The sequence below is a fragment of the Glycine soja genome, chromosome 15, assembly GCF_004193775.1.
Source record: "Glycine soja cultivar W05 chromosome 15, ASM419377v2, whole genome shotgun sequence".
Classification (NCBI taxonomy): Eukaryota; Viridiplantae; Streptophyta; class Magnoliopsida; order Fabales; family Fabaceae; genus Glycine; species Glycine soja.
The window spans coordinates 5,706,637-5,778,725 of NC_041016.1; the positions used below are offsets into that span (position 1 = coordinate 5,706,637).

At 30.7% G+C, this 72,089-nt stretch overlaps 8 protein-coding genes across 8 annotated transcripts; 7 read left to right on the top strand and 1 right to left on the bottom strand.

The window, feature by feature from the left end:
• Positions 1–8,602: 8,602 nt before the first annotated feature.
• Positions 8,603–11,119, top strand: LOC114386544 (L-type lectin-domain containing receptor kinase VII.1-like). Its single transcript, XM_028346558.1, has 2 exons — positions 8,603–10,690; positions 10,730–11,119. Exons 1-2 carry the CDS (start codon positions 8,777–8,779, stop codon positions 10,814–10,816), a joined length of 2,001 nt encoding a protein of 666 aa, XP_028202359.1. The 5' UTR covers positions 8,603–8,776; the 3' UTR covers positions 10,817–11,119.
• Positions 11,120–14,210: 3,091 nt separating this feature from the next.
• On the top strand, positions 14,211–17,001 carry LOC114386480 (3-ketoacyl-CoA synthase 15-like). Its single transcript, XM_028346497.1, has 3 exons — positions 14,211–14,934; positions 15,235–15,819; positions 16,194–17,001. Exons 1-3 carry the CDS (start codon positions 14,542–14,544, stop codon positions 16,743–16,745), a joined length of 1,530 nt encoding a protein of 509 aa, XP_028202298.1. The 5' UTR covers positions 14,211–14,541; the 3' UTR covers positions 16,746–17,001.
• An 8,961-nt stretch (positions 17,002–25,962) lies between these two features.
• Positions 25,963–28,476, top strand: LOC114386599. The gene is made up of 3 exons (XM_028346622.1): positions 25,963–26,319; positions 26,896–27,124; positions 27,885–28,476. Exons 1-3 carry the CDS (start codon positions 25,978–25,980, stop codon positions 28,316–28,318), a joined length of 1,005 nt encoding a protein of 334 aa, XP_028202423.1. The 5' UTR covers positions 25,963–25,977; the 3' UTR covers positions 28,319–28,476.
• Positions 28,477–34,666: 6,190 nt separating this feature from the next.
• On the top strand, positions 34,667–38,333 carry LOC114388073 (serine/threonine/tyrosine-protein kinase HT1-like). The gene is made up of 4 exons (XM_028348406.1): positions 34,667–34,885; positions 35,168–36,139; positions 36,434–36,889; positions 37,778–38,333. Exons 2-4 carry the CDS (start codon positions 35,477–35,479, stop codon positions 38,045–38,047), a joined length of 1,389 nt encoding a protein of 462 aa, XP_028204207.1. The 5' UTR covers positions 34,667–34,885; positions 35,168–35,476; the 3' UTR covers positions 38,048–38,333.
• A 7,299-nt stretch (positions 38,334–45,632) lies between these two features.
• On the top strand, positions 45,633–47,235 carry LOC114386593 (transcription factor bHLH162-like). The gene is made up of 3 exons (XM_028346614.1): positions 45,633–45,843; positions 46,376–46,714; positions 46,940–47,235. The coding sequence occupies exons 1-3, from the start codon at positions 45,724–45,726 to the stop codon at positions 47,021–47,023; spliced, it is 543 nt and encodes a 180-aa protein (XP_028202415.1). The 5' UTR covers positions 45,633–45,723; the 3' UTR covers positions 47,024–47,235.
• Positions 47,236–51,995: 4,760 nt separating this feature from the next.
• Positions 51,996–55,255, top strand: LOC114386962 (eukaryotic translation initiation factor 3 subunit D-like). Its single transcript, XM_028347046.1, has 2 exons — positions 51,996–53,806; positions 54,864–55,255. The coding sequence occupies exon 1, from the start codon at positions 52,106–52,108 to the stop codon at positions 53,801–53,803; it is 1,698 nt and encodes a 565-aa protein (XP_028202847.1). The 5' UTR covers positions 51,996–52,105; the 3' UTR covers positions 53,804–53,806; positions 54,864–55,255.
• A 5,661-nt stretch (positions 55,256–60,916) lies between these two features.
• LOC114386484 (VQ motif-containing protein 4-like) lies at positions 60,917–61,927 on the top strand. The gene has a single exon (XM_028346500.1). It carries the CDS (start codon positions 61,071–61,073, stop codon positions 61,668–61,670), a length of 600 nt encoding a protein of 199 aa, XP_028202301.1. The 5' UTR covers positions 60,917–61,070; the 3' UTR covers positions 61,671–61,927.
• A 3,886-nt stretch (positions 61,928–65,813) lies between these two features.
• Positions 65,814–66,675, bottom strand: LOC114385795 (protein RALF-like 19). The gene has a single exon (XM_028345860.1). It carries the CDS (start codon positions 66,492–66,494, stop codon positions 66,120–66,122), a length of 375 nt encoding a protein of 124 aa, XP_028201661.1. The 5' UTR covers positions 66,495–66,675; the 3' UTR covers positions 65,814–66,119.
• Positions 66,676–72,089: the final 5,414 nt, after the last annotated feature.

Here is a 72,089-nt window from a genome sequence, read left to right on the forward strand (position 1 = left end):
TGATAAGACGCATGATCGAAATTTGATCCCGGAATTCTTTTTTCTTTATAGTCTTGTGAGGTTGTTGTTTTCTACACCTCTAAATTGCTTCATGCATTTCTTTTTTAGCTTCCAGAATGATAAATCGAGAAAGTAAAATTATATTCCAGAGTAATTATAGATTTTGGCTTTCAAAATGACTAATTTAAAAAGTAAAAAAAAAAAAACATTTTGAAACAAAATGCAAGAAACAACTTGACGCTGCGAGAAGCAACAGCCGTCTTGTTAATATTGTATGAGTGTATATGTTGGACCTGTACTGAACTACCTCGGCCCACCTTGAAAATATAAAGGCCTAGATTTCAAGATCAGGCCCATTAGTTAGGTTTGGGTAAGTAAAGGGTATCATTTCGTTTCAATCCCGAAGAAAATACCACATAATTTTACATTTTACTTCTAATAATAATAAAATTTAAAATTTTCTAGCAATTAAAGGAAACAATAAAACGTGGATGTCACTGTTACTTTATCTTAGAGGTAAGGGTGTGCAAAAACTAGTTCCGTACAAAAATCGAATCAAACCGGTTTTAAACTGTTTTAATCAATTCAGTTTTATATCTAAATAGTCAAATTGATTTAGAAGCTGGTTTAAAATTAAATTAGTTTTAAAAAATTGATTTTTAATTGAATTAATTTTTAATCAGTTTTAAACTGATTCTAATAACTGAACCTGTTTGGAATTGGTTTTCAAATTTTTTTTAAATAAAAAAGTATTTAACCGAACTAGTTTTATAAAAATAATTCGATTAACTGAATTCATTTTATGAAATATTACACTTATTTTTTCTTAAACTAATTTTAAAAAAAATAATTCAATTTTAATTCGATGAGTTCAATCCAAAAGCATTTTTTTACATACCGTAGGAGGTACATTTAGAATCCAGGAAAACTGAGCAAGTGGAAAGATGACGCTGAGAACACGGTTTTAACTTTGAGAAAAAAAATATTATCTATTAAAAGTTCGTCGAATGGGTCTTTGGATTCCTTATGTCAAAAGTAAGAGAAATTTCATTCCATCTATTTTTTCCTTTTTTTATAACTTCACTGCTTTCTTAAATTTCTGCCAATTTCTTATTAAAAAAATAATATAAATAAGTAAGAAATAAGAAAGATTGTCAACATAGAATTTTAAATTTTGACATAATGTACCTATTTGATTGAATATGTACGTTAAATTCTGATTTTTCTATTTTTTAACAAAATCAAGTTAGATTTTTCTCTTACATGTATGGAATAGATCAGCCAAATCTATTTCATGAAAAATCTATTTCATGTAGATAATGAAAATTATATGATTTTATAAAATTATGTGTTATTATTTGAATATGTGAATAATTTTAGTTATATATTATGTATGATAAATTTATTAATTTTTAAAATAATTTAAATAATAATTTATGATTAAACGTGACTGAAAAAGTGCATAAATATTATACTTTTCTAACTTTTAATTAAAGTGGCTGAATACTGTTTATAAGACATTTTATATTGTTTATTTGTTTTTAATTTTTGTTTGATACCATGATTATCTGTCTTTGCATCCGACATCAACAACCTACACGTAAGCCTTGCGTAGACACAGCTTGTAAAGAAAGGGATTGAAATCTAACTTTATTATAATTTATTAGAATTATGTTACGGTTTAAACTATTGTAAGATTTTGAATAAATTGTTTTATATTTTAAGAAATCTTTCTAAGAATGCAATGTGTGTATGTGGTTCTACATTTTCATATATTTATAGCATAACCTCTTCCTCTAATTTTCTAACAATTGATTTATTAATATAAAAAATACGAAATCAAAATATTAAGAATAAATACAGCAATCTGACCTTATAATAAGTAATCCTAATTCCCCCTCATCATAAACTCTAAATTATTTGACTCTACGTTATAATTATAATTCAAATCAAATTACAATTACAATTATAATTACTAGTAAATTTTGATTAAATAAACATGTGTACAAAGATATACAAAGTAATTCTCGAAATCATAATAAATCGCAGTATTTTTGGGGGTTTCAAAAAATATTTTAATTTCATAAGTTAGTTTGAATTATTGTGAAATTCTAACTTAGTTTTCATTATTATGAATATTAAAAACTGTTATTAATAATCTAATTCATATAATATTTTATACACTACTATAATTAAGTCTATAACTTAGAATGAAAATATTTTAGAATATTTGATACAACACATAACAAATGCAATAATATAGTAAAGGAAATTAGAATATTTTATATTTGACACGGTAACAATTATCAAAAAACAATCACATATTATTCTCTTATCCGTAATTTTTTAAGAAAAAAATGCTATACATTATAAAAAAAATTTATAAGTCATCCAATTATAATTTATTATATATAATAAATATATTAATTTTAAAATAATTCAAATAATAATTTATAAATAAATCATATGTAAATATTAAACTTATTTTTTAATTCAAAAATCACTTTTGAACCTAAGTCATTCAAACTGAGTAGAGTACGGATATGCAAAAGTATAATTCTAGAGTGTCGTCACGGAAAATAATGGCCACGAGGGGTAGGAAATCAGTCAAATCACCCTGCAATATGCAAATCTCTCTCTCTCTCTCTCTCTCTCTCTCTATATATATATATATATATATATATATATATATATAAGGATTTGATTGATATAAGTGAGGGTCAAAAGAGGATAAAATATTACTACTATTTATGCAAATTTTTTATTTATTCTGAAAAATGTTTTAAAAAACTTTTCTCCCCCCTTCCCCATATTTGTTCTTAGTTTTAAAATCATTGGTTATTACTTATATATCCCGATAAAAGAAAAAGAGAAAACTCAGAAAAGTATTTTTTATCTTTATCTTTGTCTATTATATATTAGGAAGAGAAACTGTTATACATTTTGTATGTCCTTCAGCTATTATATTATGTTTACACTTTGTCTATTATATATTTCACTAATAAAAATTATATAATAGAACAATATTATATTATTTAGCTTTTTAACTTGTCATTCTTAAATATTATGTTATTCTTATTTTTAAATTGTTGCCTTTCGACTTTTAATTGTTATTTTATCTTTATTTGTTAGATTATTTTTCAATATTATTTTTATGTTTGTTTTTGAAAAAAAAATCAAACATTGAACTTCTTAACGCAGCTTTAAGTTCTAAAATAATTTCAAATCCTTCAAAGTTGATTACATATGCAGTTTAGTGGTAAAATATTATCCAATGAATTTTAGAAGATTCACTTAAGATTCAATTGCAACATTATGATCCAGCTTGATGTTTTAAAATATTTTGATCAATTTTAAGACATTTTCAACAATTTCTGAATTGTGTAGAGTATTTCGTTTTCAGAAAAATCAACATTTTGTCGTTTGGTTGATAGAGTAATTTGTCTTCTTTTAACTCTTCCAATTTTAATCATTTTCACAAAACCTTTTTCCAGACATAAAGATTGTGAAAATAAGGCTTCACAATAAAATTTAAGATGAGTTTTTGCAGATAATTTAGCTATATATATTGAAAATAATATTAAAAAAACACTTACTACAAAAATAAATTTTGAAAGAGTTGTATCAAATAAAGAATCAAAGAACATCATGATCTCCATGGTAGAAAATAAATAATTTGTTTTGCATGTGTTTTCTTTACATCGAAAGTAGTTATATTTACTTTTATGGGATACCTGATCTTTTATTTTTCATTAGTCTAAATTTTAAACAATTAATAGTAGAAGATGATTATTGTTAATTTTACTTATTTTGTGAAAAATTATCACCCCTAACCATTTTTTCTAGTTCCATCCCTGGCTGCAAGAAACAATAATAGCAGCGTGTGTAAGTTTGACCTCGTGATGTTGGGAGCGTACGATGACAAACCTCCCAAAAGAAATAGAGGCATTGCACACCTAATTAAATTATACTTTGATATTATTTGAAAGAAAAATCAATTTATAACTACAAAATTCTTATTGAGAAATCAAACAAAAAATCCTTTTAAGAAAAAAATACTAGGATTTGTACTTATTTGATTTTATAAAATCTCCTAAACTTATGACATTCATCGGATATATTAATTTTATTATAGCTTTAATTTTTATCGATGATCAGTGTAAAACCACCTTTTTATGAAATGTAATGCCAGATTTGTTGTCGTTTGACTTGTTATTATGAAATATAATGCTAGATTTGTTGTCCTTTGACTCGTTATTATGAAATGTAATGCTAGATTTTGTTATCAACAACCCAAATGATATTTTCCAGGACCCGGCTGCTGGGTCAACTTTATCAATAGTTTGTTTGGTTTATCATGAAAGTAAAAAAGAAATGAAGAGAAAAGAAGGAAAGAGAGGAAAAGAAAAGTGAAGATTTTTAAGTTGATTGATACCAGAGAAAATACAAAGAAAGGAGGTTATAACTTGTATTTATCTTATTTATATAGTTGTTAAAAGGTGAAAGAAAATAATAAATATGTACCTTAAATGACATATATGCTGCACTGAGAAATGAGGTGTGAGAATCAATCATCAAGATAAAATAAAATAAAATTGGAATAACATTTTATTAAAAAGAAGAATTTTATTATTGTTGTTATTATTGAGAGAGAACGAGAGTAGTTGAGATTTTTCACAAAAGTACAAGTTTGTTTGTTTTTTCTGAACTCACAAGTTTGAATCCTATAGCTACCTGACCTATGCTTTTTTCATTTGTTTATTGCTGATTTGCAGCTACTTAGTATGGAGAGAATAACTTTGTAGGCAACTTTTTTGTAAATTAAAATTAATGTTTTTTTTCTTCTTTCTTTCTCCCGTTCATACTATTAGTGCAGAACGGTTTGTTGTAAATCAATCAATATTTTTCATTTCTTCACTTTTTAAAGTAGTTTGAAATGGAGGAATTTATTATTATTATTATTATTATTATTATTATTATTATTATTATTATTATTAACAAGGAGAAAGAAACAAAAAAGCTAAGGCCTTAGGTGGAAAATACCCGCAGCATCGCTAGCAAGCAGCGAGGAAAGACCCAAATGAGGGACATCTAAAATAAGGTGTCTAGTGTTGGAGCTTCAACCCATTTTGGCAAGGAAATTTGCACATAAATCGGATTTTCTGAGGGGGTTATTGCATCATGCACCTGCTATTGTATCACAAAAAGTTTATTCTAAAATAAAATTTTGTATTTTTGAAATCAACTTTCTAAAATACAATAGAAAATAAAGGATACAATAATGAGGGTGCAGAAAATAAATATCCTTTGAGGGCATGGCGCCGCAAGGACACTCTCCTGCCCAGGTCTAAAGCATTCTGGATGGACCCAATGATGGGAGCATGGATTTTTTTTTTCACCTTCATCTTTCCCTCAAATTATTTCTTTCAAAATCTACATTACTAAACACAACATAAGAGTATCTCAGCTTTAAGTTTATCTAACAAAGAATCTCTTCGCTCCCTTTTCTTTCTTTTCAATCGTAAGGCTCTTAGTGTATTATGTAAAGAAGTTTCATTGTAATGTTTTAAATATATAATGAGGTATCATTATAATGTTTTCAAAGATAAAGAAAAGTTAGTGTAAGAATAGAAAAAAAAGTTGCATCATGTATAATTTGAGAAAAAATTAAAGTGATAGAGTGTAAAAGAAAGTGAGCTAGTTTGACTGTTTGTGTTTAGATACAAACTTGAATGTCAAAATTACTAAAAGCATGTTTGGATAAACTTTCATTCTAAAGCAACAATTAAAAGATTTATTTTTATTTTCTTATCTTGAAAAGTGAGAAAACTCCACTATATATTATTCCAACACAAAATTAAACACACTCTAATTTCTACCCTGAAGCTCAACATGAAAGATGTAAAAAAAGATTGGACAATACATCAATTACACGAATTTCACTGGATCCTAAACCTCAACATTTGAGACAATATGTTGGCGTTTGATTTTGGGAAGCTTTCCAAATATTTATCTTTACTCAACATCTCAAATAACTAAATTTGTTTTCCGATAGGCCTATTCCAGCTATTACTCAACATCTCAAATGCCTCAAATCCTTAGTTGTAGGGCTCATTTCTCCCTTTCTCCCTTACTAGTATCCCTTTATAACAAAATGTTTTTTTTTTTTTTTTAACATAACAGAATGTTGTTTAGAAAGAAGGAAAATTTGAATCGATAATTAATTAACTCATCTGGATTATTTTTCTTTGTATCCATATTGAAATTAAAGGTCTTATAAACTTTGCGGTTTATTATATGGTTCTTAACTCCCATAGTCTCCATATGTACTGAAGTGAAAGTGACGGACACAGAAGGAGTCATTGATGAAGAGAAGAGAGGAAACAGCACTTGTCTAGTGATTCCGTTCAAGCATTGACAGGTCATCTACAGTTATTTTTCTTTTTCGTTGACGGCATGCCGCTGCCTTATGTAGTTACTTTCACGAAATATAGATGTCAATTGTCATGCTAAGGCTACACGTTTCAAACGGATAAATTTTAGTTTTGGTGAATGCCACCAAAAAAGTAAGTTCACGGGTTCATTTTGACCTACGAAGCCTGGCATTTTATATTTTATAAAAATACATCGATTTTCCTATTTTTCTTTTCATACACTCTCTGATAAAGTATAGGGATCATGGATATTTATAAAAATATCTACAATCGGATGGATAATTATCTATAATATTATGAATATATGTTCACAAATTTATATACGAGTATGATACGAATATCAGGATAATAATACTCAATCTACTCCGTGTATATATATATATATATATATATATATATATATATTATCTTAAAAAATAATTATTTTTTTATGATAAATACTTTAAGTTTTTAATCTCTAGTCGTATCATTGTTAGAGAGTGGAAAAAAGTTTTTGTTAAGTAATTAGAATATTAATGATAATAATCGTTATGTTGAATTATCATTTTTGTAATTTTATTTATTTAAAATTTGAGTTTGGATGAATCAATATTATGTTTATTTATTTGTTTTTAATATTATGTATATATGCTTTGAATGTTATGTTTGAATTATTTAACAATGAATTTTTATTATATTTATAGTAATTGTTTTAATTAATTTTGTTCATTGATTTATTATTATTAATCTTATATAAAAGTAAAATGTGAGTCATAACTAGATATGAGTATATAGGTATAAAGTGGATATGAGGATGAAAATTAAAATGACTATTCGTATAATTATGAAACTGAATATGAATATTATTTTTAAATACGAGTTAGAGAATAAGTATTATAAGATTTTATCCGGACCTTATCAATCATTTCCTTCCTACTCTTTGATCCTTGATTCTTTTGGCTCTCATGTAAAAAAATTTATCTGATAATATTTAATTATTCAATATCAAATTTAAATATATCTAAAACAACATAAAAAATATCACCTCTCCTCATCTTAACCATTTGATACATTGCTGCTTGAATGCAAAATCACAATAAAGAAGACATTGAACCTGATCGATGAGTTAATAGACTAAATAAACAAAATACAGAAACACAAATATATAGGTTGTAGTATGTATTTGTTTTTAAGTAGAGTAAATAGTGATATATGTGTTCTAAAAAAAATAGTGATATAGTCATATGGGTTGCCTGAAATCAATATCCTCTTTAATCGAAAATAAAAAGATTTTAATTCTAATTTTCATTTTAAACTTAAATTCTTTCAATAATCAATAGCCTCTCATCAAGAAGATTCGTTGGCATAACGTTATCGCGTATGGTTGTCTTTCATTTGATTTTGTCTATAGAAGAAAAATTCGATTACTTGTTTAATTTTAAGACTGATTCGGTCTAACGTTTGAAAATATTTTATATGTCAATATAGAGTAAAGTAAGAACGACAAAATATCTTTTGGTTCCGTAAAAATTTAAAAGTATTAATTTTTCTTCATAATTTTTTATATTAATTTAATTCCTGTAAAAAATAAAAAAAATATTTTTATTAATTTTTAATGGTAATTCCATTAGACGATTTTCTGACATAACTAATAAACTTAATTACTTTTTTTCTTAACTTTTTCAAGAACTCAAAAGACATCAAAATCTCATATTGCTTCATTTTCTCTTTTCTTAATCTAACAAGATAGTGCAAGAAAATTGCTTAAGAAGGAACGCAAAATTACATTTATTTAGGATATTTAACCACCAGAATTTGTTTAACTCATTATGGGTGTAACTGTTAGAATTTTTTTAAATTTATTTATAATCAAATTACACATAAATTAACCAACTAGACTAGATTAGATTACCCTCTAACATTAGAGTCTAACAGAATTATCATTGCCAGTAAAAATATATATCTTTTTTAAAAAAAAAAAACAAAATTAATATAATTTTTTTATAAAAACAAAATTAATACTTTTTAAATTTTATAAATATCTCAAACATATTTTACTCTTAAAGTAATGATATATCTTTGGAAGTAGTAGAAGAAGAATTAAGATTTATAATAATTCGTCTGTCTAACATAAACAACATTACTTAATTCCTAAATGATGATCAATGAGTTCAAATAGTTGACTCGAGAAATTTCCAAGGCCCCTATTTTTCATCCAATCCAGTGTTTTCCTACGTTATCAAGTCTCTCTCTCACCTACTTCAGTTTAAGTACGTGTTAAAACTCTTTCATCTTTTGTACTTAATCATTCTTCTTTTTTTCCCACACATGACACACCCCTCTGTTTCTTCTCCGCTAAAGACATGATCAGACACAAGCACACACACCCTCTTCTTCTGTTAATTCTCCTTCTTTTCAACTCAGCATGTGCCATTGATTTCGTCTTCAACGGCTTCAACTCCTCTGAAGTGTTGCTCTTTGGCAACGCCACCATCGACTCTCGAATTCTAACACTCACCCACCAGCAAAGTTTCTCTGTCGGTCGTGCCTTGTACAAAGAAAAAATCCCCGCCAAGAAACCAAACTCTTCTTACGTGTACCCTTTCTCCATCTCTTTCATCTTTGCCATGGCACCGTTTGAAGACACTCTTCCGGGGCACGGTTTAGTTTTCATCTTCACACCTATCACTGGCATCCACGGCACAAGTTCAGCACAACACCTCGGTCTGTTCAACCTCACCAACAACGGAAACTCAAGTAACCACGTGTTTGGTGTTGAGTTCGACGTGTTCCAGAACCAAGAGTTCGATGACATCAACGCCAACCATGTTGGGATTGACATAAACTCTCTTAAGTCTTATGTTTCCCATGATGCTGGGTATTGGCCAGATGGTGGTGACAAGTCCTTTAAGGAATTGGCGCTTAACAGTGGTGAGAATTACCAAGTTTGGATTGACTATGAAGATTCTTGGGTTAATGTTACCATGGCACCGGTGGGTATGAAAAGGCCTAGTAGGCCTTTGTTCAATGTTTCTCTCAACTTATCTCAGGTTTTTGAGGATGAAATGTTTGTTGGGTTTACTAGTGCCACTGGCCAATTAGTTGAGAGCCATAAGATTTTGGGGTGGAGTTTCAGCAATGAGAATTTTTCATTAAGTGATGAACTTATTACTATTGGGTTACCTTCTTTTGTTCTTCCAAAGGATTCAATTTTTAAGTCCAAGGGGCTTGTTGCAGGGTTTACTGTTGGAGTTTTCTTTGTTGTTTGTCTATTGGTTTTGTTGGCACTGTTTTTGATTCAGAGGAAGCGTGTGAAAGAAAGGAAGAGGCTGGAAATGGAAGATTGGGAGTTGGAGTATTGGCCACATAGAATGGCGTATGAAGAAATTGAGGCAGCAACAAAAGGGTTCTCTGAGGAGAATGTGATTGGGGTTGGTGGGAATGGGAAAGTCTACAAGGGTGTTCTGAGAGGAGGGGTGGAGGTTGCTGTGAAGCGCATTTCTCATGAAAATGATGGTTTGCGAGAGTTTCTTGCTGAAGTTTCAAGCCTTGGGAGACTGAAGCAAAGGAATTTGGTAGGGTTGAGAGGTTGGTGCAAGAAAGATGTTGGGAATTTCTTGTTAATTTATGATTACATGGAAAATAGGAGCTTGGACAAGTGGGTGTTTGATTGTGATGAGAGCAAGATGTTAAGTTATGAAGACAGAATAAGGATTCTTAAAGATGTAGCTTTTGCAGTGTTGTACTTGCATGAGGGGTGGGAAGCTAAGGTTGTGCATAGGGACATCAAGGCCAGCAATGTTTTACTTGATAAGGATATGAATGGAAGGCTTGGGGATTTTGGGTTAGCTAGAATGCATAGCCATGGTCAAGTTGCTAGCACCACAAAATTGGTTGGAACAGTGGGGTATATGGCTCCTGAAGTGATTAAGACTGGAAGAGCTTCCACTCAGACAGATGTTTACATGTTTGGAATCTTGATTTTGGAGGTCTTGTGTGGAAGGAGACCTTTAGAAGAGGGTAAGTCACCTCTGGTGGAGTGGATTTGGCAACTAATGGTACAAGGGCAAGTTGAGTGTGCACTTGATGAAAGGCTAAGGGCTAAGGGAGATTTCAATGTGCAAGAAATGGAGAGGGTAATGCACTTGGGTTTGTTGTGTGCCTACCCTGAACCAAAGGCCAGACCCACAATGAGACAGGTGGTGAATGTTTTAGAGGGGAAGAATGAGGTAGACGACTCAGAAATTGAGAATATGGATACCTATTTGCTCCAACAGTTGAAATCAAGGGATATATTGTCTGAATATTCTCAGTATTTTAGCTATACGTCACACCCAACTTTCCAAGATATTCGTCACTCTTCCTCAATGTCTCTTACTTGGTCCGAAGTTGAGGGTAGGTGAATCTGTGTCATGAATGACAACATAGGATTTGTTCATTAGCTCATGGTTGCATCAAACATTGGATTCATTTTCTAGCAGCAGGAATTGGATTTGGTGCTACCGGAGACTGTGAAGCCAAAACGCATGTATCATTTAGCAAATTCATTTATCATCTAATCGGATTGGTTTGGAAGAAGAAAGCTTCTTTTTTTTTTTTTTTACAATACAAATTATATACAGTCCAATTTTACAGTTTTGATTTTTTTTGTACAGAATGTACCGTTATAGTTTTTGATCCTGATATATCATGGTTGATTACCTCTATTGTATTAGTTTCTACTTTGACAAAACTTTATCCTGATTTTATGATTAATGTCACTATTATGGAAGGAATCTGCCAGCAGTTAATTTCCCAAAAGCCATCATAATACCTTTTAGTTTTTTGGTTAACGTAAGGAAGCAAAATAAGAAGATTGATTTTTGCCGTCATATGATTGTCGTTAGGTGGGAATTGGCAGCAGCCGCAGAATCAGCACCTAATAAGCAAAGCTATATATTGACATCACCAAGAAACGAGTGGCATTTTCACTTGCAAGAATGTAGTGATTTGTCAACAAGCTGGTGGCGTCCATGATCCTTGTCTTGCCATACCATAAACTAAGGCTATAATGTCAAGATATTTTAAGTCTCTTTAACTATAGTTACACTCATATTTGCAACCTTCTAGTAGCTATAGTAGTAAAAATCATAATGTAATTATAACCTGACTCCAAATTTAAAACTTTATCATCAATATCGATCTATGGTTTAGTGATAGAATCGTGCCTGCCAGCTGGAACCGGGTGCATTAATTCTGCGTGATAGCCCACCCGCAAACAATTTGGTTCTTAATTTCTTCTCTTTTTTTTTTTTTTTAAGGAAATACTAGATAAAAAAAATTTAAGATAACACGTTTAATGTTTTAATGTCCCGGCCCACTGTCTCATGAGAACCGAGTCAACTGACCCAGCAAAACCACGAGAGTTTTACATTATGAGATGACAAAAAATCACGTCTCGTGTTATAGCTTGGTTTCCACCGAATCAATAGTGAAGCATACTTTTAGACGTTAGTTTTATGAGTTGAAAGACCAAATTTTCCACCCCCAGTGGTCCTGTACCAGAAAACTTCAAGGTCTTTTTCCTTTTCATTTATTGTGGGACATTATCCAACCAGCAGTACTCTTATGCTTTTGGGAAACGTATGATCGGGTGATACTTTTTCCGTAGTACTAGCCAAAGATTGCCAGTGGATGAATTTAAATGATTTCATTGTAAACTCTAACTAATCAAATGTTTAGCAATATGAATTGTCTGTGAACAATTTATTGAATTAATATGTACGAATAACACTACACACTAATTTTATTTATGAATTATAAAAAATGAGTAAATTAATTATTGCGGTACATCTAAGACGATTCTGCCTTGGTCCTAACAACATTGGTACGGTCAACGCGCTTTGGCAAATAAAAATCCATATTAATTTATTGAATTGGTTTGGGAGTTGGACAACAGATAGCAGAAAGAAAGAGGTAAACAAAGGGCGGAAAAGGCAATGCATCTAGCCCCCAAGAATAGGGTTGGGTTGGTTTTTTAAAATGATCTATTTCATTGTATCATTCCCCTTGCCATTGGTACATGGGCACCTTGATCAATCAATTTTGAGATATTTATTATTATTATTTAACTATATTGAATGTTCACTTAAAAAAACAATACTGAATGTATATTTTTGGACTTTATTAAACTTAAATGCAAATCTTAATTAATTTTTTAATTTTAATTCATTTTCACATTTTGTTCTAATTTAGGTCATGACTTTTTTTTTTTTTGAGGGAGTTTAGGTCATGACTTAGGTTCTAGTGATATGATTGAAGTGATCTTGGGCTCAACGAAAAACTCAAATAAAAGATCTATACTTTTCTTGAATAGGTTCTAGGTAGATTCAATGTGGAACATGGATTAATTTGTGTTTGAAGTTGTAAACGACGTTCTAACTAGGCACCTGATACATGTGTAGTATCTTAAGCATATCTTGAATTGTAAAGGTTGAAATGAAATGGGACAAGTGCCAAAATTTTTAGGATAAACTTCTCCACAACTTTTATGAAGACACCTAAAGTCAATTCAGTCATTTGGAGGGACAAACAATTTGATAGCAGTGATGCACAATATTTGGCCTGTATCTCGACTGGTCTTTAAGTCATTAATTTTGTCTGTGTACCTCTTCTTGGATTTTGAGATTACTTTTGTTTTGGGTTTTTTAAAATGAAAATAGGGAGGCCAGAAGAATTTTAATTTTCAAAAGAAAATGTTATCTAAGTAGTCAGTAACTTGGCTGAAGTTGAAAGGATGTAAGGGTAACTTTTGTGTAGATTAGAGGCAGAGATTGAACTGAAGTTTATTTCGCATGAAATATTATGGAATAAAAATTATGGTTGAATTGCATAGTATATCGGAGTATGTGAATAAGATGGGGAACTGAGAAGTTGGGTTCGAAAGAACAGCTGAATTGTTGATTTTATGAAAGAAGGCATGCTCGAAATTATTAATTAGAATAGGGATATATGATTCACTTATGATTTTATATATTCTATTAATACTTTAAAAAAATTATTTTTTTTCCAATCATATCATAAACTTTATCATATTTTTTTATTTATATATATATATATATATATATAAAATATTTTTTCACTCTCTCTAAATGTTAGATTTGAGCATCCACCAAACATTTTCCTATTAATAATTAACAATATTTCTGTTAAGACGAAAAACCAAATGCAAATGTAATTATTACCCATGTATGTTTACTCATCAAATCAAAATCTCTGAAAAAATGGTCATGATTTTTAATGGCGATTTAGTCTCTTGTCTTCTCCATCATTGATGATGCCACATTATTTTTAAGCTTTGGCATTTTAGGCTTGTCGTTGGTCGTTGGTCTTATATTAAAAACTTCAATGCTTTTGTTTGTTATCTCGGATTTCACAGGTAGGATTAGATTACAAATAATGTGCTGAACTTTTTTAGCCAGTCAATTACGTATGTCATAACAAGAAACCATATTAATTTAATTAAATCCTTATCTTCACAAGTGGACAGGTTATGAACTTAATATCTAAATCCTGTTCTGCTCTATTTTCAATTGTCTCACACTTTCATTGTAGTAATAACTAGTAAGTATAAAATAGTTTCATTTAAAAATTTTCAATTTTTCATTTTCAGGTCTAAAATATGATCTTTGAAACAGGATGACATTTTTTGAGCTGCGGTATGGAGCTTATGATTTATGACTGTGTTACACAAATTTTTGCTTCCTGAGGAAGGAAACTGATTAACGGAATTAATATTATTAAAAAAGAGGATGGAAATTGACATGCTCCTCTTGCATGCAATTTTAATGGTGCTGTAAATCTGCTGCTCAAACGCATTCATGCACAATGTACCTATTCAGTTTGCATTCTCCGTAAAATCCTTAGCATCATTTACCATGCCAAGCAGCAAGTGTTTCTCCAACTGAGGACACTAATTCCTATATATTTATATCTCATCAAGCTTCTTTGACTTTCAATAATTTTCTATTTACTTTTGCACTTCTATCCCGCTGCATTAGCTGACTAAAATCCTCCACATATTTGCTTCTTTCCACCATTTTTTTCTGCATTCAACACACTCAGCTTATTGTAACACAATTCTTCCCCCATGTCAAAAGAAAGTGAGGAGTTTTCCACAGAGATTGTGCAGAGAGGTGTTGAGAACTCTGGCCCAAATGCTGGCTCTCTTTCTTTCTCTGTGAAAGTGAGGCCTAGACTGCCAGATTTCCTTAGTTCAGTTAATCTAAAATATGTGAAATTGGGTTATGGCTACCTCATAAGCCATCGCTTGTACTTATTGCTGGCACCACCTCTCCTTGCAGTCTTCATTGCTCGTATTGGAAAGTTCACTTGGCAAGACCTCTATGAGAAATATGGCCTCATTGAGGTCCTATTTATATCAGCACTTTTGTGCCTAATGCTATATTTTTATGCTGACTTAACACCCGGCTCTACCTATTTGCTTGATTTCTCATGTTTTCTCCCTTCAAATGAATACAAGGTAAAAACAAACACACTTTTTCTTAACTAGTACCCACTCTTCACAAGTGTGGATGAGTTTTAGCTTTTATTGTCATCTTTAGTCTATCTTCATTGTTTAGTTTTGAGTAAGTTGAGTATGTATTTATAATTTTATAATTTAACTATGTGTATTAACTTTATAATAACGACCTTAAAAGTCACACTAACATATATACAAACCTGAACACTTAGTTTTTTGGCAATATGCTTGAGGGGGTAAGCCTATTTATTTTTTAAATTCCAATGTTGGCATGCATTCAATAATAGGGTATTTATGCAGATCTCTAAGGCAGAGTTCATTCAGTTGGCCAAAAAATCTAGGAATTTCAATGAAACCGCCATTGAGTTTCAAGAACGAGTTCTTAAGAAATCTGGCATAGGCGATGAAACCTACCTGCCAAAAGGAGTTTTCCGCCCTGGTTACAGAAACTCACTGAATGATGGCAGGCAAGAGGTATCAATGGTGATGTTTGGGGCAATTAAGGACCTTCTTGCTGCCACAAAAGTGAAACCAAAGGATATCAGAATCCTGATCGTAAACTGTGGAATACTAAACACCACCCCATCCCTCTCATCAATGATAGTAAACCATTTCAAGCTTAGGCATGATATCCATAGTTTCAACCTTGGTGGGATGGGTTGCGCTGCTGGAATCACAGCTATTGATCTTGCTAAAGACCTTCTGGATGCTTATCCAAGAACTTATGCACTTGTAGTTAGCACAGAAGCTGTGAGCTCTACATGGTACAGTGGCAATGACATTGACATGTTGCTTCCCAATTGCTTCTTCAAAATGGGAGCTGCAGCCATCATGCTCTCAAATTTCTGTCTAGATAGATGGCGCGCCAAGTATGAACTCAAACAGGTATTTCTCCATAGAATTTGACTCCTCTAAAGTGAAACGAGAAAACAATTATATACAGTTCTTTATGGTACTTTTGGTGCTGTTATCTAATTTGAATAAGAGTATTATCTCAGTAATCTATGCAATATAGGTTTACATTTACATTAAAGGTCAACATAGATTATCGAAATAAAACTTCAATTCTAATTAGAGAACAATAAAAAAGCACTAAGGGACTGTATAAAAATTTTGTCCATAAAGAGTGGATACACCTCTACTATGTTACTTTATACATGTACCTCTTAATGTCATTATAACTTTTGTTAAGTTTTCTATGAGATCAATTTTAGGATCATTATCTTAATGCTTTGATCTATGACTAATGCATGTGGCAGCTGGTCCGAACACACAAAGGGATGGACAACAGAAGCTACAAAAGCATACATCAAAAGGAAGACAGTGAAGGGAGGAAGGGCATTTCTGTGAGCAAAGATGTCATAGAGGTTGGAGGCCATGCATTAAAGGCCAACATCACCACACTAGGCCCACTAGTGCTACCCGTTTCAGAGCAGCTTCACTTCTTCACCAACTTGATCTTCAAGAAAAAGAAAACAAAGCCATACATTCCTGATTACAAGCTGGCATTCGAGCACATGTGCATTCTGGCAACAAGCAAGAAAGTGCTGGATGAGATTCAGAAGAATTTGGAGCTCACAGAGGAGTACATGGAAGCATCAAGGAAGACATTGGAGCGATTTGGCAACACATCAAGCAGCAGCATTTGGTATGAACTGGCTTATCTTGAGTTAAACTCAAGGATCAAAAGGGGTGATCGGGTTTGCCAGATAGCTCTTGGGGCCGGGTTCATGTGTAACAGTGTTGTGTGGAAGGCCCTTAGGAATGTTGGGAGACCCAAGCAGAGTCCTTGGATTGAGGATGAATGCTGAACTAGTAGTATAGCTACATAACTTTATTGCATGCTGCTAACAAAGAACCTTAAAAGGAGAAACATTGAGCCAAGGCTGCTGTATTAGTGAATGACACTGATACTCTATTGTATCTGGCTAAAATTATAGTAGTATTTCTTTTTTCTTCGGTTGTGGGTTTTTTTCTTCAGAAAAATATAATAGTATCTCGGATCCTATTTATAAGAAACAATTATTTCTTATAAATAGCACTGGAGGTACTAGTATTAATTAGGAGATTGGAAAATTTAATTTTAAAAAATATTCTGAAGAATAAAAAGCTGGAGTTGTAGATCTGTGATAGAACTATACTCAAAATTGAATGCCACCAGCAGCAATGGTTACAAATAGTTTGAGGTCTCATCACCCTCTTATTATTCCCCAATTTTCTCTCTGCCCTAACTAACTTCTCCCATTCTATTTATAGGTTGTTAACTAACCGTTAGTTATCCCAGTGTTTTAACTAACTGACGGCTTTTTAATTCTTCCAAAGATATCTCCTAACATACATTTTTCCCCATCTATCTAGTCCTCGAAATTTCTACCAGAATGGGCTTAACATACAAAATCAAAATATTTAGGTATTATATTGGGAGCAATGATACTCGTACATGAATCACTTATAATTTCATACATCCTACCAATACTTTTTTTTTTTTATCTTTCTATTTCCATCACATCATAAATTCTATTATACGAATATTTTTTTTATCCTCTTTTACTCTCTAGATATTGGATAGCATATTGGCTGTTCACCTAACATTTTTCTTACATTAGATGTTCTCACCAACACTTTCTTTTGATTTAATTAGCAGCCCCTTCCTGAAAAAACGAGGGCGGTGTCAATTGGGATGTTAATGAAAGAAAAGGCTTCAAACTAAAGAACAAAAATTTAAAATCTGACAGAAATCACATTTGATCATCTGATATGATGTAGCAGCAATCTCCATATAATTGGAAGAGGAAACCACCATTTTGGTCTTTGAAATTGTAACACCTTCTCAACTTGGTTCCTGAAATTAACAAACTTAAAAAAAAAAAATTCTGAAATAAAAATCTATGGAATTGGCTTTCATTAGCCATGTAGATCCAAATTGTCACGACCATTTGTTAACACTCTTAACCGTGCTGAATTGACCCATTCAGTGATGAGAAGTCTCCACTTTCCTCGGTCAGAGGAGGAATGACATTACCTTCCGAACGGAAAACTCGGTCCAGCAATTTCAACACTGCATTTGATTCAGGTCTCATACATATCCTACATGTCATATTCAGTTGGGGGAGAATGAAGTAGTTGCTTTGCTTCATTGCACAATTGCAAACACTTAGTTTGTCCCACAGCTGAAGGAAACTTGTAGAATTTACATGAGATAAAAAGTCCAATGTAGTGTTGCGATTGCTGGTACTGAGTTGCCATTCGAAAGGAAACTCACCCCTGTTCTAACCATAGAAATTAAAGACTTGTCAACAATGAGAATAGTATTAGGAAAATGTCTCTAATTTCGAGGATCCAATTTCCCCTGATATTGTCATGTCCCTTCAAAACATAAAAGAGAAAAGGTGAACATCAAGACAGAAAAACAAACAGAGACAGGTTACATTTTACTGAGTGGCCTCAACATAAAAATAGTACGAGGGATATGAAGCAAAATGGAGGATTTGAGCGGCTATATGAAGCAAGGAAGCCAACAGGCACTAGGGTTTCTGGACCTTTTGACATCTGAGGAGAAAGATTTATTACCTGTTAGAATGAAAGAATGAGCAGGTGGATGAGAGTGAGGGCCACTTAGCTAAAAAACAATCGTCCTGAAAATGGAGGGGGAAGAAGTTTTAATGGATTGAACAATGTGGTATAAGTTTGGAGATTAATCCCACAGTGATGAAGGGAAAATGAATGACATGAACTCGAAGGCATAGAGGTACGAAGAGAAATGAGTTGGGAGGGGCATCTCTTCTAGTGTGTGGGTTATGAGAAAGGATTGAGAGTGAGTTTATTTATGCTAGAGTCATAATTAAGGGAAGATCATGAGAGGAGGAACGAGAATCAGAGGGTGTGGTCCTGTGAGAAAGTTGCGTGTTGCGTGTTGCATGTTAAAATCAATGACAGTATCCATGCATGCAAGTTTGCTGGAACTTAATTTGTTACACAGTTGTACCGTACCCCTTGCATGAAATGGGAAAGAAAAAGCCAGCCAAAAAGTAAGAGAGAAACTAATTTGAATAATTACTATATCAAAATTCAAAAAGCTACACCATGCCTTGCAAATTGCAATGACCTTAAGACCACAAACCTATCTACACAAAAGCAAGTCTCCGCTAAAATGAACTTTAAACTTTATTGAAATTGTGCATTAACAACTTCAGATTTTGGTTTATTTGTGGTTAATATAAACCGAGAAATTATTTTCTAACTAGAGCTCTACTAAATGTAACAAATTCACAAATCACAATGAAGCTCGGCCATATATATGTCTTTAGGCCCGTCCAAGCTTGTAACAAATTCACAGAATCTCCCCGTCCAAGCTCTTCGGGAAAGCCATATATGTCTTTTGCCCAAAGTCAGGTTTCAAACACTTTTCCAAGTAATAAGTTCACGTTATTGAATTCTGCCAACTTATTAGATACGCGTTTGTAAAATTGTTTTTGAACAACATGATTTGGTAAATTTGATTTTAAATTAACCGTGAGTTTTGTTGTAATTTGATCTTTGTTTGAATAACAAATATTAAAAGATTAATTTTGACTGATAAAGTTGTTTAGAAATTTGTTATCAAAATTGATTTTGGATGTCAAATTATCAAAATATGCATGTACATGTGTCTGATCTTTCTCATTCATCAAGACAATTGGGGTATACTTTGAAACATTTTGTGATTCAAGTTTAAGGTGATTGTTAGGGATTTGACAAGTGTACCAAATGTTCAAGTAATAAAGTTTTGGAAGTCCGAATATCGAATTTCATAGGAATTTTGTGTTGTACTTATTTTGGATATTTTTCAATTTATAAGAGGAAGAAATAATAAAAGAGAAGGGTAGAAGATAGAATAGGAAATAAATAATAAGGAATTATAAAAAGCAAAAGAATTAAGAGCAGAATAATTCAAGAGGAAATTCGATGGAATGCAAGTGTTAGGACCTAACATGTCTTGTTTGTCTAGGATGTATGATTTTATAATTTTTCTTTATCAATTCAGGTGATTTTATTCTATCCACATATGCTCATTTACTTGTTCCTGATTTCTCATGATGACAAGCCTAATTTACTTATCTATCTCCCAAGTTCCTTTGAAAAGATTCAACAAATAAAATGCATGAAGTCTAAATTCTAGATGTTTGCAGAAATGTATGGGCATAAAATTATCATTCTATGTTTAGCAATGACTTTCTTATGAAATCTTTTCTTCTTGTTCTATTAGGAGTTACCATCTTTCGAGCATCTAACCCCTAAAACTAATGCATGCATATTTTCTTCAGATCTTATTTAGAAGTTACCCTCTCTCGAACGTCTAACCCCCAAAAGAATATAAAGATGAATAATGCAAGATAAAAATAGAAAAAAATAATAGAATAAAAAAAACCTGGAAAAAGATTCTTGTTGCATTGATAAATATGAGAAGTACACCACACATCGTTGATTTTTTAGGTTTGTCAGCCCCTAACTAAGGGTTTGGTCACTCATGGTCATGAGGACTTTACTTTACAATGTGAGAAGTGAAAGAAAGAAAGAAGTAAAGATGGTAAGAGAAAGGAGAGGAAGAGTTCTCATGCTTTAGGTAGTAGTAAAAGTGTTTTGAAACTCGGTATGTCATTTCCCCTTGGTCAGACTCTCTATTTATAGCTGCTGAAGTGGGCTTTGGGCCTTCGTAAGCTCGTTTAGCGCATCCATTCTCGCTCAGCGCGTGTAGATCGTGTGCTTAGCAAGCACCTCTCGCTTAGCGCATGCTGCGCGTTGAACACAAGTTCTAACTCTCGTGCTTAACGCCTGTGTCTTTCATCTCTCTTAGCGCGAGCTGCGCGTTAAGCGAAAGACTGGGCTGTGTCTTTTCTGATTTCTTCTTTTTTTTTTCTTCTTTATTTTCCACTTTTTGCTTTTAACATCCCCCGTTTTTATATTTGCAATCAAGATTCAACAAAACATCAATTCTTTAACATTTAAGCTCAAATAATTGTTAAATAATTATTTTAAAGATAATTTTGCTTCATTTTTTATTATCAAAATATAATTATTTAGCAGTTATCAGTGACACAGAAAAATTATTTTAATAGGTTCAATGAAACTTGAGTCCAAAATTCACATCCCTATTTCTAATAGACATCCAAACATCTTGCTTAATACAAAAATCATGTTTTACTCGTCACAAACTCAAATTTGGATCTTCAATCAAACATGCAAACACACTTAAATTATCATTTTTTTAATTGGCCAAAAGCATAATATTAATAAATGCGTATAAGATGTACCCCAGCAAACACAAGAACAAAGAAATAGTACTTTGCCTGATAGTGCATATTTGTGTGTAGTGCATATGCCAAATATCCGATAACCACAGTTTACTAATTATATATATTTTAATAAACAAAAGTACAGTTAAAAAATTAAACACGATACATAAAATATTTTTATTTATAGTTAAATTATAATTTTAGTCCCACTATTTTTAAATTGAAATATTTAGTCTCTTATTTTTTAAAATTAGCAATTTTGGGTCTCTTGTTGACATGATCATGTTGGATCCATATTGATACTAAGAGACAAAAGCTAGGGAGCCAATGAGATTAAATATCCCAATAGTTTGAGCTATAAACGATGGATACTAGATGTTGTGTTTATCAATCTGTATAAAGTATCTCGTCTAAGGAGTGCGTTCACAAGAATGAAACTCAAAGAAAATTGACTAGAGTCCACATAAGCGGTGTATATGGTTTAATTCAATGCAAAGTAAAAAGAAGCTTACCAGGCTTGACATGCCGTGAGTTCTCTTGAAAGAGAGGGTTGCCTTCGAGAATGCAGACACAAGTAATGCATGACATGACTGTTCCGCTCGTGTTGTAAAATGTGGGGTTAAGTCAATAGTTTATATAAGCATCATCTTAACGTCATACCAAAAATTATTAATTCTAAAAAAATAAAAAAAATTAAATATTTTGATTTAAAAATAAGAAAATAAAAATCATGTATTCAAAATCATTAAAAATTATAATTATAATTTAACCTTTATTTATAAACTAAAACATTAAATCAATTTTTCACGCATCTTGACGTTGCATTCACATCAGTGACGTGTCGATGGCTAAAACCAATGTCATAAAAAAACGTGTAATGTATTAATAGTCAATGTTAATCATTTTTGAGCCAACTAACAACAATGAATAGTCAAAATTTTGAAATAGAAGGCAAAAATACATTAAAAAGAGTTACAAAATCATGAAAACTAAGGTAGATAATATACTATTAAACCAATATTTTATTATGCAAGTGCTTGTGAGAACAACGCCAGACGAGGTCCATATAAGAACAACAATTCCTCGATCGTCATCTAATTTTGAATATCGTAAAAGAACCTAAACAGATATTTATAAAAAAAAAATTGAAATGATTAGGGCTGTGGAGGTAGTGTTCGATAAATGGATATAATCACAAAGTTTTATTTTATTCTATTTTCTTTGATTTTACCCTTTTTAATGAAATTAAAAAGTGTACTGCATATTTATTTTTCAAGATTTATTTTGTTTCATTTTTGAAATACACCAAACATAAATAATAAATTAGAAGTTAATGTGTTCTACTCTATTATATATCTTTGTGTTACACCAATCACTGCATGAGATATCTTCTGGATATCGCATTCAAAATCACGCACTATTATATATACAACGGCGGCATAATTCACATTCTTAATTTTGCTGACTCTTTCCTTACGCAGGTTCAATTGCACAAGACAAACTACGATCGAAGCTGACCAAATTAAGAAAGTAAAAAATACTTGATCGAACTTTATCATAAATTTACTTATTATTTTTTAATTCACGGTCTAAAATAAACCTCTTAATTAACTCACTTGAGAGGTACCAATCCTTTCTTTCATGTCCACCAGAGAAATATTTACTCTAACCAGTAACCTACTCAACGCCCAACACTAATTACTCTTCCAAACCCAAATCTATCGCTTTCTGATAACGAATTAACAACCTAATGACTACTGGTCATTCTGTGTATCTTATATGTTATTAGGTTGCATTGCATTACATTTACATGTGCGTGTCTTCAAAGTTCAAACTACACAACATATATACTCGGTCTTCATTAGATACGCCAAAAGTAGCACAGGACAGCATATAGCGTGCACCTAAATATGGCTAATTTGATAAAATTTGTCTGACTAATTATCTACATAACTATAAATTGGACACTCAATACCGTTTATGACACTTGATTTAGCTTCATACCTAGATTAATAATCTAACTGCCTTGTTATCATCTCAAATATGATTCACAAATCATGACAATAAAATTTTTAAAAGTTGCTTCCTGTGCCATGTTTAAGTTGCTAAAGCATTTATCATGTTGCTGATAAGCCTGGCATCAGGGAATTGAAGGCTATGTTTGGTTATATTTTTTATTTTTGGTCCCGTAAACTCAGTTTGGTAATATACTTAGTTTCTCTTAAAAATATGTTAGCATACTTACATTTGGTTTGAAACCAAGTTTTAATTGAAAGCAATATCAGGATTTTTAAAAAAATGAAATCTATTTAAATTTAAGTTTGCAAAATTTAATTTAAACATGGCTTAATGATTGATAGCATGAGAATTGTTTTTATTTTATTTTGAGATTTTAAGAGTCAAATGGCATCGATTACAATATATCATGTACTGTCTTTGACTTTTTAATAAATAAATTCAATTTTCAATATTGTAACTTATTAATATTATATTATTGTTAAACTTATAAGGTGGTGACTGATAGATGGCATATTTTAATATTTATGAAAAAAATTAAATGAGAATAATATTTTTCATATTTAATAAAAAAATGAAATTATTTATTCGATTGAAAATAAATTTGATAATATTTATGCGAGAACAAAAGTTCAAAAATTTATTCCTAGATTCATAGATAGAAATTAAAAAATAAAAACGTGTGAATAGTTTGTAAAGCTTTTAAATTTTGTAAATTGTCTTTATTTTTAATTCCGCTATACTATGAACCACGGTCACAATCATCATAATTCACAACTACCATTGGTGTCCTTATTATTACCATTGGAACCACCACAATATGAACTATCACCACTTCAATACTTAAACTAGACATGAAAATAAACCTTTACTGGGAACAAACATATTAATCCTAAAGATGCTCTCAAAAATATTATTTGCTAAAACCTCATTCGTAACAAAGTGATTTAAATAAGTTTTCATAATATTTAAAGTTTAAATATATTTTTATCCTAATAAATTTTTTAAGTTTATTTTGGTCTCATTGGTCCTTAATAATATTTTTATTTTGCTCTCTAAAATGCTATCGAAATTACTTTATTTCACTTTTCATAGCATTATCTAAATAAATTTAAAGAACAAAGAAAAATATGCCATTAAATATATTTACTTTTATCTAGTATTTACCTTAGATATAACCTAAGAAAGATTAATTAAAAATATTAAAAAAATTAAGCAAAAAAATGTTAAAAGTTAATGTAACATTATTCTTATGTTTAAACTATAAAGTATTATTAATCAATATTCTTAATATATTAATTAAGAAGCTAAAAATATATATTTATTATATAAATAATAAAAAAACGTAAAATTTTTTATCAACAACATAATTTTATATCTCTTACTAAAAAAATTTTTTACTTTCATTCTTTAACCGATGTTTTTGCCGCATTAAATAAGATTTGGCTAAATTATATAGGGGGGATGGAGTATAGGCTGTAGGTATATATTTGTCAAGTTGTGTGAGTGCTTTTACTCCGAGGTGGGACCGTGGGACATAAAAATTATTGTACGTGTAGCACGTAAAATTACAAAGAAGCCCTCCAATTTGTCCTTCCCCTTTCTCCAATCTTGTGGCTCTGGAATTTTGCACAAGTATGATGAATGGGAATCTTTTTCCATTGTCTCCAGAATAAACCCAAAACCATTCACAAGACGCCGCGTATTTAATCACTTTCAAAGTTCAAACAATAATTCTCTAAATCCCTATATATAATTATTTCAATTTGATAAAGCGACTTATGGATCCCACCAATTGTTCCATCGGATAAGATCTAAGTTGCACGTTCCTGATTGTGCAACGTTGCATCCATTAATGATGATTTTATTAAAGAATAAAATATTCTTACGACATTGATTAAAGATATAAAGTTATGATTTTATTAATTAATATTCTTAAAGTGTTGATTAAAGAATTAAAATTAGATTAATTTAATAAAATTAACTAATTTTTTATAAGTATGAAACATTTTTTCCTTATAATTAATATCCGAAAGAATATTTGAATCTTTACCCTTTAAAATAAGATAAAATTGTATTTTTGGTCTTCAGTTTATCTCTCGTTTTAAATTCGGTCTCCTAATAATTTAATTCACCAATTTCGTCCTCTATTTTGTAAGATCGTGTAATGCTAGTTTCTCATGTCACAATTGGACATTGACACTTAATAAGTTGTGTTGATGATCATGTGTCACGTTTTTATTGGATAATCATTATTACGTGTGATGTTTTGATTTGTAAAACAAACAACAATTCATTTTATTTTTATGAAGTTGACATTCAATGAAAACATGACACGTAACTCTTATCATCCCATAAGAATATGATAAACATAACTTATTAATTGTTAACGTCTAATCAATCATGATCTGAGACCAACATTACACAATTTTATAAAATAGAAATCTATGAATTAAATTACTAAATAACCAAATTCAAAACTAAAAATAAATTAAAAAACAAAATTTACAATTCTACCTTAAAATAATGCTATTCTACATTGTTTGTGAAGAAATAATGCATGCCCAATGACATAAAAGATTGGAAGATGGATATTGGAGTATATCGAGATGATGATTGGGATAGATAAAGGGTAGGTTGTAAATTGGAATTATTGGAGTGAACTGACGTGGATCCTTGCTGTATGAGCCGAACTGCATGACTGGTCAGATCTGAATCATTCAATTGAGAGCGACCACATCGGCGGGCAGAGACCATGTGGGCCCCACACAACTCCAGTTCTGGTATAAAACCCAGTGACAAGCATGATCCAAATGTATGTGAGTCAGACAAACCAACTACTACGTTAATCATATTCATGGGTGGAACCTCTGTGGCCGCCGGCAGAAGAGTCACGAGGTTTTTGGCCAGTCACCACCGTGACGTCACGTGCGTTGTTGCCGATGTTGAGTTCGACTTTCTTGACGATATTGGAGAAACGTTGTTAGCTCAAAGTGCTAGCAGTGATGAAATGGATCGGTTCGATGAAGACGAGGATCACAGAGATACCGTCGAGGAGAATAGAACCTTTTGGGACAACCAACACCAGCTTTTGCAGGTAACAATTCATCCAATATTAATTACGTACCTTCCTCGATTGAATTAATTTGCTAGGTACCTACTCTACAGCTAAGAAACTTGCATGCACCTGGCCTGTTAATTTGTTTCATGTAATTTTTCCCTTGTCTCAAAAGCTTTAGCTTTTCTTCAACATTGTTAAAACAAATGTTTAGTTTCTCATTTTTTTTTAATTTTACTTTAAAAAAGTATTTTATTTTGATGTTTTAAAATCTCCTCGTTAGGTTAAATTGTTTTTTATACTATTTTTTCTTTATTAAAGATGTTAATTTTGACTTATGTGATACTACCATCTCTTATAATTTATCTCGTGCCATCAAGTTGATAAATAGACAAAAAAAATTGTCTAACAGAAATGTTTTTAAAGATTAAAGTGAAGCTTTGTATGCTTATAAAAAAAAGGAGTTTTTTTAAAACTTAAGATATCAAATTGAAACAAAGAAATGAGATGGTGGATCAAAATGTGTTTCAAGTTTTTTTTTAATTCGAAAAAGAAAGATATAAATTATGGGGTATGTTTGTTTTAACCAATTAAGTTGGGTTTAATTTAGTGCAGACCAGTATATGCAGAACGAGTTCTTTGGAGTCACGGATAAGGCATGCCACCAAAGAAGCGCTTCAGGAAATTCAAAGCGCGGAAACTGTGTGCGGTTGTGGCAGACAGATGGCTGTCGCCAGTTGTCGAAACTGTTTGATGAGAGAAGTTTCTTGGCGGCTCCAGAAAGCGGGTTATAATAGTGCTATTTGCAAAACTAAATGGAGAAGCTCACCCGATATTCCATCAGGTACATATTCACAGTGATTCCATACCACTTAAAATTTGTTTCCTGTTCTATGAATCCGAAGAGATCTTCTGGTGGGTCTTAAGATAAGATTCGTATACTAAACTACATTATCCCCTTTTAATCTATATAACCTATGAAAAGTAACCCTCAAATTATAACCAAATATAAAATTTATTAATTAGTGTCTTTTATGTATTAATTAAGGAATAAAAAAAATAAAATTTTTATTATATAAATTAAGGAGAACACAAAACAAAACAAAATCATGAATAACATAGTTTTACACACTTAAATAATTTTTTTTAATTTTAATTTCTTAACTCATACCTTAAAAAACACATTTTTTATATAAGAAAAATTATTGTGAGTAAAAGAAGAAAGTATTAGTCGGCACTTTAGCTAAAGGATAGTATTCAAAAGATTCCAACTAGTGGATAAGCATTGTCTCTGTCATATTGATTAAAAAATGTAAACGAATGAAATGTTTAATGACATATATACTAAGAGATATAATAAGTGTTTCTAAGGTTCTGAGGAGTTTTTGATGCCCGACTCATCCAAACTTTCTATTATAAAACAACTACAACATGTTTTTAACTTTTCTAACCAAATTACATATTGGGTGGTAAGTGTACTTAAAAAAGTGAGAAAAATTAAAAGTTGGGAAACTATAGGTTAGGACTTAGGTCAACTTGTTATTTAAATTTAAAACCTAATAGTATTATAAGTTTATTGATCTTACTATGAAAACTATGTGCAGGGGAGCACAATTTTTTGGATGTGATTGACAGCACAAAGAAGGGGAAGGTAAGGGTGATTGTGGAGCTGAATTTCAGAGGAGAGTTTGAGATGGCAAGGGGAAGTGAAGACTACAACCGACTTGTTAGGAGGCTTCCAGAGGTGTTTGTGGGGAAGGTGGAGAGGTTGAGCAACCTAATAAAGATATTGTGTATGGGAGCCAAAAGGTGCATGAAGGAAAAGAAAATGCACATGGGGCCATGGAGGAAGCATAGGTACATGCAAGCTAAATGGTTAGGTCCATGTGAAAGGAACACTTCCACAGCCTCACTTTCAGTGGGATATTCTGAGAGGATATTGCCAATGGCTAAGCCAAGGCCAAAGGCATCCATGTTAACTGTTGATCTGCTAGAGAAGCTTCCCAATATGCATTGCAATGCTGTTGAGGTTGTGTAACTGTAAGAGAGAGAACCCCCTTTTTTGTTTAATTTGGTAACTAATTCCCCCCCAAGGTGAATATTAAATGAGTGATTCGCAAATGTCCTATACACATGTACGTAAAAAATAAATTATGGAAATGAATGTGAAGTTCAAAGCTGCCTTTAAGAAGTTCATACATCACTTTTAAACCTAAGAAGAATCTTGCATCAAAATTTCCAATTTTAACATGTAAAATGTCAAACTATTTGATGAAAACATAGAGTATACAAACTCAAAATGACCTTTTTCCAATTGGTGTATATAAAGAAATGATATAAAAATAATAAAATAGAGTATCATAAGGGTACGTGGGAAATATTGTGGCCCGCAATTTATAGCAAAATTAGCTTTTACTTATAAAGAGATCGAGAATCTGGATTGTTGAGTTTCCCCGTCTAGACTACTCTTTTACAATCACTCACGTACAAACTTTGCATGATTCGTTGGAATAATATTCCGCCTTTTTGTCTTAAAATAATTGTTTTATTTTGCTAGTACAAAAACAAACATTAATTCCGGACTAACCGCATCTCACTCTCACCCATGAATATTAACTCCTTGCTTTCTAAAATACTAGTAAAGATTGCTATTGATCGATACAAGTGAACATTGCAAAGGACTATTTGAGATGGCAGGATTCATGCACTTGAATCAGTTGAGTGAACCCCATCTAATTTGTATTCTGTCTTTTTCTTTTTCTTTTTCTTCAAAGGGTGATTTATCAAAAATATCCAACAATAATTTAAAAAAACACAAAATGTTAAAAGAATAACATTACAATAAATAAACAATAGTTCACATCATATTGTTTTATGATAATATAGATTCTTTTTGGAACAAGTGAATATAATTAAAAGAAGAATAATTATAATGAAATTAGATCAAAAGACTTATAAAATAAAGTGTTTTGAAAATAAATCAAATTAAAATGCATATAATTAAAGATAAAATGACATCAAAGTAAAATGTTGCCTATATGTAGATTCAACTGAAATACAAACAATAACTTAAATGACATAAATGCAATGTGTTAATTTATTGGTAAATGTACCAAATTATCCAAAGTAATAAAATAAAACAGAAGTCTGAATGTCGAGTTCACATGAACTTTGTTTGTACTCAAAGTTGTGTCTATCCAATTTTCAAATATTAATGAATTGATTTAAATATTTGTGAGATAGAACATTAAAAATAAATTGATATAAAATTAAACTAATTGTCTAACATGTGCAAGGGAAGAAAAATAAGCACTCGGGGTAATGAGGCGATGGTTGATTCAGAATATGGATTTGTTGGGGTTTAGCCTACCAAAATTACTTTTGATATAATGTTAATGATTTTTTTCTATTTAATATTATTCCAATTATCACCTACATCTACTCATATACTCTAGTTATGATCTCTCACATGAAAGAGTCTAATTTATCTAATCCCTTAAGAGATAAACTAGTTAAATTGCATTATTAACAGAGATACATTCAACATACTAAATAACATCATTTTATCCTTAGATATGAATTATTTAAATGTCATTTTTCAGTTCTTAAGAGATAAATATTTCCCAATGCCTAACCCTAAAACATAGCATGAATATGGGTGATCAAACCATAAGCATAAAATTATGTGCAAAAAAGAAACAATGAAACTGATATAACCATAAAATATATAGTAAGAATCATTACATCAAGAGTGTTTGGTTATTAAACTCCCAACAATGAGTGATTTAGTCTCTCATTGTCATGAGAGGCTTTACAATTGCAAAAAAGTGTTAGGGAGTGAAGAAGATTGGAGATAGATGAAAGGAATGACTCCTAATGATTGATTTTTCTTATTCCTGCGCGAACCCTAGCCTTGTTCTCTAGGATCTTCAAAATTTTGTGAATGACTAAGTGAATCATGAATAATGATTTCCCTCTTCCTTTTTTTCCTTTAAAACACAGCTTTGTTCTGTTATTTTTTGCGATCTTGTGCTAAGCGCGATTGCGCGCTAGGTGCAGAGTAAGTGATCATGCGCTAAGTGCGCCTTCACGTGATATCAGACTTTCCATGTGATTTCTTCACACTAGGCGAGTGTTGCCCGCTGAGCAACTGTGTCGCACTAAGTGCATTTGGCTCGCTGAGCGAGAGTCTCCAGACCTTCAACTTTTTTTTCAAGCTTTATTTTGTGTTTCTACAACAAATATAACACCAAAACAGTATAAATTCACTAGTTTAAACACCTATTAGACAAAAATTTAGATGATTCCAAAATTTTAATTATTCACACAAAAAGAAACAATAAAAAAGGGAGATTTCGACACTTTTTCTATACTTTAGTTACAAATTGTACTTATGCAGAGCCATTATCATAATGTACTCGAAACATAAATTGAAAGTAAAGTGCAAAATAAAAAGAAAGATGCAGAAAAAGTAAAGAATAAAAAACATAAGAGTTAGAAAAAATGAAATTTGGAAGGAGTATAGAGTTTTCAGAAGAAATATATAAGAAGAGAATTACATAAAACGTAAATTGATCGAAAGGAAACAATTGCAGAAATTGTAAATTGCATTAAGAAATGAGTTCGAAGATACATGTTTTTCTTATAACCAATAGTCACACCCTAAAATGTTAAGTTTATACTAAGTAAAATTTTAATTTTGTATATTGCTTTTGCCCCGTCTAAACACAACAAAAGCAACTTTGAACTTCACAACATTGACAGTTTTTTTTTTCTTTTCAACATAGTTAGTGCTCAAGTTTTTCTAAAGCAAGCAAGTCTTCTTTCCTCTTGCTTAATTTTTTTGTTTCCCCATTTTCCTTGAGTTCTCTACAGTTGATTCTGCTCTTTAATTGTCGTGGGGCTTTCTTTGGCCATTTAGTGGCTTGGATTTGATTTTTCAGTTTAAACCCATATTTGCTTTTACGCTTTAATTATCTGAATAGATATATTTGAGTTTTTTTTATATATATTTTCTCTTTCATAATTCTTTTGAGGGTAATATAGAGTATGTTTGTACATGGCCCAAATGCACAAAATCATGTATAATTTGTAAAAATAGAATTAAGTGTGTATTTGGATCAAATTTTATTACACACATTTAACTATAAAATCATATAAAATCTAAAAAGGACGCTATTAAAGCTACTGAAAATGTTTCTGTCACTTTCACGGCTTTGGAAGTTAAAAGAATTTCAGTGCATTTAATGGAGAAGTGAGTTTTTCTTCATTTGTTTTTATCAGTAGGAAAAGATTTTCTTCATTTGGTTAAGTGATGGTTAGAAGCATAGGGAGTTTTACTCCTATAAATAGCTACTCCTTTCATCTCTTTGAGTATCCCATCCAAAAGAAAAAATATGAGAGCTCTGATTGTTCTCTCATTTTATAGAGATACGTGCATTCTCTCCTATTATAAGAGAGTGTCTGTGATTTTTTTTCTTATCAGTTGAAGTTTTGATGCGTTAAAATATTGTATGTCTCAATTTCTATTTTTTTAACACTAATTTTATTACTCAACCGAACACAACAGCTTCTAAAAGTTTCCAGAAATAAGCAAGCCACGTGCCAACAAATGTAGGATCAAATACGCCGATAAGCATCATTAATTGCCCCCATTAGCTTTCGTCCATAAGTATCATTAATTCAACCACCTTTGTTGGCAATTGTTTAATTTCTGGGATGATTCAACACGAAATAATGTACCAGTACTATATACTCCATTCCATTAGTTTCCCCCTTCAAATCAATGCAATATGAAAAGGAGAAAATAAATCTTAATCCATTGGATTCCTTCAATTTGGTTATACAGTTGTATTTATGGAACTCTTGTAGTTATTTCTACACCTATCTGTAGTTTAAGAGATGCTAATGTCGAGAACTAATTTTGTACCTATAATGCCAACCATTAATTAGAAAACAAGCATTTTTAGTTATTTATTGGAGATAAGTGAGAGTATATCTTACAACAAAAAATATTTTATAAGGTGAGAAAATTAAATTTGAAATACAATTATATATAAAGGGATAAGATTTAATGTAAAAAATACATATGATTTTTTAAGTAATCATATAAAATTAAATATTAACCATTTATATTTTTGATCATATGATCTAAATTTAATCATCTTACTTTAATGTATGATATTTTATCATGTGAAGAGATAAGTACAGTAAATCGTAAGGATTAATAATAATTTTTTAAAAATAATATCGATATTGAAATAAAACAATTGTTACTTATTTTAACCTGTTCAATATATGCAAATAATGCAATTGTATTCTATTACAATGTATTCAAATAATAGAATATGGATTTTAATTTATTATGTTTTATTCTTTTTTATTTGAATTCATTTTAATTTATTTGAATTCATCATATGTATATTTTTTTTCTATCAATTTAAACATAGTCTTTAAAACAACTTGAGTGAATCCCATGTAGATTGTATTCAGATATGTAATTTTCACACTTAGCCCAAACCACCGATCTGCTTTTCTCCTCTTGGCATCATTTGGGTTGGAACTTCGAAGGGTAAGAACGCTCCTAAATTAGTGGATTTTGGGAAAGCTTTACCCTAGGGCGTCTTAATGACCCAACGAACCAATCAATAAAAATTCATGAAACATGATTTTTATTGATTTGATTTTTGAATTTTGACTTCATATTCTCTTAAATATTATATATATAACTTTTTTAACACAGATTATATTTTAATTTTATGATAGACAGTTGATATTGTGATATAAGGTTGATTTTAACTATTTTTTAAATATTGAAATTTAATTTAAAAATTAAGATGAAAAGAAAAAAATGAAAAGAGATAAGAGATGTTTTCATTAAACAATTTTTTAAAAAAAAATATTCTCATTAAATAATATCTCTTAAAAATACTTATTCTATATAATTATTTGAATTTATATAGAGAGGATTTTCTATTTTTGACGGATATATTTATAATTAACATTCTAAATATAGTAAATGTTATTAACTTTTTATGACAAATTTCTTTATATTTTTTGAATCAAAATTTCAAAAGCATATAAATTGTCAACCTTTTTTTAATATATAAATTGTCAATATTCCATTCATATCAACTTATTCTGCACTCAATTAATATGATTTGAAATTGTCATTAGTTTTTTCTACTACTAAATTTAAATCAAACAGAATCAAATACTAGTTTTTATTAGTTTGGGTTTTGGTTTGGCTCTGAAAGCAAACTCAACAGGACTGATGCATGTGCACTCTAAGGCATCCGTGCGAACCGTACCAAACCTTTGCCCCCATTTTCATGGGTTAAACTTTAAACAAACTCTAATCAGTATTTTTTATATATTAATTAAAAAATTAAAAGAAAAAACATTTTTATCATCAGAATATACAGAATTACATTGTTTATGTTTTTTATTTTTCTATATGATTTTATAATAAATATTTTTTTCTTAATTTTTTAACCAATATCCTAAAAATATTAATTAATTAAATCCTAAACATTATAATAATAATAATAATAATATAAAAGTTTAGTGCACATCAATTTAGCAATAACTCCATCCAGTGTTGTTATAAATAAATGAGAAAGCGTTACATGTAACGACTCCCAACCGTACCAATTCCTCAGATAGCGACACTTGGATTCCTCCACTCACCAGGTTTCAATTTTTATTTTTTTTTTCTCTCTAATCTCATTCATTCCAAAACCAACACCAAAACAAACAAAATTATGTTGCTCTCCGTTTTCTCTGACTTTCTCCTTATGGTCCCCACATTCCACCCCCGCACTACAACCTAACCCCATCACAATGTCCCTATGCACATGCATTATTATTACTATTACACCTCATCTATTTCATTTTCATTTCAATTCCACCCCCTACCCTACACACACACACACACACACAAACACGACATATCTTCTATTATCCCCCACCCACAACCAAAACTACATACGTAACATACCATACCTTAACGATGATGACTCATCTTTCCAAATTCTATAACCGACACCCGTTACATCTTAGCTCCTCTTGAAATGAAATCTGCGGTCCATTTCCTCCCAAAAATGTTACAAATATAATTCTTTAACACATCACACTCTCTTATTAATGATAATTTATTTTTAAAATATTTTTTAAAAAGTCATTAAATAAAAAAATAAGATTATCACTAAGTGATCAATTCATGCAAAATTAATAATTTTTAATAATGAAAGTATTATATTAAGAAAAGTGTGTTAAAAAACATGTAATTTTTTTTTTAATTATAACAAGTGTGGCTGTAATTTGTGTTCCTCCCGGTAACGTACGGTATAGAATCCTTGTATTGACCGAACTAAATATTTACAGTACTAAAATTGAAAAGAAAGAAAGTAAAAATTAAAAAAAGAAAGATATCCTCTGCAGTCTCCACCTGTCTTTCTCTTTCTTAGTGGAAAAAGATGTCTAATAGGTGCAGCATTTTCCTATCCTGGCAAATGTAAAAAAACAGGTATTGGCAAACAGAAACACCCTTTCTAGCATAGGGATTTGATCTCTCCACCTTGGTGAAAGCCTTGTGACCCATAAGGTAATGCATGCTTTATTAGTATTTTACATGCATCATTTTTTTTTCTTTTTAAAATCTGGATTACCCTTATCTGCTAATAGTTTAATGTGTTTGTGATTCTTTTAATACAATAATTGGTCTTCTTTTTTCCTCGGTGTCCATTAGGGACGTAATCATGGGTGTTTCTTCATCATCGACACAAAAATTAGTCTTTATTTTTTGTGTATATTTTATTGTTTTTGTTCATTTTATTATTTTGTTAGGTGGATTAATTTATTGAGATATCTGTGTGGGATTTTCCAGGCTTTTACAGAAGGTGGGATTTTGACTAGCAGGGTGTTTGGCTGTTGAGTTTATGGAGGGCCAAGTTCCTTGTTGAACAGTGTTTGTGTTGCCTTTATCTGCAGCTTTTAATTGAACCAATCCTACCCTCTTTGTTTCCATATGAAAAGATCGGTTTTTTGTGATTCCTCCGCTCATTGTTGTTGAAGGGTCTCGTGAAATCAATCTAGTTTTGAGACCTGTTTACTGGCAGAGGTGACGGAGTTTCAGTTTTGTAAGTGCATGATCATAATAATAAGGTTTTTATAGAAAAGAAAAGTTGAGAATAAGATGGGGGAAGATGGTAATTCTTGGATTAGGAGGACAAATTTTTCACACACAGTGTGCCATCGTTTGGATCCTGCTAGATTAGGCTCTATTCCTATCAGTGTTCAGTCAGAGCAGAAATCAAGGCCTTCCTCAAAGGCTCAGAGACACCCTATGACATTCAAGCAGAGATCTTTGTCACCATTGCCTGAGACTTATCTTTCTGAGGCCTTCAGGGAAGCTAGACTTGAACAGAAGAGGTTCTCCACACCGAATCCCCGGAGGGAAAAGAGGATTATGGGGAAGTTGTTGAACAAGGATTCTCGGGAGACTAAGGAATCAAGTTCAAAGTCACCTTCGCGTAGTCCAAATAGGCAAGTGAAGTCAAAGAACCGCAAGGATTCAGCATGGACTAAGCTTTTGGACAATGGTGGAGGAAAGATTACTGCTGTGGAAACAGCTGAAGAGTGGAATGTTGACATGTCTCAGTTGTTTTTTGGCCTAAAGTTTGCTCATGGTGCACATAGTCGACTTTACCATGGTGTATATAAGGATGAGGCTGTTGCTGTTAAAATCATTATGGTACCCGAGGATGATGGAAATGGAGCTTTGGCTTCTCGATTAGAGAAACAGTTCATTAGAGAAGTCACCCTTTTATCTCGTCTTCACCATCAAAATGTTATAAAGGTGATAGCATTTTGCCTCTTATTTGTGTATATGCTGATTGCAAAGTATATATGCTAAGTCTGGATGCTGTCTTTTATGCCTTTTGAGTAAGGTTAGCGTATCTGTTGTATTGTTCTACTTATTGGATTGGATTTAAAACTTTAAATCATGTTGAAATATTAAGTTTTTAAAGTATGCATTCTACTTTATTCATCCTTTCCCATTTATTTTGGTCCAATTTTATATGATATTAAGAATAATTTATGAGGATGCTAATTCGGACATGGTTCCTTGTGTGTTTTGATCTGACAACAGTTCTCAGCAGCATGTAGAAAGCCACCGGTTTATTGTATTATCACAGAATATCTGGCGGAAGGATCCTTGAGGGCATATTTGCATAAATTGGAACACCAAACTATTTCTCTACAAAAGCTAATAGCTTTTGCTCTGGATATTGCTCGTGGAATGGAATATATACATTCTCAAGGTGTCATTCATCGAGACCTTAAACCAGAGAATATCCTTATCAACGAAGACAATCACCTTAAAATTGCCGATTTTGGCATTGCATGTGAGGAAGCATCTTGTGACTTATTGGCTGATGACCCTGGCACCTACCGTTGGATGGCACCTGAGATGATCAAAAGGAAATCCTATGGGAAAAAGGTTGATGTCTACAGTTTTGGGCTTATCTTATGGGAGATGTTGACTGGAACGATACCATATGAGGATATGAATCCAATACAGGCTGCTTTTGCAGTAGTAAATAAGGTATGTTCCGTTGTAATTTAAGTCGTGTAGATCTGTAATGCGAATATGTCTCTTTATTTGTCACTTCATTATTCATTGGCAGAACTCTTTTTAAAGGCCCTGTATTATCCTGGCCTTTAATGAATTGTTCTTTGTGCACACTGCCTTTGCATTTCTCTAATGCTTGCTAAAGGTTCAGATCCCCTTCACCCACTCCAAAGCCCACTTTGTCATCTATGGTTTCTCGTTGTTTTTTAGAGTTTGAGGTTGTTGCAGACCTTTTTGAATGGCCATCATGGAAGAGTAATGCAAACTAAGCTTCTTACAATTAGTCTTTCACTTTGCTTGAAGCTAGACAAGACATGCTCCGCCAATGATACTTTCGGAGAAAACTAAACTCAAATGCCACTGAATAAAATTCCCACAAGTTTATTCCCGTGTACACTACGGTTTATAGCAAAACCAAGTGTTTTGATAGCCGAGAGCATTTGGTTAAGAGACTCCTATGCTTAGAAAGCAAGAGTAGAGTAGTATAAATTTGATGAATGCATGACTTGTGTGTCCAGCTGATTCAAAAGAAAGTCAAATTGAAGTATAAATTTAATACATACATTAAAACATTTTGTATGCTAATAACTCCGCGAGTGATATAACATAATAGCTAGTAGATTAGTAAGAATAGAGCTTATTTATTTCATAGGATCAACAAATATGCAGATGATTGAGGAGAAGATTTTGCAGCAAACAGTTTAATTTCTTGTTGGTATTTTGATTTGCTTGAATCTAGAGTAAAGTGTAGTTGGCAGCCATCTTTTGTATATTTTTTCTTCTCTCTTGTTTTGAAACTCAAATGACAGAGATCACACATAAAGTACTTATAATTTGTTATGTGGTATTGTGTTTCTTCAGAATTCAAGACCGATTATTCCATCAAACTGCCCTCCTGCAATGCGAGCTCTAATTGAGCAATGTTGGAGCTTGCAACCAGACAAGAGGCCTGAGTTCTGGCAGGTTGTTAAGATATTAGAGCAATTTGAATCTTCACTTGCCAGTGATGGAACCCTGAGCCTGGTGCCAAATCCTTGTTGGGATCATAAGAAAGGGCTTCTTCATTGGATTCAAAAGCTTGGTCCCTTGCACCAAAATAGTGGCCCCGTGCCTAAACCCAAATTCACATGAATCTTTCAAGTGTCCTGGCTTTTATTGTAACACCAGGTCCATTGTAATTAAAAATGAAAGGTTTGTTTTTTCAGGTTCTCTGGTTGTAGTCACTTTATGAAATTTCTATATTGATTTTTAGGCTTGCAAGTAAAGGTGAAAGCATCCTTTTTTTGCGCAGTGTGCATACAAAACTTATGAAACTCTGGCTTCATGTGTAGTTGGTTGTAGTTGACACTTCATCCCAAAATTTAAACACTCCTCTTCCACTTTACTCCTTACAAATGAAAATTTATAATTCCGGTGAGTGCTGCTTCCAATAGGTAAAAACACAATGTAAAGGTTTTGTACATTGTCATTTATATAATATTAGATTTAAGTATGTTTTTAGTCTTCTTTTTAATCCTTAAAATTTAAAGTTATTTTTTTTAGTTCTTGAAATTTATAAAATATTTTTTAAATTCTTTTGTACAGCATGAGTCAAATATAGAATACAAAATTTGTAATTTGTGATAATTTTTTATCACCAAAATTTAATTTTCTATTTTATATTTTAAATTATACTTCTGGTAGTTAAAAAAATATCATAATCAAGTCACTAAAAAAAATTAAAAACTCATTAATTATTTTAAAAATTGTTTTAATTTTTTATTGATTTGATTTTCACAGTTTCAAATAATCTGAACTTTAAAATAGAAAATTAAATTATGACCATAAAAAATGTCAAAAATTATAAATATTTTATTTGGTTCACACTCGGAGGAAAAAAAATATTTTGTGAATTTTATAAACTAAAAAAATAACTTTAAATTTAAAGAACTATAAAAAAAAATTCATATTTGATAAACAAATTATATTTAAACCTATAATTAATTATGTATAGTAAAAAAGTTATCAATAGTTATCTTAAGACTAAAATATGTCTTTTATCACTTGGAATATACCAAAAGTTTATTTTTAGAAAAAAATTGTTTGTTTTATAAAATTATAATGGGCTATTTTTTTTATCGGAATAAGATTTGGGCTTTTCCGATCCTAAGTGGGATGTTCTTTTTAATTTAAATTTAAAGATATAATCAAGTCCCACAGATTGTTAAAAAAAAATACAGACGGGCACCACGCACCACCATCTGCTCCGTAAACAGCACCCAATCCAGATCAAGAAATCCACTGCTCGTGGTAGATCCAGTGTTGGAACAACCAAATATGCGGTGTGGCTCTCCAGCAATCATGCTCCGTCGCGGTGGGACGGTTGACGGCGGCGTAGAGGGCGTGGGGTATGGTGGTTCAGGGGAAGGGTGTTGGGTGCGGATTCTTAATGGAAGAACAGAGAGAGAGAGGGAAAAGAGCTGTAACACGTGTCCAAGTCTGATCGACTAATGGATCAGCCTAAGTGCACAGTTATCTTCACAGAGTAATTTTACATTAGCAATACATGTTTATTAGACTCTTTTTTATTGATTACATCAAGCACTCAAATAGTTTTTCTAATTCTACATTTAAAGTGTCAATTTTTATTTTTATTTTTTTTTACTGATGTTCTGCAATTCGGTACCAGTGAGATGTTGCGTTCTTGATAGTACCTTCTTTTACCCCCATGCATCTTGCAAATGAAGTTCCCATCTTCAGAAGCTCGGGGCATTCTTTGGTTAAATTGAATGAATGGAGGGAAATATCGTTAGGTGATATGAAAGATGAGTTATAAATTTAAACTCTACAATTATATATTTTGTTGAAGTTCTAGAATTATATTTGCATAATACAAAAATCACAACTATAATCTATTTTTTTGGAATATAATTAAAAAAAAATACAAAACGCTAGTGAAAAATAGATTCCGAAATTCAATATAACTTGCAAATGTTTCCAAAATAAACAGTTGCACTACCAGATTTTAGTTTCCGGTGTGATTTTCATATAATAATTTTATGCATTCTGGAATTCATACAGTTGTGTTTCGGAAATTAAAGTTCAGAACTCATATAATTTCGGATCCGTAAAGCATGCTGTAGTCCAGCCCAGTGCTAATTTCCGGGATGGTATATTTAGTAAATGAAAAACAAAAACATGTTGACAGTAACGACACTCAAGCGAAGGTGCAAATCATGGGTACGACTGAACAAGCAAACATTAAGAAAAATAGTCCAAAAAATGAAATGGATCAATGTATCCAGATTTTACGATCCATGAATGGTTGTTGCTTCATGCAGAATTCTCGACCTAAGAGGCTGATGCCGGGTTTCGAGGAGGAGATCCGGTGGGGAGGGGAGGGCTGCCAGTAGCTACGGAGGCAGCGGGAACATCTCAACCGTGAGAGGGTGTGTGGTGGGGGTAATTGAAGGATATTTAAAATTATGAAGTGCAGATAATAAAATGTGGGGTGTAAGAAGCAAAGGTCTCCATGAATTTTATTGGTTTACATCTGGATTCTGATTCGGCCTGTCTATACTATTTTATTGAGTGGCCCTGTCAAGCATTCTTTCCATGAGCTGATAATATTTTTTAGGCACTGGTTTATTCCATGAATTCTAAATTCCGGTAAAATTGACTAAAAAATATTATTAAATTTTTTATAAAAAAAAATTAAAATTTTTTATTTTTTAGAATAATATTTTAACCTTAAACTTAGCAAGTTTAATTTATTTTGGCAATATAGTATAATTGCAATTTTTTAAGATATAGTTACTGATCCGAAAGACACAGGGCATAAAAGAAATTAGGCTTGTATTAATTGAACCAATTACTCTTTTGAAATATAACTACAAGCATGTTATGTGAATCTCATATTTATAATATTTTAAAATAATATATTTCATCTTTCTAAATTAATTATATACTTTTAATTCGAATTAAATGAGTGAGCTTTGATTTTAGTTCTTATAAAAAAAATTCTTTTGGAATTTTCATCCCTAAAAAAACTAAAATCATTGTTTTCAGTTCCTATTATTACGTGACACTGATTAATTTCTAATAAGTCTAAAGAAGGTTAAATGAATAGTCTTAAGACTATCAGTAGCATCCATTAGTATCTATTATACAAATGATGCCTGTAATTTTGTTTTTTCTATATCGCTAAAATAAATATTATTTATTTATCTTAAAATTAATGTTAACAATGAAAAGTAGTAAATTCAGATTTTGAATGTATTAAAATTAGATAAAAATGTTTTACTAGGACCAAACTAAAATTTTGTTCTTTTTATAAGAACTAAAGTTAATGATTTCAAAATTGAGATGAAAAAATAATATTTAAATGGTTAATATATAAAAAATTGCTTATTTTATAAGAACTAAAAATATATGTAAAATTATGTAAAAATACATATATTTAAACCTTTCCCTACCCTAAATATTGTTGTCTATTGATTATTTGATTTTGCTTTTAGTCTTACTAAAGAGGGTTCATTTTCCTTATGTAAAAATAGTTTTGAAAATTACAAATTAGTGTTTGAATCTCATTGAGAGAAATGTCTACGTTTAATATCTTATTTGTTTTTGATAGGGTTATCTTTGAAGAAATATACATGTAAGAAATAATAATTCTTTATAATTTTTAGATTCTCTTAGAATTTTTTTTAAAAATTACTCCAAAAAAGATGCAATCATATCTCCCAAATAAAGTGGCTTGTAAGATAGACTCGTAATAGACACGAAAAATGGGGCTTGCAAGCGATTGGTGAGCGGCTACAATATTTGTCCGTTTCTAACAGTTTGCTTGATTGATACTTTCTCTGATTTATTATAATGGTATAGATAAAGAAAATTTAATAAATAAATAAAGAAGAATATAATTTTTACATAAATTAATTTTATTATTGTTAATTTATTTTTAATTTTTGTAGTCTGTATCATTAATATTATAAGAAATATTGATGAAAAAATAATTAATATTATATTAAAAAATTTAAATGATAGTTATTGTAAGAAAAAGTTTTTACATGGCAATTATGATGGAACACAGTGAGTAGTAAGAAATAGGAAGGAGAAATTGCAAAAAAGAGAAAGATTGAGAAGAAAAAAGTATATCTCTTTTTTGAACGAGTTACAAATAGTGGAAAGAGAATTTGAGAAGGTAAGGAAGAGAGACCGAGGGAAAAAGGGGGTGTGGGGTTTTGTTTTTATTTCAACTTTATTAAATAATTTTTTATAGCATGAAAAATATTTTTATATTAAAACATAACAAGATAAAAAGTTTGAATTGTTAGAGTTAAATATGTTTGTTGCTTGAATAGAAATTATACGATTTTATATATTTATGTTCTCTTTCTTCATTCAAATAGATAAGATAGTTTTTTTACATTTTATTTATTTATTCAAATAATATATATTCTTTATTTTATTTTTTATTTCTCTCATTTCTTTTCCTCTATATTTTATTTCTCATCCAATATAAAAGTAAGTCTTATTTACCAATTCTTATTTTTAATTGAATAAAATAACCCAATATCTTTTTAAAAATAAGAGTATCCGTGAGTGATTTAATAAGAACGAGTGATCGTAAAAGAAGTTTGAATCTTGAAACATGCCACATGTTTTAAAAGATAAAATGAAAAATAATAATTATTAATTAAAAAATAATTTTTAAGATTAAAAGAATGTTATAATTTATCTTGTATATTTTAATAATTTTTAATTAAATTTCATTATTTTACATTTTAACTATAAAATAAACCTTATATTTTAAGGAGGTCAAATACTTATTTAGTTATTTAAGGAAAAATACATTTGGAGGAACTGAATTGTTTGAAATCCTAAAAAGAAATTGCAAGGATGATTCTTTATTTAACACTGTATTTATTTTGTTTCAATAAAAAAATACTGTACTTATTTTTATTAGAATTCTTTTGCTACTCGCACGTGGAAAATAAAGTTTACGTGCTCTTCCATATAGCCTTAGTAGTATTAGGATGAACCGATGAGACACAAAGAAGGATTAAGGCTGATGTAAGGTACATGACGTCAGGTTTCATTTATCGCAAATGTGACTGATAGTAAAGTTAAATGCTAATTAATATTATCTTAAAAAATTTAAATAAAGCACTTTCTTCATCCTTTTGATAATACTAACCAAACACTTTCATCCCACAAATCACTCAACATGTTTTCTTTTTGTTAAAACTTATTAAACATTACAAAAATTTATGAATTTGGTAACTTATTAAATCATTTTTCCTCATCATTTCTTAATTTTCAATAAATTTTGATCAATAATAATAAAATATGTGTTAAAAGAAATGCGTAGTTAATATTTCTTAAACTTTAATAATCATACACGTTAGTTTTAAATAATTTTATATTATCATTTAATCATAAATACATAAAATTTAAAATAATTATCATCAAAATTAATAAATTTATTATATAGTAGAATTAAATGATAATATAAAATTATTTTATATGTCACTAACTTTTAGATTTTATTATTTATATGTAGCTCTTTTAATTCTTATTTTAATTTATTAGTCTTTTCTAAGTAATAAGTATAATATTTAATACATGTTTGAGAAAGCTTATTTTGAATCATATTTTGAATCATAAGTTAAAATTAAATTTCTGTTAATTAATTTATAAATATTTTCGTATCTTTTAAAAAATTATATAAGAGAATTTTTAAACTAATTTTAATTTATACAAAATTTATTTCATTTTTATTTTTTAAAAGTATTTTTGAAGAAACATACTCATACATGCCTTTAATTTTTCAATGGAAAATGTTTGACAAGTTTTTAAGGATAAAAAAAATATTTTTTATTTTCTTTTATTATTGAAGTAAGTCTAGTTTGATATTATGAATTTTTTAAGTTTTGATGAGTTTATTTTATATAAATAATTTATCATTAAAGTTTGTTAAGAAAAAAAGATAAATTAATATATTCTAACATATTTAAGATGGGTATCTTAAATTTTGTTATGGGAGATGTCCTAAGAGACTTTCACTTTACAAAAATTGTATCAGAGCACGTGCTTGTCCCGACAAACTAACTTATCTTTAGGAGGAATACGACAAGTAAAGCCATACATGGAGTGTGTACTCTGTGGCCAGCAAGGTATGATAAGGATCCGGTAGAAATTACAAGACTCAGTAATTAGTAATTGTGACTTTTGAAAGCACACTAGCCACCTTTTTTAGAATCAATAATTTAAATATAGTTTGAAAGCAAACTAGCCACCTTTGTATATAGTATTTAAATATAGTGATGTAGTATTGATAAAGAAATAAAAACTAGTTGTTTTACGAGTTGCATATGTTTTTTCATATTTCTATATTCTCATGTAATGGGTGAGAATTTTATATTCTTATAAAAATATTTAAAATATTTTTTTCATTCAACTTCTTTTATTATTTAATATTTTTTAAATTAAAAAAAATTAAAAACATTCTCAGATTTAAAAGTATATATTGCAATTTGTTACAATGAGAAAAATTAATTTCAGTAAAACCGATCAATGAGTAGAGGAAGTAAATAGGGTCATGAGTTTAGCTAAAATAACAGTCATTTTAGAGTATAGGGAATAATTTTAAAAATTATATTTAAAAGATAAACTTTTTACTTTATAGAGTGTCTTTAATTGAAATTTAGTATAAAAAAAAAATTATAATTAAAAATAGAATTTCAATTAATTAAAAGATATTTTTAGAATATTTTCCTTAAATTAACTTCTAAACTTTTTTATTTTATTTTATTTTTACGGTGTCTCTCTTCCCCTAGTATCTATAAAAAAAACTTTTATGCTTTGATTCCTCAGTCCATGCCTTTTGGTTTTACAAAAAATATCTATTATATTAAATAAGTTTAAGTTTAGATAAGGAAATTTACTTGTAAACATTTATGATACTGGTGTAACTGTGTGAGTGCAGTTTTATTGCCCAATTGATTTCATAGCATTATTTTATTTTTTAAATAAAAAAAACCTAATATTACCACTTGATCATGATTTTATAGTCAGAACTTACAAATTTTAATGTAGATTATGTTCAAATTGAAAACTTAATTTCTAACTCTTTTTTTTGGTAAAAAAAGCAAACTGTTTTTTTAATTAACTGGAGAGCACTAATCATATCAAGCAGCAAAGGAGGGACCTTATTAATAGAAGGTCCAACAACTAAATCCTTAATTAAGTATATAACAAACACACATAGGAGGGAGGCTATGAATACCAGTTAGTCGTAAAGGTTCGGAGTGAGCCATTGTTGCAAAGAAGTCAGCATGCACTGTTTTGAAGACATAATTCAACCTAAGGAGACAGTTTCTGTTAAAGAAACTCTGAATCAGATGCACAAGTTTGCTATAAGGATGATAGGATGGGCATCCTTTGGAAATAAAAAAAAATAGAAATGATAAGGTTGCAGGAGTCAAGTCAGCAAACAGCATTTCTTCTTTGGTAATCATGTGATGAATTTCTTTGTTACAAACAATTCAAGTGTTCACTTAAAAATGTTTTAATAATCGAAAAGAAACAGTAAACTTTAAGGCATATGACCAAAGCTAGCTAGGCCACGACAATGCGTCCCCACCACCATTCCAATCACTGAACTCTGATCAGCAGCATCTAATAATATTATCTTGCTTTTCTAAAAGACATGACTGATTCAAAAGAACTGACACTATTATATGAGAAGCGTTCTCTTTTCATGGAATGAGTATTTTCAGCTGTTGAAGTTGAACCATACAGATATCTGCTGCTAGAATATTGACATGGAGAACAACCCTAGTTCATCCAGAGTGGAAAGAAAAATCATTGAGAGGAATAGAAGAAATCAAATGAAAGCTCTCTTCCGCGAACTCAACTCACTTGTGCCTCATCAAAGTTCAAAGGTTTTCCCCTCTTTTACTCTACACACCTTCTCTTAGCTGCTTATATATTTTATACAAGTAAAGCTATATACATGTATATGCAGTAAGAGTAAGAGTAGTGATATTTTGACACTCAATATTACAAACACTTCACCAAAACCTCTTAATTCTCTCTATATATCTTTCTATTTCTGTTGCACCATATCATCAATCTTATCCATCACTTATATTTCTCTTATTTTTCTATCTCTTCGATCTCATGGTGTCTACATCTTGAGGTGTCCAAATATTATTTTTTTCATGTAATAAATACTAAATAGTAATAATTGGACGAGACCCTGCTTATTACACATTCAAAGAATGCAAATAACTCAATGATATTTCTCATTTCCCTCTATCTTTTTTTCTAGTCATATCATATGGCCAACATATCAATCACTTATTTATTATTTCTTTACATACCTCTCTCTAGGTGTCTCTACACCTCTTGAGTGTTCAAGAATCTTTTTCCTAGTTTGACAGATGATTATTCTTTCGTTTGAATCTGTTGTAGGAGGCCATTTCACTGCCGGATCAGCTAGAAGAAGCCACAAACTACATAAAGAAATTACAGATTAATCTGGAGAAAATGAAGGACAAGAAGAACATGCTACTAGGAATTGAAAGGCCAAATGTGAGAATGAATAATGGTGGAAGGACCGTGCGGTTAAATTCTCCACGGATTGAGATCCAACAAATGGGTTCAGCCTTAGAGGTTGTTCTAATAACTGGGTTCGATTGTCAGTTTATGTTCAGTGAAACCATTCGTGTTCTTCATGAAGAAGGAGTAGATGTTGTTAACGCCAGTTATAAAGTTATTGAAGGTGCAGTTTTCCATTCAATACACTGTCAGGTGAGCTATAAATCCAACCACTATTTGATCTTTCATTTGTATATATGTAACTAGAGAAATTATTATATGATTAAGGAGTACTATGCTTCCCATCAATTTTTATGACATATGTTATTAACTCTTTTTATAAATTAAGAATCCTATGCAGCAGAAAAAAATGACCGGAATTATAGTTTGAATCATGCAATAATTTCTCATATAATTGAGTCTGGTTGCATTGTTCAGGACAGGGAATCTGCCAACGGAGCTGCGAGGATATCTGAGAGGCTAAAGAACTTCATCTATGATTCTAGCTATAGTGCTTTCTAAATGGGAGTTGTTATTATTATTATATACTCAATTTTCTTTCTAATTTTTTTTCTTATATTATTTCTTTTATCTATCATCATTTTCTTCTTCTTTTTCTCTTACTTCCATCTATTCAGTATGGAATGTAGCCTCGACTTTTTCGGAGTGTACGATGGGTATGCCAGCTGTAACCGTTTTGGTGGAAATCTAAATATAGATAGTTTTGGTGCAAATTCACATTCTCTGTTTAATGTCTCCTTGTTTCACGGAGAGTAGTACTATTCTACTGTGCTTCATGGCTTCTACTGTGTCTCGGGATACACACAGACCTCGTTAATCAAAAGATAAATTACATTATTATTATTATTATTATTTTTAATGACTGAATTTTTGTGATTTGATTTTTTTTTCTTCTGATTATATGTATGAAAAAAAAAATTTAGAAAAAGCAAAATTTATTTTAATTATCTTTGTGCCTCAAAGATTATTCTCATAATTTTTTTATCTTACCATGTCTTACTCCTAGAAAAAAAATCTTTTAGCATTTTTATAATCATGTTTTTCAGTTAATTTCTCTTCATCATATTATTAATTTACTTCACATATGTTTTTTTTTCTTTTAATTACAAAAAAGTTATAACTTTTTTGCATAAATAAAATCTGTGTCATATATGTACATAGCATTTGTATTGTTTTTTCAAATTATAAACGAAATGAAATGTCTCCAAGACAAAAATATATTCCAAAATGGGAGGTTAGCGTGTCCCATGTTTATAGAATATAGAGAGGGGAATATCAGAATATGGTAGTTGATTGCCTTGCTTCATTGCTTATGGCCAACAATTAGGCTTGTGTTATCTTTTTTTCTTAAGGATGTAATGTGATATTGTGATTATAAACATTTCATACTATTTATTTGTACTTCCTACGCTTGAGGCCCTCCTTCCTAAAATAAAAGGTTCCGAGTAAATTTTAATATGAACGGATTTTTTATCAATATGTACATGAAATTTTTTATAGTATATTTAGATACTATTTTAATTATTTCTAAAGGAGCTAACCAATATATTAATAATTTATATAGGATTTAATTAATTATGGGATATAAAATATATCAAGAAAGAATAACTCCAATTCTTAAGATCCATAAAATTTATGGAAAATTTTCCTAATATTATAAATAAACAACAATTAACTCCCAATAATTCTAAGATATATTAATTATTTAACGGTTTCATTCCTTGCATCTGTGATAAAGAAAATACTTATATTACATGTATTTAAGGTCCTTGAAATAAATTAATCACAATTTTTTATAGTGAATATTTCATATCAATATTATAATTATAAAAAAATAAACATTTAAATTTAATTATCAGTGTATAAAAATGACCACATATTAATCATATGTTAGTTTTTTCCATTATGTCTAATATCGATATTTACATTAAAACTTAATACTCAAATGTCATGAAAAAATTGAATGTCACAGGAGATAGTGACTAAATATGATTAATTTATCATTAAATTATTGATCGATCAGTTTGTAATTTTTTATATTATAATTTTTTTATGACACTATTCTATATTATTCACTTTAAAGTAAACGGATGATATTTTTTTTTATTTTTTCACTTTTACCCTCATCTTTCTTATCCATGTCGTCGTATACAGCGATATTGTCTCCTCCGATGGCACCTTCACATATCTATTTTTAATTTTTTTTTTCCTTTGCAATACCCAAGATCTACCAACTGCCTAACTAAAAAATCATAAACTATATACAATGATCATTTGAGTCAACAATAAGAAGTTAAATTTCTGATCTAACAATAAAGGAGTCCATGACATCCTACCCTACATCTAAAGAAAATACACTGGACAATTACACAGAAATTGACAAAATTCAAAAATTCGACATTGTCACCGTAATATCTCTCCCAGCTACAATGGATCACATAGCATCGTAATTATTCAACAAGAAGAATATTATGTTATTATTGTCCTGAAAATTAATTGAAACTAAACGTACAATCAACTCTCGTATTGGATAAAAAAGATTTTTAAAAAGGGTCCGATATGAGATAGTGAAAATTGAGAATTATTACTCATGTTGTCATGTTAATCAAATGGTTAAAAATCTCTCTTATCTAAGAATTCCAAATTTAGAAGCTTTGCTAATTTGTATAAATAGGTTTTGGGAAATTTCAAAACAAGTTTCACATAACCCTTCAAAAGAGCATAATGTTCTACATATAGCTTTCGATCCCTATTATATAATGCTGTTTAGATTTTGCTTTCTCATGCTTTCAGTTGTACATAGAAGTTGCAAAATTTGATGAAAAGGCTTTATTAATTTATTATATAACAAGGGTTACCCGTGTTTCTATATAATAAAATATTCAGTTTGGAGAAAAAAGAAAGGGAAGCTGAAAGAAAAGAGAAGGACAATGAATCTATAATCAGGAAACATGAATTAATTAATTATAGCTTTTCGTTTCGATGTTTTTTTTTATTTATAAAAAAGCTTTTCGTTTCGACAAGCAATAAATTCATTTTTTATTTATTTCGCAACAACGAGGTGTTTTGTTTTTTTCAATCTTCTTCAGGGGGTTGGGGTGAATTAACGAGCAATTGTTTCATTCATGCGTGACAATAGGGGGAATTTGGCTTTTACTAAGTCGATCTTGTTCATGTTCGAAATTTAGGAGACACAAACATAAAAAAAATTAAATCTAACCTTGAAACACCTCTAATAATAGCGCTTGCACAACATCTTTTTACAAGTTAAAAATATAGATTTTTTGTTTCTAAAATACATTGAGCTGTAAATACATAACTTTGTAATATAGATTTTTTGTTTCTAAAATACATTGAGCCGTAAATACATAATTTTGTTTGGATGAAAGATTTAAAATTTTTTAAGAAATTCTAATACACAATATTTTAATTGCTTTGATTTAAATTCTTTTTATTTTGTATGAATGAAATAATTCAATTTCTTTTATTTTAATTTCTTTGTTTGGATAAAATAATTCAATTTCAATAAAATTTAATTTTTCATTTTTAAATATTTGTTTAAAAATTAAAATTTCAATATTGAAAAATGAAACCAATCTTATATGATCCACCCTGAACGAGTTGTCACCGCTGTGAGAGAGTGAGGATGTCTAAATCATAAGGAAGCGAGAGAGTGTGTGGGTCAAGAATGAATAAGTATAACTCGAGAGGAGTGGGGAATGTTTGTAGAGAGGACAAACTGAGAGAGGGAGGAATGAGTGTGCCTGAAGAAATAAAAATTCTTTAATTTTTAAGAGAATTTAAAATTATTCATTTTATGTTGATTAAAATTTTCTGAGAGAAAGGAATGAGTGTGTGGAAAGATATTTAATTTTCTTTTAAATTATTATCCAAATATTAAATATAAAATGACATATTTAATGTCCCATTAAAATGAATTACTCTATTAAAATTATCTATCCAAATATAATGTAAAAGATTTAAAATAGAATTACAAATTTCCTGAAACGAATCATATCTGGCAAAATAACATTTTGCTTGTAAAGTGAAGTAGTAAAACAAAAGATGATTGCTGTTCTTTGGCTGATTAAAAAAAAAAAAAAAAAAGAAAGAGGATTGCTGTTAAAAGAAATGCAAAAAGTCCAAGCTTCTGCTGCTACACTTTGACCTTGATAATTGCTAAGAAAGGTGACTATAGTTGTCGCCAAAACTGATAGTTATCACTAATTGTTATAGTACTAATCACACAAGAAGAAAGTAAAAAAAGAAAAAAGAATGCTTATGAGATAACAATCTTAACAATATATATATGAAAACAGAATTAGAGTATTTATAGTGCATCATTGTTTAAATAAGTTGTTTATTTTAAATTTATAAATCCTATAATGTCACATAAAATTAAAAATTTTATATAAAAATTTACTATAATACTAATTGTAGAATGATTATTTAACTCGAGTTAAATTAAATTTTATAAAAAATAATTTTTTAATTGGTAAAAATGAATTAAACAACTTACTTAAATAACATATTATCAAGTTATTTACTCTAATATTAAAAACATGTTAAGCAACTCAACTCATGAATCACCTGCCTTAAAAATACTCTTATAATATTTCCATCACAACAACAATCAATTACAAGTGTGGTACAAACACACAAGTAAAGTAATCCAATCACAAAATATATTATAATTAATATTTATGATTCAATATGTTTTTCTAAGTAAAAAAATATTTTTTTATTTTTATAAAATAAAAAATTATGATACGATAGAATAACTATCCTATTATGTTTTAGTATGTTTGTTTGTTGTGTAAATATATATCATAAAATTATCCTATTTTATTAGTTTAGTGTAATTCTTATCCTAACCGGACATCGAGTTAAATTAGGAGGCAATGAAATAAGATAATCTCTCTCCCTCCTTCGCCCTCCCTTTTTTCTATTTACATATTATAATGTTTTATTAATCATATTATCTTTTTATATATATATATATATATATATATATTAATTTGGTACGTAAATCTAAATTATATTATCAATTAAAAATTAAAAGAAAATAAATTATATACTAACAATTAAAAATTATTTGCATTATCATTAAACCCAATTTGTAATTATAAAGAAATAATAATTTTATCATTTGAATATAATTTGAATTATATCCTATGGTTGCGCGATGTGAACAAATCATTATAGGATTGCAGTTTTTTATTTTCTTATCCTACTATGCTTTTATCTTATTGTATTATATCATGTATCATATCTTGTCAAGTAAATGAACCCTTAATATTTTTTAAAATTTGTTTACAAAACCTAGGCTTCTCAATAATTTCATTGAACAGGTCAAAATATTGTGGGCCTGATCAAATTAAGCCCTTAGGTAAAAACGAAAACAATCCACTAACTCAGAGCCCAACCCACACATGGTATGCGAATATAAGAGACATCGCAAGGGCAAAGACATAACAGAAAAGAGAGTATAAAACATTATTCTCGAATTAGGGTTTTCCACTGATCTCCGAGCACACACCACTACTCTGTTCCTCAGATTCAACACCACCTTGCGTGGCGCCAATGGGAAAAGCCTTCGACATCGGAGCCGTTCCGTTCAACGCCGACGGGTGGGGTCCGCCGGACAACGCGACCTCAGGCAGCAACAACAACAACCTCCCTCTGAACGTCCCCTTCGCCCCCTTCTCCCGCTCCGACAAATTGGGCCGCATCGCCGACTGGACCCGCAACTTCAACAATCCGACCCGCTCCAAGAACCCCGCCGATGCCGTCTTCGACTTCGCCAACGACGACTCCTTCCCCGCCTCCGCCGACGACGACGCCTCCTTCCGCCTCGTCGACGGAAAGCCCCCGCCGCGCCCCAAATTCGGCCCCAAGTGGCGCTTCCAGCAGCAGCGCCAGCTCCCTCAGCGGCGCGACGAGGAAGTCGAGGCCAAGAAGCGCGAGCAGGAGAAGGAACGAGCCCGCAGAGACCGTCTCTACCACATGAACCGCTCAAACCCTAACCAACAGCGCCGCGAAGCCGCCGTCTTCAAATCCTCCGTGGATATCCAACCCGAGTGGAACATGCATGACCAGATCCCCTTCAGCACCTTCTCCAAGCTCTCCTTCACCGTTCCCGAACCCGAAGACCTCCTCCTCTGCGGCGCCCTCGAGTATTACGACCGCACCTACGATCGGATCACTCCCAAAAACGAACGCCGCCTCGAACGCTTCAAGAATCGGAACTTCTTCAAAGTCACCACCACCGACGACCCCGTCATTCGCAGACTCGCCAACGAGGACAAAGCCACCGTTTTCGCCACCGACACGATTCTCTCCACTCTCATGTGTGCTCCCAGGTCTGTTTATTCCTGGGACATTGTCGTTCAGCGTGTGGGGAATAAGCTCTTCTTCGATAAGCGCGATGGGTCGCAGCTTGATTTGCTCTCTGTTCACGAGACCTCGCAGGAGCCATTGCCTGAGTCGAAGGATGACATTAACTCTGCTCATTCGTTGAGCGTTGAGGCTGCTTATATTAACCAGAATTTTTCGCAGCAGGTGCTTATTAGGGATGGGAATAAGGTTACTTTTGATGAGGCTAACCCTTTTGCGAATGAGGGTGAGGAGGTTGCTTCTGTGGCTTATAGGTATAGGAGGTGGAAGCTTGATGATGATATGTATCTTGTTGCGAGGTGTGAGGTGCATAGTGTTGTTGATGTGAACAAGCAGAGGTCGTTCCTTACTTTGAATGCGTTGAACGAGTTTGATCCTAAGTATTCCGGTGTGGATTGGAGGCAGAAGTTGGAGACTCAGAGGGGTGCTGTGTTGGCTACTGAACTTAAGAACAATGCGAATAAGTTGGCTAAGTGGACTGCTCAGGCTCTTTTGGCGAGTGCGGATACAATGAAGTTAGGGTATGTGTCGAGGATTCATCCCCGCGATCATTTCAATCATGTGATTTTGGCTGTGGTTGGCTATAAACCCAGGGACTTTGCAGCACAGATTAATTTGAACACGACGAATATGTGGGGGATTGTGAAGTCTATTGTGGACTTGTGCATGAAATTGAATGAGGGGAAGTATGTTCTTGTGAAGGATCCATCTAAGCCCCAGGTTAGGATTTACGAGGTTCCCGCGGATGCGTTTGAAAATGACTATGTGGAGGAGCCACTTCCGGAGGATGAACAAGTTCAGCCTCCAGCAGAAGGCGCCGAGGGGGGAGAAGCAGCCGCTACTACTAATGATGTGGAAGACAAGCAGATAGATGGTCAAGCTTAAAAGGTAATTGTATCGAATCTGGTTCATACTCTAGTTGGTTTTATTGTTATTATAGATGCTTGTATTTTGTGCCCTTTTTCTGGGGTGGGTTATGAGAATGCGTATGCTCTGCTCTTAATGCTCTGTGACTCTTCCATTGCTTTTTAAGATGACATGGTGTATTATGTTGTTGTGTTAGAGGTCATCGTCGTATATTAGTTTTCCTTTAAATAATTGGTGTTGCTCATGTTGGTTTTAGTCCATAACTTTCAAAAAGAATTGCGTTGTCTACTGAGGCGCTCGAGTCCTTATTTCAAAACCTGAATGTTCCAACAAGTAGTGTTCAAAGATCATTCTAATCACCTTGTTAGTATTAGAAAGTGGACAAGTGCATTTAAGTTGCTGGAAAGTTTGAAATGGCTTGCTCAAGTAAATAAGAGGCTATAATTGATACTTAAAGCTGTAAAATTCCCTGAATTCCTAGTGATGAGTTTTGCTCTCTAAAGTGGACTGTCTACACTAGGAATAGGTCAATCTGGGGTAGAATGTATTATGCTCCCCTCCGGTCATTGTTATTAACATATACCTGTTTTAGAGAATCAGCTAGATATTGAGTGCATCCTTGACTGAAGACGAAAGAGAACATGCCATGTAGTTATTTAACATTCTATAACTATTAAGTTTGGTAGGTGTAAATGTGTAATAGTTTTGCTGTTGATGGGGGTGAACTTGAAGTGACCCATGACTTAGTGTTTCATTTGATAGCTAGAAAATGCTTAAAACACGCAGGTCATGTTGGCGCGAGGTCAGAACCATTTTTTATGTGATCACCAATGATAATCAAGTAGTAGTATCTTTTATGTATTCTTATTTCATTGTTTTAAGACTTTAAGTTGGAATCCTTCATCCCTCTCAATATGTTTATCGGTGAAACATAGTCATTTTCTATTATTAGGTTTTAGAAGATTATTGTAGATTAATGACCAATGCGTGCTGTTTAATGTCAGTTTGATATGCAGAAGTCATTGTTATCTCTCAACAGTATATATTCGTAGATGACGTTTTTTTTCGATCGTTGCAGGTCAGATGTTTATTGGAGTAGATGTGGCCGTTCATTTGTGAACAGATCGCACTCAGAATAATTTTCTTTAACACTGCTTTGTCGGCCAAAATTTTGCAATGTGATGTTCCTTTGGACCAAAAGTTTAAAGCAAAACCTGAGTTTTTTTTTTTTCTTTCTATGCTACAGCTGTTTATGATTTACAGACCTTAGCATATTTAAGTGGAAGCACCAAAGCAACATCTTTCAAAATTGTATTTGGGCTTAGGGTTATTATTTTATGGTTTACAAATTTCCATGTTGGCAGAGTGATGTTGAGATTCGCAAGCTACAAACATTAATTTAGTTTGTTATAGTGCGCTCTATTGTCAACGACCAAATTAGTATGATAAAAACATGCTTTTATTTCTTTATTTTTGGTCTGAACTGGCTTTGTTTCTAGTAAGTGTAGAAATAAGCAAAATATTAGGAAATTAAAATTTACATTAAGTAATGTAAATAAATCAAGAAATTAAGAAATACGTGATTTTTGTTATTACTCTCCTTCAAGCTGGTGAATAAATAGGTATCATATTTTTTTCAGTCAAAAAAATATTTTTCATTTTTAGTTTGAAAGAAAGATTTCAAAACTCTCCCATAAGGTAGTGAAAATGGTAAAGGAAAAAGAGGGCTCTGCTCTTAAAAAAGAGAAGGATTTGGGTAGAGTTAAGCAAGAAAAAAATTAAAGATGGAAGTGGCTTTTCTGGGTTTCGTCTCAGCCTGCCTCATGTAGATGTCGTTGGAGAGGAGGAACTCCAGGATGCAGAAGGAGCGCACTTTAAGGAGATCCTTGGCGGCAAAGATGATGATTTTTTGCTATTCTGAAGAGGAGGAGGAGTCAGAGATTAAAGTAGAAGAGCGAAAACTAGGGTGCATCTTTCATTCTTTCAGAGAGAAAACGAGAAAGAATTCGAAGGCCATGGAAATCAGCAGTGGTGGTGAAATTGTTCGGAAAGAAGATAGGGTTTAAAGCCCTTGAAGCTAGACTGAAACAAGGGAGACATTATCTATAAGAAGTTAGATATTTAAACAGTTATGAAGGTAGAAAAAAAATTCATTCTTCCTTTAATAGATTTATGGATTCGTCACTGGTTATGCCTATGCTACATGGCATCCTTTAATAAAATTTATATTTATTATAAGTTTAAAAAATGTTGTATGCAACAATTCCGAACCTTAAGGGTGGATTGTTTGATTTAAGAATTCAAAAGAACTTCCACATATCATTGAAAATAATTTTGAAAAAAAAATCTCAATTTCCAATCATTTCTATATGTGGAAAAAAAGTTCAAAACCTTGGTTTCAGGCTTTCAGCTTTTTATAAATTAGAGTCTCATCCTAACCTCATAGTGCACAACCATCTCTCTCATTTCTATATCTCACATGCACACTAGAGTAGAAAAATGGCCAAAGCCTTGACATTATTCTTGCTCCTACTGAGCTTTATCACTGTGTTTGCTCAAGAGTTTTCAGAGTTGGTATCTCTTCCTCGAATTGAAGTTCTACCACAAGACCACCATTCTCCAACTCCTGCACCTCATCCTATTGAGAAACCAATTCACTCCCCTAAACAACCACCTGTTCACCCTCCACACCACTACAAGTCTCCCACTCCTACACCTCATTCCCATTCACCAACTCACCCCTCACATCATCATCGTCATCACCACCATTCGTCATTATCCGATTCATGCACCTCATCCTTCAGTTCACTCTCCTAACCATTCACCAGCTCATCCCCCATATCACCACTACCCCACTCTTGCACCTCATACTACTCATCCACCGGCACACCCTCCACATCACCATTCTCCAGCTCCGACTCCTGCACATCATTAAAAAACCCTATACTTTGCAACGTTGGACCTCTGATGTTTGAGCACAAATGTCACCAATAAAAAATAATATTTGTTATTTAATTGATATATCTTCCATTTTTTATTGTTTCGGGGATGGAGGCTTATGAATCTAAAAGTTGTAATGATGCAGTTCAATGCTTAAATTATATTGTAATAGATTTTATTGGAAATGAAAGGATTTAATATAGAAAATGTGTTGTGCTAGCTTTGAATATCCATTTTTGAAAAACAAGGCTTTTGTAGCGAATTTGCTTAAACATTCATCTCATATTTCTTGTATGGGAAAATTTTGGGGAAAATGCACGTTAAATACTACTTTGTTAATGTTTTCGTCACGTATCACCATACCAGAAGTTTTAAAAGTATATAACGTGCGTTTTCTCCAAAATTTTCCACCCGTGCAATTAAACCCTAATCGCACAAGATAAAGCGAAGTAATTGCTCGAATTCAAATTTGTTCTGCGGTGACCAAAATAGATTGGTTTGGTAGTAACGAGTTCCTGCACGTTTTGGGTTGGACAAATTTTTGAAGCGGCGTTTCATTTTATTTTCTCCGCATTCTCAAGAGCCTCGAAATAATTTCCCCATATTTTTCATTCTGCTACTTTTTTTTTATCTATTGAACTTTCTGCAACTAGTCTCGGAGAAGTAAAAAAAATTGATTTTGGGGGTTATTTCTTTGGCTAATGTCTGATTATGAGAATTTGAATTATTTATTTTGGAGGGATTAGGTAGTAAAAAAACAATTCGATGCATGATGTTTGTAAAAGTGAAAAGTTTATTTCTAATATACACGATGATAACTTGTTATTTGTCTTCTTTATGAATTAATGAGAAAATGTCCAACATTCAGCGTGGAAAGTTGACTTATTATTAAAGGAAGGATAGAATCAATTGTGTTTCTCAATGTTCTTAAGAAACGATTTTCAATAATTCACTTTTAGTGAAATGAAAAATAAGTGTTGGTTAGAAAATTGGTATTTTTAGAAGAAATAAATAAATAAATGAAACAGTGTATCAATAAAAAGGAGAGGTGTAAATACGAATACCCACAATTTATTAGGCTGGATTGAGTCATGTTATTGGGTTAGATCGAATCATATTAGTGAGCCTTTATTGCACTGAATAGAACCATTGTTTAGTGCACTTTTGCTACTAGCACCTCATACATTTGGGAATGTGAGATTGGACTTTCCATTGACACACCCATTTCATGCACCTTCATTATACTTCATATGAATAGGATGCAACGTAGTATCAGTAAAGCCAAACAAGGCACAAGGAGGCATAAAGCGTGACTCAGAATGAGGATGGTTTTAATTCGGCCTCTGTTAGTCAATGCCAAATATTAAACCCTTTTTGACTCTTTTTTACTTTGTGTCACGACATCGGCCCCACTCCTGGGTTCTCTAAAATTCCTAACATCACCATTTGCAACACCCAGCGTAACTTTTGTGTATTACGCGTCAAAATTAAAAATAGTAAGGTATTAAAAATATGTTTTAGAACTTCTTGCACCATGATGATTTTGGTTTTTGTACCTTTTATAATTAGTGAAAATTATTTATTTTTATAGAAATTATGATACTAGGTGAGAGATGAAATTTTGTCAATGATAAAAGAATAAGGGCCATAATTATTATTTTTAAAAATACAGAAACTAGGATATAAGACCAATTTTGGTAAAAAAAAACCAAAGAATTGAAAACACATTTCACCTAAATTTAAAATATATAAAAATTATAATATATGGTAATAATTTGTAGAAAATTGACGTTATGACTTTTATGGTGTTCAAATGAAATAAAGTGTATCTTGGTCCAATATTTCCCATTTAAATTGTTGAATGTGAAAGAGTATTGATAGTTGCGAGGGCCATTTTTCATGGTGGTAATTTGCAAAAGGTTAAAAGTGTTGGGTGTGTGAGAGTATTGAGTGTGAGAAAACAAAGAAAGAGAATATATGAGGGATATTTTAATATTTAATTCTTTCTTTTATATTAGAAATATTTAATTTAAGGCATATATATATATATATATATATATATATCAAATGAAAATTTTTTTATTGTGAGAAATGATCAATATTTAAATTTAAATAGTGAATATTAAAAAAAACACTTGAATTTTAAGTTGTATATATATTTATATTGTCTAAATTTATAATTCACAGTTATCACAATAATCATATAAACAAAAAGTTATCAGAATAATTAATTGTTCCACTTTTTTTTTAAAGACACTAATTGTTTCACTTGATACACATGCATCACACTATATTGCTCCCATTATATACACACACAGTAATTTTTACCCTTTTTAAAAAATTTAAATTATGATTTTGTTTTCAAATTTTTTATGAATTAACTGAATTGTATTGTTTTAAATTCTCCCCTCTTCAGAATTCATTAATCAAGGATAGTAAATTTCAAAATCTACCAAATTACATTAAATTTCTGATTTCAGAACCTTTTAAATCTTTTCATCTTCTAAAATTTTCCTAAATTCTCATTTTTAGCAAACAAATAATATTTGAGATTTTATATAGAGAATAAATGACAGGACGATATATTTATAACAATAATAAAATTATAAAATTAAATTTAAATTAAAAGTTATTAAATTTCCAAAATTAATAATTAATCATAACATAGAGATCCAAATTTTAATTAGAGAAATACTAGCAATACTCTTTTAGATCTTCTCTTTCTATGATTCTGTACGTGATTAGTTAATATTTATTAAAAATGATTGTTTTTTTGAATTTTATCTCTCATTTAATGATTTTTTTCTCTGATTTATATTAAATGAGAAGTAAAACTTATAAAAATTAATTATTTTTAATAAATTTTAATCAATTATAAAAAGAATATTTGAGAGGGTGTGTCAAGTAGAATTTCACTAGCATTCTTTTTGTATGTAAAATTTTTATTATTATTATTATTTGAAATAACATGTTATCCCGTAACTTCATAAATATAATTTTTCAAAAAGTAAAGAAGTGAAAAAAAAATACGGAATTGGTATTTTGAGGATAAAGAAATACTATATGACTTAAGTTGTTGTTGAAAAGAAGAAAAAAATGATTATTCCTCGTACTAGAATGATTTCTTTTTCTTTTTTGGAAAATAAATATCATTAAGATCTTCAGTGGAAAAATTGGATTTTCTTGAATACCAAAACCATCATCCCTTTGACTAATTAGTCATATACCATATAATGAAATAAATTATTCTAGAATTATTTTTAAAGACATTAGCAAATCTAATTTGATTGTAGTATAATTGTTTTCCCTTGTTTGACAGTCTGTATCAATCATTAAAACACCATGTGTAGCATAAGAAAGTTGAATATAATCAATATATACTAAGGCTTTGGTCAGTTTGAATCTTTTCAATTCTTTCAGCAAAATTTTCTCTACAATAAAAATTAAAAATGCAGGTGAACATATTTTTCTCTCCATCCATATCTATTTCTTTTGAATGTCCTCTTTATACCAAACAATGAATGATGTATAATAATAATAATAATAATAATAATAATAATAATAATAATAATAATAATAATAATAATAATAATAATAATAATAATAATAAACAATGAATTGTGTATAATTAAATAAACATTTTCTCTTTCCTTGCCTTGCTGAATGGTATACCAAAAACATAGACCCAGACAACGAGAGGAATTTTATTAAATTAATATTTTAAATTGACTTGAAATGCTTATGTACTTATTGCTTAGAAATTTTGTTTTAAAATTAAGGTAAATTTTATTTGAAGATATTAAATATAGTTGAAACGCATATTTAAATTATTTTTAATAGCTGATCTTAAAGTAAAATTCTTAATAATAAGAAAAATAAATTCTGGAAATTTGTCTTAATGCAAATTTTCATCAAGCATAATTTAATATATATTTTAAAACAATTATAATAAGTAAAAAAATATTTATGTTATTATTTTAAAACAATTATTAAAAAATTAAACAATTTTAATATACATAATAATTTACAATTGACTGTATAATTTTTTATACAACTTATTATTATTTACTTTTAAGAAGAATTTTTTTTTTCCAATTTTGCATGTTACATTGTTTTTCTAATAAATAGATGACTACGAGTATAGTGTAGTGTAGTGCAGCACACAAGAGGTGCATAGCGCGTAGGGAGCGAGAGATAGGAGAAGAATCTAAGGTCCCTAAGAAACATTTAAATTTTATTTGTTTCTTTAGCAAAACAAAGTTAAATAAAAAAAGGTGTGATCGATCTTTTGCATTGACACACTCATCTTCTTTTTGGTTTTCTCTCTCACAGTGAGTCAGCAGCAATGGACTCCATTTCCCCAAGAGCTCAAGAGAATAATAACACTACGGCGAAGGCCATGATGACGAGATCCGAACCCGCGAACCCATACCCGACAACGTTCGTCCAAGCTGACACATCCTCCTTCAAGCAAGTAGTCCAAATGCTAACCGGCTCCTCGGAGACAGCGAAACAAGCAGCCGCCGGCGGCTCCTCGAAACCTTCGAACTCGATCCCACCCATGAAATCCATACCCAACAAAAAGCATTTTTCTAAGCTCTACGAGCGCAGAGCAAACTCCCTGAACCTCAAGAACATCAACCCCCTCACCTCGTTTTTCTCGAACCACAACACTAATTCCCCCCGAAAACCCGACATCCTCTCCCCCAGCATCCTCGACTTCCCCGCACTCGTTCTCAGCCCCGTCACGCCTCTCATTCCCGACCCTTTCGACCGATCCAACGCCGCCATCGATTCCGAAGCTGAAGACAAAGCCATCAAAGAGAAAGGTTTCTTCTTTCACCCTTCTCCCAGAGACAAATCTCAACCCCGCTTGCTCCCTCTCTTCCCCACAACTTCTCCCAGAGCCTCCTCCAATGCTCCTTCTTCCGCTCCTCCTTCTTAATTTTGTGTAAGATTCTTAATTTATGTTTTAATTATTTACTGCCATTCATGCCGATTAGAGGGCTCAGTGTTTCTCAAATTTGTAATGGCTGATAATCAAGAGAATGGAATAATCTTAATTAATTGCTTCAATTGTATGTACTGTACAAATCATTATGCTGTCTTTCACTAATCTGCTCCGTTTCGAGTTCGTTTCATTTGTGCCAGGAAATTAAAAACTTGTATTCCAAAATGTTAATTTTGATTAACTTAAATTCATTTGAATTATTATTACTAGTTGAGGTAACCAGCGATTGTAGTGGGATGTATGTATGATGTATCTACTTTCTAGCTTCCTTATCCTTTTGCTGTATTTTTTTTTTTCCACAGTCAACTCGTTCAATTATTGTTGCCGCAGTTAAATTTTAATGGCTTTTAAAGCCGAGTAAAACTGTTTTTAATCAAATTAATTTTTAATTATTGAATGAAATTGAAATGCGCGTTTAAGTTCATTTTAGATAAACCCACTTGGGTCCACTTAGTGGTGGAGTGTTTTGGTAGTATTAGTTTATATGACTTCTTAGATTTTAATCTTAGTAATGTTATTGCACGCTAAAAAAAAATATTTTTTTGATATAAATTTTATATTAAAAAAGTGTTTTATGAGAAGAGAAATTAATTTAGATTTTTAGTCAAACAAGTTCTGATACATTGTTTGAACGAGAGAAAGGAAATTATGGAGGGCATTGATAATTAGAGCTGACATTCATAATTAGCAAAATTAATAATACACTGTGTACTAAGTGCAGTCTTTATAGAGATGGTAGGGACTAGTATAGGGAAGAAACCGGCATGAGAGAGTGAGAGTGAAAAGAGAGAGAGAAGAGAAGTGTTGGTTTGAAAATCAAATTGCATTTGCAAAGGCAGTTTGGGCAAGCTGTCATACAAAGCGTAGAAGAATGGGGAAGGAATCCTGACCTGTCTGACGTCTTTCTGAATGAGGGAAAGATCCCAAGGGATGAGATGAAGATAGGCATTATATGTGCTGCTTGTGTTGTAAGCATCTAGTAGTTTTCATATACTATGTGCCCCAAACACCGCATGCTAAGCTAACACCATCCATAACATGGTTTCAATTGAAAATAAAAAATAGTTTTTTTTATTATGAAAACTTTAGGTGAATTAAATTTTAAAAATTTATTTGGATCAGAATATGTCTTCAAGGTTCATTAAACTTACAAAAAATACTAATACATCATCCACAAAAAAGATTCTCAAATTGACGACAGGATTTGATCTCATGTCCACCCACTAGACCATTTTTTTTTTTTTGGCTTTTTTAACATTTAGTTGTTACGGTAGATCTTTTCAATTAATCACAAATTAATTATACAATGTGATAGTGGTCCATAAACCTTTCATAAATTTTGAAAATTGCCGGACTTATTATATTAATAAGAAGTCAAAGTTGCTTGATGATAATTAGATGAGAGCAATAAATCCATTTGGGGAGGGAGCCGACATGTACAGTTTGAGGCATTAATTAATTTCTTTCTTTTGCTTGGTTTTTCCACTGTAGAGAAGGGTAGGGACCCCGTTACTTTGAATGTAAAGCTCTGGACAGCCGTAAAAGCAATCATGCGAACTCTTTCTCCAATTCAATATTTTAATTTTCCTTTTTGACTCGAAGGAGACAAGAATTGAAGTGAATGGGGACATGAGAAAGGGAAGGAAGGGAAGGAAAGTGGGACTTGTGATGATGAAAGGGAAGAAAAGATGGGAGGTAGTGATGGGAACATGAGAGCTAGAAAACACGGTGTTGAGTGTGCTTCTTGTTTGTTTGTGTACGCTATACATATGATTCTTGCGGACTTAGCAACTCATGGTTGGTTGTGCATTAATTGAGAATTTGAAACTTAACATGTGCACTGGTCTCAGACCCTTGTTGCCTTCTGCTTGCCCCTTATCAAGGTCATCTTCTATTTCCCTCTCGCAATCATTTTCAGGGAAAAAAAATATAAAACATGTCACATGTGGCATGTTTTGATTTGATCTATTATTGAATAATCATCCTTCAAAAGTCCATCGATCTTATTGCGTCATGACAAAAATTCAAGCATAACATCTTTGACTACATCTTCTCTACCTTTGAATTCTTCAAACAAGTCACTGCTATGGTCCATAGGCTTATTTTATTTTATTATTGAAATATAATATATAACCTCAATTCCACTTTTGATCTCATTAGTATTATAATTATGTAATTTTTACTTGTTATTTGATTTGTGTATGATTGTGGATTAATTACCTTAGTAGTGTAAGAGACTTATATCATCAAGGTCGCAAACAAGAAAGTTGATTGTTTTATGATTCTTACTCAATTATAATTTTGTGATTTCTCAACAAGATTTCATAACTCTAAAGAGTTAAGAGAGGAGAAACAATTATATATTTGTATTGCTTGGTATATTGAGAACCATACAATTAAATTTTCCTTTTATTGACTTCCTTAAGATTCTTAATATAACAAAACTGGTCAATGAAGATATCCATTCATTAGATTACATCACATTCTTTTAATAATCAAATTATCACATTTAATTAAATCACTTAAAATACAATCCACTAAATATCGTAAAAGAAAAATGTAAATATAAATCATGATCTCTTGTATTAAAAGAAAAGGTTTTAAATGAAGACAATAAGTTTTAATGAAGACAAAACCAATGAATATTGAAGCAATTTGATAAAGACAAGAGGCAAAGCTAAAAAAATGAAAAGTTTGTTAAAATCTAAGCCAAAGATGAAGAGGAATGTGTATAAAAGTATCAAGCTCTTGGATAAATACAATGAAGGAGCTCACTAAGAGCAAGAATAATATTAAGACTTTGGTCATTTTTCTAATCAAGTGTTTGTGTGTTGAAGAGAAGGATGTTAGTGTAATGTCAGGACTTTGGATAAGACTCTAGAAAAAATGAAGACTTTTGATGCTTTTGACCAAATATAAATAAGGGAAAAATTAATTTTGCCTTGAATTTAAATTTAAAATTTGAATAGTGATTGGGAAATTGACTATGTGTCACATTTGATTTTCTTAAAACGAATTAGTAAATAAATAAAATTTAATAAATTGTTCATCAACTAGGCAAAAAGTTAGAATGAATAAAATGAAAGGTTTGGTATATGTTAATATGCTAAGTAAGTTTATTTTAGCCTAGTGGATCGATTTGTTTGGTAAAAAATATATTACAAATTTTCCAAAAACTAACTTCCATATTTAGTATTTGACTCTTAAATTTTGACGGTAAATAAGAAGTCAAAGAATGAATGAGTCAAAATAAATATTTTTTTTGAAATATAAAGTAAAGAATTTTGATTTGAATCCATATATTATTATATGCAATATTTTTTTTATAAGTCAAACTCAACTTCTTAAGTGGAATCACTTAATTAATAATTTTTAATGGAATTTTTTTATTTACGAGAAATCCTTAAATAATTAGTTGGACAACTCAAAACTAAAAATAGAACAAATTAATGTATTTCTCTTTTATAAATTAAATAATTATATATTGTCAATGATTTACAAATAATCGTTAATATGACTTTTAATATGACTTTTAAGTAGTTATCATAAAAATAAAAAAAACTTATAATATTTAATAGTGTATGAGTGAATGATAAATTAAAATTATTTTAGACTAAAAATCAACAAATATTTTTACACTTGTCCCTTCAAAAAATCTTAATAAAATTAATCAAAACTCAAATCCTTAATTAAGAATATTTAATAATAAAGACTATATACAACAGATAAATTATCATAAAAATAATATATATATATATATATATATATATATATATATATATATATATATATATATATATATATACACACACATATTTGATGGCATCTTTTAGATGTTGTCTTTCACTATAATTTTATTTATTTAGTGGTAGGTAAAAAATATTGCTAAAAATTATGTGTAGTACTGATTAACCACTGTTAAGTAACTCAGACACCCATGATAAATGATCTCTACCAAAACTTAAATCATTATTGCTGATCAAATAACTGGAATGGAGAACCAAAGTAAAGAAAGGAAGAGACGATTATTTCAGGAAAGAAAAAGTAATGAAACTTTGGAAAAGTACGCATAACGTATAAATGTCAATATTGTGTATTTCCTCCACATTTATAATAAGAAGAATGTAAACAGAGATGTTATATAGAGAAATAGAAATAGACCAAGTTGTTTCCACCTTATAATAGTATTTGTCGCAATACTAATAATTAAACAAGACCCCGCATAACGTAAAATAAGACTTCAAAATATGCAAATTGTTGGAACGGAGGAAGTTGTTGCAACCAATTATATATGTTACTCAAGAATCCCAATGAGAAAGATGAAGAGTATTATTAGCCACATGCAACAGCATCTTCCTCTTTGTTGTGGCTTGTTTTGTTCATCTAACTTGTGTCTCTGGCACAATGTGTGATGGCAGTGCAACCACGATTGTAAGGGTTTGCCCTACCCCTTTGGTTGCAATTGTAGTAGGAACGTCCACGCCTACCGCATGGGACCTGGTTACTTCTAAGGGCTGCATAGCTGATATACCTAGCTCTGCCTCTGCCTTTGCCAGGATGACCATGCATCAGTGACCGACGTGTTGATTCAGAACTCATCAAAAACTCATTGTCATCTACAATGAGATCAGCATCACCATCAGAGATAATAGGGTCAAATTCTTCTAACGTAGTTGCAAATTCATCTATTGTGGCATATGTTTCAGCGACCATGGCCAGTGCCAGGAGAAGGAACGCAAGCCACGCTTTGGAACTCATATTTTAGATGGACAAGGTCTTGTTAGGTTGGAAACTTGGAATGTGGAGAGAAAGAGGAAAAGGGTCTCTCTTAAATTGCCGTTTTCCCTGCCCTTCCTGCCAGAGGGAGGGGAAAAGAAAAGGTGGATATAGGAGGAAAAGCTGGGAAGGTTGTTAATTAGTTTAATATGTTGGGGTAGAAAGTTAGAAATAGAGGGTGTGTGTTTTTGTGGCTGTAATTTGTGATGTAACTTGATTTTGCGGTGTGTCCATTTTTCTCTCTTATGGTTTTGGTAACTGTTAATGCTATACACAGAAAAGATTTTCCTTTCATTGTCAATATTTTTCTTATTAACATACATGTCTGCATGGCATGCATGCTCATTTGCTAAAAATTGAAAGGTATAATTTGTTAGCCTAACTGTCAATAAGTATTGGTTTGCCGATTTTAGTGGCTAAAATTGACTTTGGTCTCCAAAAGTTATGTGCTTCTTCCTATATTTGTTCCAAAGTCTGAGAATATCAGAGAACATTGTTTGATTAAGGTTGGACTGCACATGTGCTGGCCAGTTGCCCCTCACCAATTTTCCTTTCCTATTTTGGTTTGCACTTACAGAAGACCATAAACAGTAATCATTTGATCCAAAGGCCAATTGGACAACCAACATGGGTTCATGGGCCTTGTCCAAGACTCTATCCAAGTATTCATGGAAAATGATGTTTCTTCTTCTTTTTTCCACACCAAGGACAAAATAAATAAATAAACAAAGAATACTCACCACTCACCAGCTGATGTAGGTGATTTTTTTTCTTTTATTGATTAGTTACCGAAAAAATATTTGAAAAAAATCAATTCACAGGGTTAACACAGTTATTAAAGAGCTATACTTAATAATTTGATTATTTAGTTGGAACCTTAACCTATATATGCCCTCACGAAAAAGAAAAATAATTTTCCAACATGTACTTATTAAGATAATAATTTGATGTTATGTTTAGATAATATATTTAAATAATCATATTAACATAATATATTTAAATATATGTCATGTTCTATTAAATAATGTCAACAAGTTTAAAAAATTAAAAATCAATGAAAAATTATAATATATTAAAAAATAATCATATTTATAGAATTAAAGATATATTTAAACTCAACTTTGCAAAGGACATTTTGTGAAAATAAAAAATAATTACTTGAAAACTAATATAAAGTTAGTACTCTTGAGGCTTGAGAGTAATGCCAATTAGATTGAGTTTGTGTAAAGGCCCAATCTACAACACGACTTTTTTAATCTCTTTTAGTTAGCATTGATAAAATGGATCCTTCCTCTCCTGTTGCCTTATCATGCCATTGACCAGACAAAAACGGGATGAGGTAAATCAAGCAAACTCACTTTTAATGAAATGGATTGAATTGAAAACCCTTGTCCTAGTTTAACATTTGACTAGTAAAAAAAAAAAAGAGGAAGTAGGATGAAGGATTACTGAATCAACCCACTAAAAATAATTTAAAAATAAAAAATCCAAAATACATTCATATAAATATTATTTGTTATCTAAAATAATTAAAATAAAATTAAGACATAATAATAAAATATTATTAATTTAACAACTATATTAATTAATTTTTTTAAAAGAAAGAAAAACAAATTCATGATTAACCAAACCCTACTCACCATACCCTATTTTCTAGTTACATATGCATGTGTTGACAAGTTAAAAACCTCAACTTGTCACACAAGAACAAGTTAAACAAATTGGCCTGTAAGTCTAATTCACTTTAACGCCCCCACTTCCCCTACTTTTAGTTTTGCCATGCATGGTGTTTTCTTTCTTATTTCATTTCTTTTTAGAATAAACCACTAATTTATTTCACTAAGTATTATTATTTTTTAAATAGTTCTTAAAGTAATAGAATTGTATAAGCAATTCCTTAAGCATTAAATATATATACATTTAGTGTCTATAATTAATATATTAATTTTATTAAAATTTAGGGATTAGTTTGAAAGATTTTTCAATATTAAGAGATTATTTAGTATAATTTCTAATATTAAGAAAAAAATATTTTTTTTTTCATTTTAGAGATCATTTAGGAGAAAGAATAGTATTTCAAAGATAAAATTGATTATTTATTCCTCCTTTTTATACTATGTTGTATTTCTCAGTTTGTCAACAATTTGTCTTGCTGCATCTCAATCACCTCGCCGCTAGTTAACAAGGTAACCTAGGATTCCGCAATAGCGGTGGAAATCTTAACCAAATGTGTGAAGGACACGACACACGAGTGAAAAACAGAATTAAAAAGTGTATTCATTACATCATATGCTTAAAATAGGTACATAAGGTGTTGGTTTGATTATTTTTTGTTTATTTTTATTAAAAATAAAAAATGGTGATATGATATGGTGATGAAATTATGTTTGATAAAATTTCTGTATTCATTTTGAGTAAAAATATTTTTCTAGATAAATTAAAAATTAAAAATAATAAAATCTCATTTTTAGTTGAAATTAAAATTTTCATTTTAAATAAAATGAAAATTTGATTATAAAAAATAAAATTTTAAGTAAATCTAAAAATATATATATTTTTTAAATATAATATTTTTATTTCTTAAAAGCAGAAAACAAGAAATCAAATCAAACATATTTTTAAAATTCTAATATTTTAGAAATCATAAAAATACAAACAAACAAACTTTAAATTTGTTGTGTTTGCATTTTCTCCACGCTGTCACGACAGCGAAAAGAAAGCCTTTAATACAATTCATAATTCACAACGCTCTAGAACGATTAGGAAGAATTTGTTCTCCAGCGTTAACCAGAACTTGGGTCAAAAAGTCATCTTTGCGACTAGTTAAGTTAAGTAGTATCTTCACTTGGACGTAGGATATCTGTGCACACTGAGACTTCCATCTAGGAAAATAAATTTCCATTCAAGAGTGACATAAAGTTATAGAAAGAAAAATATAGTCAGTGTCTTAAAACTACTTAAAATAAAAATATTTTTAATTAGAAGACGAAAAAATGTGTTATTATGATTTTTTATTATTTATATAATAAATACATTTTTTTAATTCCTTAACCGTATGATAGTATTCGTACCAACACTATTTAACAAACCCTCCATAGAAATATGCCTGTCAAACTCATTTTAACGCTTCACGCTTTGGTTCATTGGACACGTTATATATATGATAAGTTTATATAAAGGATTTAGCTAACATGGACTACATGCACATGCAAGTAAGATATGGTTTAAACGGAGAAAAGTATAGAAATTTATTTGTGATCGTAAATATTTTGTATAATATTAAATTTTTAAGTTATTTTTTTTAAAGAGAAAACTAAACTTTCATTAAACCCTATACAGTAAATTCTTGTCGATCTTGTCCTGTGTATCATAAATAAGCTTCGTAAATTTAACAGTAACTTTCTATAAGTAGGACACAAATAAAATTGCCTCTTCATTTACAAATGTCAACAAAGTTGTTTAGGTTATTTTAGGCCATATGTCATGCTTGTGAAATTTGTTAACCTCAGCTCCTAAGATTATAACATTATTTTCATTAAAACTATGAAATGGGTAGACTCCAACTGAGAGATCGTAGATATCATCCAGGTGGTACATCAGCAACTGAACAATTGTATAAAATTATAACCACCTATTAAATTAAAGGATATAGAAATATATCACACTCGATTACGTTAGAAAGTTGTTTAAGGCTTTCCAACAAATAATCAGACTCCAACAAATCTTCCTTAATCAAACAGTATTGCTAAATTTTTCATTCCGGCAACAATAAAATCCAGCCAAAATAAAATTTTGCATTCACGTCTGCGGCCCTTATCCGCTGATTTTATAAGATTAAATTAGACTTAAATATTGAGAAAAATGTTAAGATAATATTAATTAATATATTTATAATTGTCCTTATCTAATCCTTAAATATTTTATATACTTAATATAAATAACAAAAAAATAACAGTAAATGTCATATTAGAATTTTTTTAAAAAATTAATGTAAATAAGATACTTATTACATTTTTTAATTTATGTGTTATCTTCTTGAGTGTACAAATATAATATTTATTATCGACATAAAATGTTATTATAATAAATCGTATTATTATGTATAAGAAAAATAATAAATCATATAATTAATATAGATCCATATATTATTGTATCTGATAAGCTACTTTGATCAAATTAGATAGAATTAAGTTTATTCGTTAGCAAATGATACTTTTTTTTATACTAAAAGATCGATAGAGCTCAAATGATAGACAATATAACCAATGCAGCAGATATAGCTGCATCTAGCATTACTAGAAAATTAATTGCAAATCACTGAAGAAGGCGAGGAAGCTATATACCCTCCGGCTTCTTTCAGTTCTTTAATTAGTTCCTTCATATTAATTTCTATGCTATGAGTAATGAGACAAAAAAACAATTCACAATATTCAAAGAGCACGATATTTCCAGCTTCTTCATCAGCAGAGATGATCACCTCAATTATAAGCACTTGCTGTAGGATGGAGACGAGACAAGTGGGACCCTGGAACATGTTTCATGAATAATATCAACTTTGAATTTCGCCATGAAAACGGATATCAAATCACTAACCAAACAACAACTACGTAGGCCCCCCCAGCCCTAACGTCTCTATGTCCATTAATATTTTATATGCATAGAAAATGTTTAATAATCCAAGTTAGTGATCTTTTAGTTTGTATCTCCATCCTTCTTAACCAAACTCATGTGACTAGAAATTGGGTTGGGATATTAACTAACCCCAAATTGGTGAGATGATTATGCTCATGATCATGAACACAAAGGCATGCTACGCGTGGTTTGTGGTTTGCTTTTCCGTACGGAAAATTCTTTCTACACTACACTTCCATCAATGACTCACATCTCTGACACATATATATCTATGTGGAAGAATCAAAGTTTAAGGGTATAAGAAATAACCTACTTTTAACGATATAAATAAGTATAAAGTAATTAACATGTGTTATTTTTAATTTAAAGCAAACCGCTTTGATGAAATATAAATAATTTGAAGCAATATATGTTTTAATGTATGCGTTTAACATTCAGTTTGGTAGCTTTTCTTTGGATTTATTCACACTAGTAAGATAAAGCGTGCAAGTTTTAAATTGACCTATTTATTTTTATTTTAGGTATTAGACAATCAAAACACCAGTCAAAAAGCTTATGTCTATCTGAAACATTAATTAAATGCGAAGATAATTTGGTGGCATAATAGCATTGATATAAAAAAGGAAAGACCGATCCCAAGAAAAACATATTGCTATATATAACTCTTTTTGCAACAGTCAGCCATGGAAAAGAATTCACCGTTTGGATTTTTATATGATAATGATAATGATAGGAAGATATTTTAATTTTGTTAGCAAATACTCTTTCTTTTTTGTTACAAAGAAATGCGAAGCAACAAACAAAACTATAATCTCAATGAACAGCTCCTGTAGAATCCGCCATAAAGCCAATGAGCAAGGCGTGGACGAGGAGTTTGAAAAAACTTAAATCTCTCAGAAGCTCCCAACTTAGCTAAGAAATCCTAGCTCAAAAATACTCTTTTGC

What these genes read in the sequence shown, in the direction of transcription:
- LOC114386593 (XM_028346614.1), top strand. Translation starts at nt 45,724, where the DNA reads ATGGAGAACAACCCTAGTTCATCCAGAGTGGAAAGAAAAATCATTGAG. An exon ending in TGCCTCATCAAAGTTCAAAG is followed by an intron (nt 45,844 to 46,375) that starts GTTTTCCCCTCT and finishes AATCTGTTGTAG; the next exon opens with GAGGCCATTTCACTGCCGGA. An exon ending in TCCATTCAATACACTGTCAG is followed by an intron (nt 46,715 to 46,939) that starts GTGAGCTATAAA and finishes TGCATTGTTCAG; the next exon opens with GACAGGGAATCTGCCAACGG.
- LOC114388073 (XM_028348406.1), top strand. Translation starts at nt 35,477, where the DNA reads ATGGGGGAAGATGGTAATTCTTGGATTAGGAGGACAAATTTTTCACAC. An exon ending in ACCATCAAAATGTTATAAAG is followed by an intron (nt 36,140 to 36,433) that starts GTGATAGCATTT and finishes ATCTGACAACAG; the next exon opens with TTCTCAGCAGCATGTAGAAA. An exon ending in CTTTTGCAGTAGTAAATAAG is followed by an intron (nt 36,890 to 37,777) that starts GTATGTTCCGTT and finishes GTGTTTCTTCAG; the next exon opens with AATTCAAGACCGATTATTCC.
- LOC114385795 (XM_028345860.1), bottom strand. Translation starts at nt 66,494, where the DNA reads ATGAGTTCCAAAGCGTGGCTTGCGTTCCTTCTCCTGGCACTGGCCATG.
- LOC114386544 (XM_028346558.1), top strand. Translation starts at nt 8,777, where the DNA reads ATGATCAGACACAAGCACACACACCCTCTTCTTCTGTTAATTCTCCTT. An exon ending in ATACCTATTTGCTCCAACAG is followed by an intron (nt 10,691 to 10,729) that starts TTGAAATCAAGG and finishes TATTCTCAGTAT; the next exon opens with TTTAGCTATACGTCACACCC.
- LOC114386484 (XM_028346500.1), top strand. Translation starts at nt 61,071, where the DNA reads ATGGACTCCATTTCCCCAAGAGCTCAAGAGAATAATAACACTACGGCG.
- LOC114386962 (XM_028347046.1), top strand. Translation starts at nt 52,106, where the DNA reads ATGGGAAAAGCCTTCGACATCGGAGCCGTTCCGTTCAACGCCGACGGG.
- LOC114386599 (XM_028346622.1), top strand. Translation starts at nt 25,978, where the DNA reads ATGTGGGCCCCACACAACTCCAGTTCTGGTATAAAACCCAGTGACAAG. An exon ending in ACCAACACCAGCTTTTGCAG is followed by an intron (nt 26,320 to 26,895) that starts GTAACAATTCAT and finishes AATTTAGTGCAG; the next exon opens with ACCAGTATATGCAGAACGAG. An exon ending in CTCACCCGATATTCCATCAG is followed by an intron (nt 27,125 to 27,884) that starts GTACATATTCAC and finishes AACTATGTGCAG; the next exon opens with GGGAGCACAATTTTTTGGAT.
- LOC114386480 (XM_028346497.1), top strand. Translation starts at nt 14,542, where the DNA reads ATGTCAAAAGAAAGTGAGGAGTTTTCCACAGAGATTGTGCAGAGAGGT. An exon ending in TCCCTTCAAATGAATACAAG is followed by an intron (nt 14,935 to 15,234) that starts GTAAAAACAAAC and finishes GTATTTATGCAG; the next exon opens with ATCTCTAAGGCAGAGTTCAT. An exon ending in CCAAGTATGAACTCAAACAG is followed by an intron (nt 15,820 to 16,193) that starts GTATTTCTCCAT and finishes TGCATGTGGCAG; the next exon opens with CTGGTCCGAACACACAAAGG.